This window comes from Quercus lobata, chromosome 9, assembly GCF_001633185.2.
Source record: "Quercus lobata isolate SW786 chromosome 9, ValleyOak3.0 Primary Assembly, whole genome shotgun sequence".
NCBI lineage: Eukaryota > Viridiplantae > Streptophyta > Magnoliopsida > Fagales > Fagaceae > Quercus > Quercus lobata.
In genome coordinates, this window is record NC_044912.1 from 3,715,024 (window position 1) to 3,787,112 (window position 72,089).

General features: G+C 34.8%; 3 protein-coding genes and 3 pseudogenes across 3 annotated transcripts; 4 read left to right on the forward strand and 2 right to left on the reverse strand.

The window, feature by feature from the left end:
* Positions 1-409: 409 nt before the first annotated feature.
* On the forward strand, positions 410-3,299 carry LOC115960945. Its single transcript, XM_031079983.1, has 3 exons — positions 410-946; positions 2,211-2,471; positions 2,813-3,299. The coding sequence occupies exons 1-3, from the start codon at positions 536-538 to the stop codon at positions 2,999-3,001; spliced, it is 861 nt and encodes a 286-aa protein (XP_030935843.1). The 5' UTR covers positions 410-535; the 3' UTR covers positions 3,002-3,299.
* Positions 3,300-11,944: 8,645 nt separating this feature from the next.
* Positions 11,945-13,320, forward strand: LOC115961069 (annotated as a pseudogene).
* Positions 13,321-20,723: 7,403 nt separating this feature from the next.
* LOC115961070 lies at positions 20,724-29,176 on the forward strand. Its single transcript, XM_031080116.1, has 4 exons — positions 20,724-20,927; positions 28,370-28,437; positions 28,538-28,634; positions 29,009-29,176. The coding sequence occupies exons 1-4, from the start codon at positions 20,724-20,726 to the stop codon at positions 29,174-29,176; spliced, it is 537 nt and encodes a 178-aa protein (XP_030935976.1).
* A 7,694-nt stretch (positions 29,177-36,870) lies between these two features.
* Positions 36,871-37,799, forward strand: LOC115962083 (ethylene-responsive transcription factor ERF020-like). Its single transcript, XM_031080955.1, has one exon. The coding sequence runs from the start codon at positions 36,934-36,936 to the stop codon at positions 37,465-37,467; it is 534 nt and encodes a 177-aa protein (XP_030936815.1). The 5' UTR covers positions 36,871-36,933; the 3' UTR covers positions 37,468-37,799.
* Positions 37,800-40,344: 2,545 nt separating this feature from the next.
* On the reverse strand, positions 40,345-44,706 carry LOC115961071 (annotated as a pseudogene).
* Positions 44,707-51,895: 7,189 nt separating this feature from the next.
* LOC115961072 lies at positions 51,896-56,313 on the reverse strand (annotated as a pseudogene).
* Positions 56,314-72,089: the final 15,776 nt, after the last annotated feature.

Consider the following 72,089-nt stretch of genomic DNA (forward strand, 5'->3'; position numbering starts at 1 on the left):
ACTCACTAACTCCCTACAAAATAGGATTACTCTTTTGTTAGTTTTAAAACTCCTCCAATCTACAAAACTCACCCTACATATTCTTTTTTTTTTTTTTTTGGTAATTGGAAAATGTAGAAATCCTCAATTATAATAAATACAAATTATTAATTTTTACCCAAAAAATAGAAAAGCCTCTAAGCACGCGCTCACGCGCGTGCCCACAGGCTAGTATTATTTTAATGAGTAGAATAGGAAAATAAAAGTTTGGATGTTGGTTGTGTTATAAAAGAGTATGGTATAATTAATAAAGTAGTTTTTTGAGATAATAAAATAGAATAAGATGAAAGTTGGGATGTGAATGCTGTAATAGTTACTAGTTAGTAGTAAAAGCATATAAAAATGTGGTTGACATCACCATATCCACTTCCATAGGAGTGTGGCTATCATCAAGCCATGACACTCCCTCTTCTCCTCTCTTTCACCCACACACACTTTTCCATTATTTTCCTTCTCTTCCTCAAACAGAAAAAGAACTCCTCACATCACATGTGACATGGCCACCACAACCACCACCACACCCTTCAACCTCACTTCCCCATTAGCCCCCACATTCCCCCGTAATTACTCCCTCACCCCTCTCTCCCTCCCTCATCACCACCACTTCTTCACACTCCGATATGACCAGTTTTCCCCTCCGCCCATTCGGAAGAGACTCCCCACATGCAAGGCCACGGAAGTCTCAGTGGCAGAAGAACCATCACCCTCTGGAGGCGGCGGTGGAGGAGAGAAGTGGGTGCCGGTGGTGCCACTGGGAGCACTGCCGCGTGGGGAGAGGCGCGTGATAATTCAGGAAGGAGAGACCATACTGCTGCTGTGGTATAAGGATGAAGTGTTCGCTATAGAAAACAGGTCCCCTGCTGAAGGTGCCTACAGCGAAGGCTTGATCAATGCCAAGCTCACTAAGGTTACTCTCAACTTCATTGTTTACAACCTTTTTTTCCTTTTCTTTTTTACTAGTGTTCCTTGTATAACTTATTTCATGATTGTCTTCACACTTTCCTACTCACATAACATTGACACAGAACACAGAACATTTGAGATAGTGCTTGACTAGGCCCATCACAACACAAAAACAGAGGGATGGTGTGAAACAGTTAGTGAAACTCTTTCCTTTATCATGCACTAATCACAACATGCCATTAAGCATTTGTAAAATAAAAGTGGTGACACTTTTTGTGCTGGTATACTTATTGTTTTATTAAAATTTACATGTTAAGGAAATTGTGCAATTATGAGTTGGTATACACTATTACATGCTTCTTTTCATGTAGGATTTGTCTTTGGTTTTTGGAAAATGTTGAAGGAAAGAAACATTTAACAGGGTGTCACTATATTTTTACATTTTCATTAATAAACGTGTGCATGCACGTTTATGTATTCTGATGCGAAAAATTAAAAACATAGTGAATGAAGTCAGTACTATCTTATTGGAGGAAAATGTCCCATTGAGCAATGTATTCTTAGAGATTGTCTAAGTTTCTAGTAGGAGAGGGATATTGTAATTGTGCCCAATGCTTGAATTTGATGCTAACTGCTATGCATTGGAATGTCACTCCTACATTGTTCAGAATTTAGATTTGAGAAAATTCTGCCACCCCAACAATGAATAATATTTAGAACAGTCGGATCAATGATTTTGTAAATGTTCTATTTTCCATTGCTCCACCCTCCCTCTAGTACTGGTGGAAGTAATATTAACTATGCGGAAAGTAAAATAACTTTCATTTTATGTATTGATAGCTGATGGGAAGAGTTTGAGTATCCTTTCATTTCTAAACCTTGTTTTAAGAGCTGTTACAGTATCCTTGATTTCAACTCTTTCTCGAACAATTGCAAACAAGCATTTAAAGGATAAGGAGAATTATAGTTGACCAATGCGTTGCATTAAATGGTTCCTTTCCATCTCTAGATGTCATGTCTCATGGCCAATAGAGACTTTAGCCTTAATAATTCTAAATTGGATTCTGCTGTTTTTAGGACACTTGAAATGTTTATTCAGCTGTGTTAACTCTATGAACTCTGTCAATGTCATTACAAACTTCTATAGCATACATGTACGGACTCATATTTGTGTTGAAATATGCCGTGAACTGTCTTTGAGATATTGTTCTAAAATGATGGGAAGAAAAAAATGCTGATTGTGTTTTCCTTTTTCCTTTTATTGAAAGGATGGCTGTATAGTTTGTCCAACAACTGATAGCACATTTGATCTCCGAACTGGAGCAATGAAGGAATGGTATCCAAAAAATCCTGTGCTGAGAGCCCTTACTCCTGCTTTAAGGAATCTCTTTGTTTATCCTGTGAAAACCGATGAAGAAAATATTTACATCAGCATGAGAGGAGGTCTAAGTTCTGATGCGTCGGCTGAGATTGTCTTCAGTGGGAAGGCTCAACCTGGTATAACTGCAACTGATGTCAATGTGGATGAGGTAACTGAACCTTCTTTTTATTTATTTTTTAAATGTGGGTGTCCAGTCGTCTTAGAGCACCTAGCTAACCCCAGGTGCATGTAGTCCCCCGTCTCACACATACCGGATAATTACTGTAAGTAATCTCTAAGGGGTGGCCCCAATGTGTAGTCTAGGAGACTTGTACCAAAGACATCATGAAACTACTACCTAATTACCTGTAATAATAGGGAAAGGAGAAAAAAAAAAAAAAAATACAGCCTTCTCGTAGGAATTAAAATCTATGGACCCCTTGAAGCAAGAAAGCAGTTTGTTACTTTCATATCTATTATTCTGATTTGTTTACTCTATATGTGTTTTAGACAAGAATGGTGGTTGATGAGGGTCAACAGGGGTTCGGTTTCATCAAGAAGAATGAAATTATCAATGGAAAGGCAGCTGTGATTGGCTTCCTGCTATTGTTAGATTTTGAACTTTTGACTGGTAAAGGTCTTCTCAAGGGAACTGGTTTCTTGGACTTTCTATATGCTGCCTCCAAAGCTTTCAAGTAGATGTGTCAACTTGTCATGGTTCTTTCAGGAAGAAAGAGTTTGTCTTTCCCAGCATTCACAAGGGGGAATTAAATGAAAAAACAAAAATGCTAAAGAAGTCTGTCTGATTCATAGGAAAGTTTACCTGTTTTTTGATCTTCACATTTTGATGTTTGTCTCTTTGATAGTTTAGACATGTTTGTTTGTAATTGTATATTCTCTAGAAATTAGACCATGTTGTTTGATCCTTGTTCATGTCATGCAGTTAATAACTTTAATCAATTTGTACACTAAATACAAATTTTCAAATTGAAGGAAATTGCAAATGCTTTAATACCTTATAAATATTGGCAAATTTGTTTCTGAAAGGTGTATTCAGAGACTTCTATGGTGCCTAAGGTAAATATATTTGATGTTTTGTCAATGGAGATTATAATGGGCCGAGTGGCCCTTTTGTTTTGGGCGATGTTGGGCTTATCTTTCCGGCACAACGGCTCCCATAGTTTCTGAGGTTCAGTTTTCTTGATGGGTTGGGCCTCAGTGTTGAAATAGATGGAACAATGTTCAATAAGCCACTAAAATCACGGTATTATGTTGTTCAGAAAATATGTGCTACAATTCGTTAGTGGAGGAAAACATACGAAAATATGTGCGATAGCCGACGAGTCGTTGGTGGAAAGAAAAGGACAAAAAGAGGAAAAGAAACATTGGTACTTTGGAAAGTCATTTCTCATCTCACACAAAAATGATAAAATGTCAAAAGACATGTCCTACGTGTTGTGGTTATATTATGGAATTCAGATCTTTTAGACTTTTTAAGATATTCTACCAATAGATTTATTTAAATTCTAACCATTTTTTTATGATTTAAGAGTTTATATTAGCATTCTACTAACAATACTTTTAAAATAATAAAATAATATTACAAATAAAATAATTAAAATTATTGTTAATAGAATACTGTAATAGCAAAATTTAAATCATTAAATCATTAAAGAATGATTAAGATTTAAGGAAATCTAGAGGACTTGAATCCATCATATGGATGCCCTCTCATATTTTTTTCTTCTTTTACTCTCTTAGCCCATATGAAAAGTTCTTTCTACCCTTTTATTCTATAAACTTTTTATCAGTGTTTTTTTTTTTTTTTTTCCTTTGTAAATATGATAAGATTTGAACTTATAACTTTCGTTTTATGATAGTTGTTTTTAACTAAAAAAAAAGACCAATTAATATTAGTGAAGCCTATATTTGATTTATTTTGCATACTTCAAGGAAAAAAAAAACTTTTATCTCAAATAAATTTATTACCAAAGTTTCTATCCGCAAAAATTTATTATATTTATAAAATATTATATAGTGAAAATATGTGGTACTTTTTGTAACACTTACATTACATGGTGTAAACAAGCTTATAAAACTCATCTTTATTATATTAACCATGATATAATATTTTGAGATGTATTTCTTCTTCTTCTCCCCCCTCCTTTTTCTTTCTGTTAAAAAAATAAAACTTTGGAGCCCACTTATATTACCTTAATCATTCATAACTTCCTTTTTCAAAATTTTATTATTTACAATAATTTATACATAATAAATGAAAATAAGGTAATTAATTCCCATAAAAAAAAATGTTAAAGGATGCCCTGAGGGCATTGGTTTATAAACTATTTTAAACAACTTTTTATGTAAAAAAATACAATTAATTGTTTTGATATTTTTTTTGATATTTTCTATGAAAGTGATGTCAAAATTTTCCTAAAATGGTTTGTTAACAATTATCTTAAGGATACTCTTTAAAAGGACCCTAAAAATAAGGAAGAAATTAAATAAGATAATTAAAATATGAGCAAAATTTAGGTGTAGTATATTAGGTTTTTTTTTTTTTTTTGATACAAGATAGAATTTCTACTCTAGCCTAATCTAAGTGTATATGTGTGTGAAACTCCTTCCTGAAGATTTGAAACCCAGCCCTTGCCCCCCACACTCTACAAGTATTTGTACTTGTAGAGTGACCATCGCACCAAGGGAGAGCGGTGGTAGTATATTAGGTTCTTAATTTAATTCAAACACATGATTGTACTAAGTATTAACTAATAAAACACAAATAGTGTTATTAATTTTTTGTTTTGTTTGTTTTTTGAGAAACATAGTGTTATTAAATTCAAGACCAATTAATTCAAATTAAACAATTAGGTGCTAATTGGAGATTTTCATACACGGACCTAAAGTATTGTACCTTTATTTTTTTTAATTAAAAAATATTGTTAGAGTATGAACTGTAGGATCCGTGCATTACACGGGCTGCTATATATAATAGGGTGCAACTTGTGTCCAATAGCCAATTCCACTAGACACAATAGGATACAAACGCGTGTTTGCATCTTAATGTGTTCGGTGAAACTAGTCACTAGACACATCTAGTCTATATACTCCTAATATAGGTTCTATTTTAAGAAGTGAAAAGTCAACCTCAAATCGTTTTTCTTTTTTTTTTTTCTCTTAAAAAATTCAATTTTTTTTAATCGCAATAAATTAAAGGTTGAAATTCTAGTCGATTTGGTAGCTGCCATCGTCCACAAATTGGTCAAAGAGGGGGAAAAAAAAAAGTTGCCATAATAATAATAATATAATTTATCCATTTGACCATTTTTTTATTGGTGGAACAGTGGAATACATGCTCAAGCTTCTTTTTTTTTTTTTTTTTTCATACAGTGATTCTCCGTATGTTGATCAAGCACGTGATTAATAAGTCCAATAAGTTTCTAATTCTGTAAATTATATAAAAAAAAAATACATGACCATAAAAAAAAATTCATTGACTTCAGGGTGACTTCTTAGTGTACTTGAGAAATCTATGGATATGTTAATCAATTTGTAAATGCTCGTAGTTTTCACAAGTGGTTTTGGTGGATTGACAATTGACATGCAATTACTTTTTGAAAAATATATCCCCACATATATATATATATATATATAATTGTCATGCAATTACTTTTTGAAAAATATATCCCCACATATATATATATATATATATATATATATATATATAAAGAGTAAAATTTTATTGAAATAAAGTCAATTAACCCCCCAAAAGTAAAAATAAAGAGAGAAGACAATTGAAATGTTGTGTCAGATTTGTGATTAATTTTATTTCCACAAATAAAAGATAGATTATATGATTATATAAAGTGTTATTTTAGCACCAACTTATTTAACAATTTACAAATTATTTTCTCCTTAATGTGGATTAAAATATTTTAGTATTTGGAAAAAAAGTGATGTATTTTTTTAACAAAAAAAAATATATATATAGCGTAATCATAATTCTTTTAATTATTGTCGTTATGATTATTTTTAGCAAAAAAATATCCTCGTTATGATTATTCTTAATTTATTAGGCTGATAATAGTCCAAATGATCACGCTTATCAAAAATTTTCAAATAAGACAAACCAAAATTGCCTTATCGTTTTCAACTTTGCCTTCTATAGAACGGTCTGGTCAACTAATTTCTTAGAAGTTAGACCTGTGAGCTGTGGGTGAATTCATCGAGAAAGTACGGTCTTTTGGATTCAGGAAAGGCAACGCTGAAATTGTCCTCGTGTTTACAGCTTTAAAGATATTTAGCCGTTTGGTAAAGGAATTTAAATAGTATTATTCATAGATTTTTGAAATATGTGTAAGTGAAAAAATGTGTAAAAATATATGTAATGTTATTTAAAAAATAAAAATAAATGTTTGAAATACCCTGTCAAATAGACCCTTACTTTTACCCAATCAAAATGTCCTTCATTTTTTTTTTTTAATCCTTCTGGATTATAATGGTAACTATTTTTTTACAAGATATAATTTTTACTCTAGTCTAATCTAATAAGTGTGTATGTGTGTGTATATATATATATATATATATGTGAAACTCTCTCCTGGAGACTTGAATTCTAACTCTTACCCCTCACACCCCATAAGCACTTATACCTGTAGAGTGACTATCGCACCATGAGTGTGCGGTGAAGTAACTTTTTACTTTATAGAATTACTTATAATAGTGACTTCTTTTTCTTTTTTTTTTTTGAGAAATTACTTATAATATTAACTTGGTAAGACATAAGGGTGTCAATTCAGGTTAGCATGTCGGGTTTTTGTAGTGTTGAGGTAGGGGTATTCAACTAAATGGCTCAACCCTAACCTAACACATTTAATAATCGTGTCATGATCCTTCAACCATAACCCGATCTGTTAATAAGACGGGTTGACCTGACCCAACCCATTTAACACGCTTAATAAACAAGTCGTGTTGGGTTGACATAAATGTAACACAATTCATTTCAACTTACTTAATATTAGATATAATATTCATCTAGAAATAATTTTTTTTTTACATTCCCAAAGCAATGCATACACTTCAAGTCTTTAACTCACATTCAAAATAATATAGTTCAACAAAAATATAACATTCATCTAGAAAATAATTTATTTACACTCCAAAGGAAGTGCATACACTTCAACCCAAATTCAAAATAACATAGTCTAACAAAAATAAAATAACATAGTTAAAAAAAAATATAATATCCTTAAAACTTACCAAATGCTAAGTATCAATATTGAAAGAATTGGAGCAAACAGTAAAGTGAATATTTATAAAATTAAATATTTATGAGAAGGTTTAGAGATCTAAGGTTTGTAGGGTTTAGAGATCTAGGGTTTGTAAAGTTTCAATTTTCAATTATATCCCTTGTAAGTTTTTATAAGTACTCACTTTTGTTTTTAAATTTAAAATATAAGTTGGATATAAAAGGCATTTGACAAATCTAAAATAAAATGAATATTTATTTGTTATATAAGTTAAACGGGTTGTATTAAGTGAGTCATTTTGGGTTGACACAAATAAATTAGCGTGTCAAACGTGTCTATTGCGGGTTACGTGGGTTGACCCGCTTAGGACACGTTTCTTATTGTGTCGCTTTCAGGTTGACCCGTTTATGACCCAAACCCATTACCCTAACCCGCAAAAATTCGTGTTGTGTTCGCTGGTTGGGTCCCTAATAAGACGAAAGCACAAATGGAACAGGTGAGAAATTACTTGATACGATTTGTGCCATTCGAAGTTCAAGGAATATATGTACATAAGAAGTAAATTAATTTTTTAAGAAGAATATTTTTATGAGAAGAATAAAAAATAAATAAATAAATTGCTGGTTAAGTGAAGTAGTGTTAGGTGTTACTGTCTATTTCTTGTATCCTTTCCTTAACAAGATTCAAGATTTCGAGCATACATAATAAAATACTATCACATCTTAAATAAAATTATATATATTAAAAAAAAAAAAGAGCCTAACCAGAAGAGTTTCTTGAAACGTGTGGATTTGAGAATACCTCTCAAAAGGTATCAAACAGATTTTTTAGAAGTCAACTACAAATGTTAAGAAACAAGTTAGGAAAAGAGGGAGGGTGGGGGGTGACTATAATCAAAAGGCATCAGCTAGATTAGTTGAAAATTATTGTTGAAATTTTATCTCAAAAAAAATTATTATTGATTCTTTTTTTTAGTTATAAAGAGAATTTTGACAACGTACTTTAGGTTTCATGCGTAACCTTACAAATAGATAGGGAATATTGCTTGCTAGCTCATTAGAGGTACATAGCCCAATTAACTATGTAACATTAATTATCTCACTTACCTATTAAATAAAAGCTCACACTATCTACTACTTAATTTTGCTAATCTAAAAGCCACACCATTCCCTTTATGGTAACAAACCAAATTGAACAAGCTTAACCATATTGTCTTTATAAGTACAAAACCAAACCATCCTAATCTTCCATCAAACTCATAACCTCCAAGCAAAACATTTTTTTTCTTAAAGCCCTCTCATCATATAAAGGAGAAAAATGCACTATATATCTAGTGTATATTTCCTCCTTCTCACATATAAGTAAATACCATATGTATGGGGTCTATCTCATGTAAGAGGAGGGGTACAACACCAGATGCATGATATGCATCTTCTATATAAAGCGGAAATGAGAAGTAAATGATAGATAGCAATATTCATAACAAAAAATTAAAAAATTAAAAAAATTAAATCTCATATATAATCGGGTAAATTATTTGAAAGTCAACACAACGAATATTAAGAAGTTAGGAAAAACAAGAAAGAAAACTTCAATGAGATTATTTGAAAATCAACCACAAATGTCAACTTAAGAAAGTTAAGAATCTCCCATGCATAGGTATGTGTCAAGTTATGGGTTAATGTACTAATTACGTCTTTCCATTTAGTAGTTCAAAGTTTAATTAGATGCCCTAACATTGGATTAGAATCTTGAACTCTATGGCATACACAATTACACATGCTAAATTCGTTTTTCTTTGTTTAATAATGACAACATTTTATTTATTTATTTCAATTTTGAAAAGTTAACTAACATGCATGCATGCATGTTTTAGACCAGACTCAAAATTTTCCAATACACATTAGAATTTTCCTTTGACATTGTCATTATTATAACCACTTTCAAATTTCTTTCAATCCACCTTTAAACCATAGTCATATTTCTATATATTTGAATTCTTCGTTGTGATGCTTGAGCATAATTAGACCACCTCTTAAAATTTATGCATTCAGTAGTCATACTAATAGAATTTTAGTTTTGTTTTTCAAAAAAAAAAAAAAACAAATTCAATCAATTTTGCAGCATATATTTTCATACACACTTTGTCGTAACTATTTTATAAAACAATTATGATTAGTTGTCTGTTACTATCCATAGACCTACAATTTTTTTTCGCATCAATCACAAACTGTATAGGATAGAATGACAAAATTTATATAAAAATGTGCAAGTTAGGACCTCCAGGTGGCGCTGGCATCAACGAGGAATGCCTTGTCAAAAAAAAAAAAATGTGATAATTATTGATAGAATTTCTACCCTTAGAAATTTTAACTAGTTGCATGTTTTGGATAATGACTTATTCTTACTAATTTCTATGAAAACATTTTATTTATTTATTTTAACTTTGAAAAGTTAACCAACTCATGCATGGTTTAGACCAAACTCAAAAATTTCCAAATACACATTAAATTTTCCTTGACATTGTCATTATTATAATCACTTTCAAATTTCTTTCAATCCACCATTAAACCATAGTCATATTCATATATATATTTTAACTCTTCATTGTGATACTTGAGCATAATTAGACCGCCCCTTAAAATTCATGCATTCGGCAATCATACTAATAGAATTTCAATAATGTTTGTACCACACATTTTCATACACACGCATTTTATTATAACTGTTTTATAAAACAGATTATACTTAGCTATCTATCACTCTTAGCCTATCACATAGACTTACAAATTTTTATTCTCATCAATCACAAACTAGATAGAATAGTGTGCGCCAAAAATGAGACTATTGGGCTAGGCCTCACTTGGGCTCACAATCTATTTGTAAAATGGGCTTGGATTTTTTACATTGGGTTGTTCTCGGCACAGAGACTCACCGAAACTATCTTTCTCTGTCTCTGGGTTTCTCACCCCACTCTATTCTTTGTTTCTCTTTCAGCCTTCCCCTCCCCCCCATCCAATATCGTTAATCGTGAGTGGGTGTTTAGGTGGGAGTGGGGTGTGGTAAGAGTGGCCTTGGAACTGGTTGTAGATATGCTCGACAGTGATATTCCCCAGGGCACTGCCCGACATACAAGAGATGGCGTATTCGAACACCTTTCTCCTTGCTTGGGAATCGTTCGCCAAGTAAGGATCAGGCGGCAAAACAAGGTGCGTGCTAATGTAGACTGTCTACTCTTCAGGTTTTTAAGCTGTACAAATCTTGGGCCCGTGGCTTTCGTGGGCTCGGGCTGGGGTCATGGGTAGAGAGAGATTAGGGCCATGGGCCACACTGCTGAGTCAGAACTCAAGGCCCAAATGGGTTTGGGTACCATAGTGCCGTACAAATAGTAATGACAAAATGTATATAAAATTGTGCAAGATAAGGCCTCCAAGCGACGCTAGCATCAACAAGGAATGCCTTATAAAAAAAAATGTAATATTTATTGATAGAATTTCCTACCCTGAAATTTTAACTATTTGCAAGTTTTGGATAATGACACCTTTTTACCATTTTTTATGACTTTTTACTATAATCCTCCCCTGGTCCCTATATGAGTTGGTATACCCTATTACATGTTTCTTTTCACGTAGGATTTGTCTTTGGTTTTTGGAAAATGTTGAAGAAAAGAAACATTTAACAGGGTATCATTATATTTTTACATTTTCATTAATAAGCATGTACTCGAACAATTCATTTATTTGATAATCATGTTTATTTGGATTTAGAAAGGAACTTTAGAATACATACCCATTTATATGACTAGCTTCTTAGTGTGCATGCACATTCATGTATTCTGATGCGAAAAATTAAAAACATAGTGGAAGAAAATGTCGCATTGAGCAATGTGTTCTTAGAGATTGTCTTAAGTTTCTTGTAGGAGAGGGATATTGTAATTGTGCCCAATGCTTGAATTTGATGCTAACGGCCATGCATTGGAATGTCACTCCTACATTGTTCAGAATTTAGATTTGAGAAAATTCTGCCACCCCAACAATGAATAATATTTAGAACAGTCGGATCAATGATTTTGTAAATGTTCTACTTTCCATTGCTCCACCCTCCCTCTAGTACTGGTGGAAGTAATATTAACTATGTGGAAAGGAAACTAACTTTCATTTTATGCATTGATAGCTGATGGGAAGTGTTTGAGTATCCTTTCATTTCTAATCCTTGTTTTAAGAGCTGTTACAGTATCCTTGAGACTTGGAGGACATAAGACTTCTTGGTCAAGCCAATTTAAACTCTTTCTCGAACAATTACAAACAAACGTTTTAAGGATAAGGAGAATTATAATTGACCAATGCATTGCATTAAAGGGTTCCTTTCCATCTCTTAGATGTCATATCTCATGGCCAATAGAGGCTTTAGCCTTAATAATTCTAAATTGGATTCTGCTGTTTTTAGGACACTTGAAAATGTTTATTCAGCAGTATTAACTCTAAGAACTCCATCAATGTCATTACAAACTTCTATAAGATACATGTACGGACTCATATTTTTGTCGAAATATGCCATGAACTGTCTTTGAGATATTGTTCTAAAATGATGGGAAGCAAAAAATGCTGATTGTTTTCCTTTTTCCTTTTTCCTTTTATTGAAAGGATGGCTGTATAGTTTGTCCAACAACTGATAGCACATTTGATCTCCGAACTGGAGCAATGAAGGAATGGTATCCAAAAAATCCTGTGCTGAGAGCCCTTACTCCTTCCTGCTTTAAGGAATCTCTTTGTTTAACCTGTGAAAACGGATGAAGAAAATATTTACATCAGCATGAGAGGAGGTCTAAGTTCTGATGCATCTGCTGAGATTGTTTTCAGTGAGAAGGCTCAACCTGGTATAACTGCAACTGATGTCAATGTGGATAAGGTAACTGAACCTTCTCTTTATTTATTTTTTAAATGTGGGTGTCCGGTTATCTTAAGAGCACCTGGCTAATTAATCCCTAGGTGCATGTAGTCCCCCGTCTCACACATACTGGATAATTACAGTAAGTAATCTCTTTGAGGTGGCCCCAATGTGTAGTCTAGGAGATTTGTACCAAAGACCTCATGAAACTACTACCTAATTACCTTTAATAAGAGGGAAAGGAAAAAAAAAAGAAGAACTACAGCCTACTCGTAGTCTCGTAGGAATTAAAATCTGTGGACCCCTTGAAGCAAGAAAGCAGTTTGTGACTTTCAACTCTATTATTCTGATTTTTTTTACTCTATATGTGTTTTAGATAAGAATGGTGGTTGATTAGGGTCAACAGGGGTTCGGTTTCATCATGAAGAATGAAATTATCAAAGGAAAGGCAGCCCTAATTGGCTTCCTGCTATTGTTAGATTTTGAACTTTTGACTGGTAAAGGTCTTCTCAAGGGAACTGGTTTCTTGGACTTTCTATATGCCGCCTCCAAAGCTTTCAAGTAGATGTGTCAACTTGTCATGGTTCTTTTAGGAAGAAAGAGGTTGTCTTTCCCAGCATTCACAAGGGGGAATTAAATGAAAAAACAAAAATGCTAAAGAAGTCTGTCTGATTCATAGGAAAGTATACCAGTTTTTTGTTCTTCACATTTTGATGTTTGTCTCTTTGATAGTTTAGAAATGTTTGTTTGTAATTGTATATTCTCTAGAAATCAGACCATGTTGTTGATCCTTGTTCATGTCATGCAGTTGATAATTTCAATCAATTTGTACACTAAATACAAAATTTCAAATTGAAGGACATTGCAAATGCTTTAATACATTATAAAAATTGGCAAATTTGTTTCTGAAAGGTGTATTCAGAGACTTCTATGGTGCCTAAGGTAAATATATTTGATGTTTATTATAATGGGCCGAATGGCCCTTTTTGTTTTGGGCGATGTTGGGCTTATCTTTCGGGCACAACAGCTCCCATAGTTTCTGAGGTTCAGTTTTCTTGATGGGTTGGGCCTCAGTGTTGAAATAGATGGACCAGTGTTCAATAAGCCACTAAAATCACGGTATTATATGTTGTTCAGAAAATATGTGCTACAAGTCGTTAGTGGAGGAAAATATCCGAAAATATGTGCGACAGCCGACGAGAAACATTGGTACTTTGTAAAGTCATTTCTCATCTCACACAAAAATGATAAAATGTCAAAAGACATGTCCTACATGTTGTGGTTCTATCATATGGATGCCCTCTCATGTTTTTCTTCTTTTACTCTCTTAGCCCATGTGAAATGCTCTTTTTACCCTTTTCTTTTATAAACTTTTTATCACTTTTTTTCCCCTTTTTTTGGTAAATATGATAAGATTTGAACTTATAGCTTCCGTTTTAGTTGTTTTTAACTATAAATAAAAAATAAAAAATAAAAAGACCAATTAATTTTAGTGAAGCCGATATTTGATTTATTTTACATACTTCAAGAAAAAAAAAAACTTTTTTATCTCAACTAATAAAAAAAAGTATACATGATTAAAAAGTTAATCTTACTCTAACAAAAAAAAATTATTACCAAAGTTCCTATCTACAAAAATTTATTATATTTCTAAAATGTTACATAGTGAAAATATATGGTACTTTTTGTAACACTTACATTACATGGTGTAAACAAGCTTATAAAACTCATCTTTATTATATTAAACATGATATAATATTGTGAGATGTATTGCTTCTTCTTCTTTTTTTTCCCCTCCTTATTTCTTTCTCTTGGACAAATAAAATTTTGGATCCCACTTACATCACCTTAATCATTCATAACCTCCTTTTTTAAAATTTTATTATTTACAATAATTTATATATAATAAATGAAAATAAAGTAATTAACCCCCATAAAAAAATGAAATGTTAAAGGATGTTATGAGGACATTGGTTTATAAACTATTTTAAAAAACTTTTTGTGAAAAAAAAAAAAACAATTAATTGTTTTGACAACTTTCTATACTTTCTATGAAAGTGGCCTGGTGTCAAAACTTTCTTAAAATGATTTGTTAACGGTTATTCTAAGGGCACCCTTTAACAGGACCCTGAAAATAAAGAAGAAATTAAATAAGATAATTAAAATATAAGCAAAATTTAGGTGTAGTATATTAGTTCTTAATTAATTAAATTCAAACACATGATTGTATTAAGTATTAACTAATAAAACACAAATAGTGTTATTATTATTTTGGAGAAACATAGTGTTATTAAATTCAAGACCAATTAATTCACACAATTAGATCTTAATTGGAGATTTTCATGCACTAACCTAAAGTATTGTACCTTTATTTTTGTTTTTTTTAAAATATTGTTATATAGAATGTATGACCCATGCATCATATGAGTTGCTATATATGATAGGGTATGGTTTGTGTCTAATGGCCTGTTTTATTGGACACGCTTAGATATGAACGCATATCCAAAACTTCAACATGTCCAATAGAGCTAGCCATTGAACACAAGCTCCACCCTATATAATATATGTTCTATTTTAGGAGGTGAAAAGTTGACCGCAAATCATTTTTCTTTTTCTTTTTTTTTCTCTTAAAAAAATCTTTTTTTTTTTATCTCAATAAATGAAAGGTTGAAATTCCAGTCGATTTGGTAGCTGCCACTGTCCAAAAATTGGTCAAAGAGAAAAAAATTAAGTTGCCATAATAATAATAATAATATACTTTATCCATTTGACCATTTTTTTGTCGGTGGGAATAGTGGAATACATGTTCAACGAAGCTTTTTTTTTTTATATATATATATACAGTGATTCTCCGTATGTTATGATTAGTAAACGAATTACGATGATCAAGCACGTGATTAATGAGTCCAATAAATTTCTAATTCTGTAAATTAAAAAAAATACATGACCATATAAAAAAATTCATTGACTTCAGGGTGACTTCTGAGTGTACTTGAGAAATCTATGGATATGTTAATCAATTTGTAAATGCTCGTAGTTTTGATTTTTTTTTTTTTTGACATGCAATTATTTTGTGAAAAATATATCCCCACATGTTTTATATATATATATATATAGAGTAAAATTTTATTGGAATAAAGTCAATAAATCCCCCCAAAAGTAAAAATAAAGAGAGAAGACAAATGAAATGTTGTGTCAAATTTGTGATTAATTTTATTTCCACAAATAAAATATATATTATATGATTATATAAAGTGTTAGTTTAGCACCAACTTATTTAACAATTTACAAATTATTTTCTCCTTAATGTGGATTAAAATATTCTAGTATTCGGAAAAAAAGTGATGTATTTTTTTAACCAAAAAAAAAAAAAATATATATATATATATATAGCGTAATCATAATTCTTTTGATTATTGTCGTTATGATTATCTTTAGCAAAAAAATATCCTCGTTATGATTATTATTAATTTATTAGGCTGATAGTATTCCAAATGATCACGCTTATCAAAAATATTCAAATAAGACAAACCAAAATTGCCTTATGTTTTCAACTTTGCCTTCTATAGAATGGTCTGGTCAATTAATTTCTTTTAGAAGTTAGACCTGTGAGCTGTGGGTGAAGATTGAGTTATTCATCGAGAAAGTACGGTCTTTTGGATTCAGGAAAGGCAACGCTTAAATTGTCCTCCTATTTACTATTACAGCTTTAAAAATATTTACTTTTACCAAGTCAAAATGTCCTTCATTTTATTTTATTTTAGCCTTGTAGATTATAATGGAAACTTTCTATTTTCTAGAATTACTTATAATAGTGACTTTTTTTTTTTTTTTGGAGAAATTACTTATAATAGTGACTTGGTAAGACGAAAGCACAAATGAATCAGGTGAGAAATTACTTGATACGATTTGTGCCATTCGAAGTTCAAAGAATATATGTACACAAGAAATAAATTACTTTTTTAAGAAGAATTTTTTTTGAGAAGAATAAAAAATAAATAAATAAATTACTGGTTAAGTGAAGTAGTGTTAGGTGTTCCTGTCTATTTCTATATATGTATCCTTTCCTTAACAAGATTCAAAATTTCGAGCATACATAATCAAATACTATCACATCTTAAATAAATTATAATTAAAAAAAAAAAAAAAAAAAAAGCCTAACCATAAGAGTTTCTTGTAATGTGTGGATTTGACAATACCTCTCAAAAGGTGTCAAACATAATTTTTGGAAGTCAACTGCAAATGTTAAGAATCAAGTTAGGAAAAGAGGGAGGATGGGAGCGACTATAATCAAAAGGCATCAGCTATATATATATATATATATATATTTTTTTTTTTTAGAAAAAAGGCATCAGCTAGAATACTTGAAAATTAGTGTTGAAATTTTATAATAAAAAAAAATACTATTGATTCTTTTCTTTTTTTTAATGTTTTATGGACCTTTTAAAATTTTTATAAAAGAACAGAAAAAATTCGGAAGATATAGGAATTATGATTTAAAAATATAAAGAGCATTTTCACAACTTACTTTAGGTTTCATGCATAACCTTACAAATAGATAGGGAATATTGCTTGCTAGCTCATTAGAGTTACGTAGCTCAATTAACTATGTTACATTAATTGTCTCGCTTACCTATTGAATAAAATATCACACTATCTAGTGTCTACTATCTACCATTCAATTTTGCTAATCTAAAAGCCACACCATTCCCTTTATGGTAACAAACCAAATTAAGCAAGCTTAATCATATTGTCTTTAATTACAAAACCAAACCATTCTAATCTTCCATGAAACTCATTACCCTCACGCAAGACATTTTTTTTCTTAAAGCCCTCTCATCATATAAAGGAGAAAAATGCATTATATATCTGGTGTACATTTCCTTCTTCTCACATATAAGTAGATCCCACATGTGTGGGGTCCACCTCATGTGAAAGGAAGGATACATACACCAGATGCATGGTATACATCTTTTATATAAAGGGCAAATGAGAAGAAAATGATAGATAGCAATATCCATAACCAAAAAAAATAATAATAAAAAAATAAAGAAAATCTCATATATAATCGGGTAAATTATTGGAAAGTCAACAGCACAAATATTAAGAAGTTTGGAAAAACAAGAAAGAAAACATCAACAAGATTATTTGTAAATCAACCACAAATGTCAACTTAAGAAAGTTAGGAATCTCCCATAGGGATGTGTTTAGTTTTGGGTTAATGTACTAATTACGTCTTTCCACTTTGTAGTTCAAAGTTTAATTAGATGCCCTAACATTGAATCAGAATCTTGAACTCTATGGCATACACAATTACACATGCTAAATTCGTTTTTCTTTGTTTAATAATGACGACATTTTATTTATTTATTTTAACTTTGAAAAAGTTAACTAACTCATGCATGCATGTTTTAGGCCAGACCCAAAATTTTCCAGTACACATTAGAATTTTCCTTTGACATTGTCATTATTATAACCACTTTCAAATTTCTTTCAATCCACCTTTAAACCATAGTCATATTTCTATATATTTGAATTATTCCTTGTGACGCTTGAGCATAATTAGACCGCCCCTTAAAATTTATGCATTTAGTAACCATGCTAATAGAATTTCATTTTTGTTTCTTAAAAAAAAAAAATCAATCAATTTTGCAGCATATATTTTCACACATACTTTGTCATAACTGTTTTATAAAGCAACTATGATTAGCTGTCTGTTACTATCCATAGACCTACAATTTTTTTTTTCGCATCAATCACAAATTGTATAAAAATAGTAATGACAAAATGTATATAAAAATGTGCAAGTTAGGGCCTCCAGGCGATGCCGGCATCAACGAGGAATGCCTTGTCAACAAAAAAAAAAAAAATGTGTGATAATTATTGATAGAATTTCTACCCTAAGAAATTTTAACCAGTTGCATGTTTTGGATAAAGATTTATTTTTACTATTTTCTATGAAAACATTTTTTTTATTTATTTTAACTTTGAAAAGTTAACCAACTCATGCATGGTTTAAACCAGATTTAAAAAGTTCCAAATACACATTAAATTTTCCTTTGACATTGTCATTATTATAACCACTTTCAATTTTCTTTCAATCCACCATTAAACCATAGTCATATTCATATATATTTTAATTCTTCATTGTGATACTTGAGCATAATTAGACCGCCCCTTAAAATTCCTACATTCAGCTGTCATATTAATAGAATTTCAATAATGTTTGTAGCACACATTCTCATACACACATTTTATTATAACAGTTTTATAAAGCAGATTACACTTAACTATTTGTCACTATTAGTCTATCACATAGACTTACAAATTTTTATTCCCATCAATCACAAACTAAATAGAATAGTAATGACAAAATGTATATAAACATGTGCGAGTTAGGGCCTCCAGGCGACACTGGCATCAACGAGGAATGCCTTATAAAAATTTAAAAGAAGTGTAATAATTATTGATAGAATTTCCTACCTTAAGAAATTTTAACTAGTTGCACGTTTTGGATAATGACTCCTTTTTACCATTTTCTATGACTTTTTACTATAATCCTCCCCATATATGATAATTTGGCCTTAATAATTCTAAATTGGATTCTACTATTTTTAGGACACTTGAAAATGTTATTCAGCAGTTTTTTTATTTTATTTTATTTATTTATTTTTTTTTTTTTTTTTTGATAATCAATCACGAAATAACTTTCATTAAACTGAACTCTGAGTTAATAAGATTACATCTCTTTTCACTTGACATTGAATAATGGGTGGAGTGTCCTCCACCCATACTACACAGTCAGAAACAAGTTTGGCATTTCGAGCCATTAAGTGGACAGCAAAATTTCCAGTTCTCCGAACGTGGCTGGTTGTCCATACCTGGACCTTCTGCTTCCAGTGCGTTGCTCCTGCTATAATTGTTGGATTGATGTTGGTGGAAGACATTTTTCCAACAGTGCATTGGTCACCACTTGAGCATCACCTTCCAAAATCACGTGATTGAGCCCAAGGTCCCCTGCAAGCAGTAATCCCTCCTCAAAAGCTTTAGCTTCCACTTCCACAGCCCCTAAAGGTAATTCCAGCTTTTTACTCATAGCTCCCATAATCTGGCCTTGCGCGTTTTTGATTACAACACCAACACCGCAGCTACCCGACTCCATAAACACCACCCCTTCCACATTTACTTTGTACCACCCTTCACACGGAGGCGTCCATCTCTCAGTTCTCAAAGACGGAGTACTAATCAAGGCTGCATTCAACGATTTGAACTCCTCCACCATAATTTCAGCTTCCTTAGCAATTGTCTTCCCTGCCTTGCCACGACCTTCAAACTTTACAGCATTCCTATTTTTCCAAATGCACCAAGCTATGGTGGCAAAGAACTCCCAATTGATCTCCCTTCTATCCTCCCATATCTTCCACACAACTTCCATGAAATCCCGCAACGGGCTTTGAAGCTTTGGCAAAGCAAGCTTTGACTCCCTCCACATAGCCTCGGCCACCTCACAATCCCAAAGCGCGTGCCCCGAAGACTCTACTTTCCCGCATACTCCACACACATCCTCTACAGGAATTCTTTTGAGCTTAAGACCGTAGTTTGTGGGGAGGATATTCTTGCACGCTCTCCACATAAAATGCTTTACCTTGCTTGGGCAGTGCAGACTCCAAATAAAGTTCCAGAACTCATTCCACTTCTTTGGATTTGATGTCTCGCCCCCATCAGTCGTACCCCTTTGTTCCTTCAGCCAACTACATGCCACTTTATACCCACTGCTCACAATAAATCTCCCATTTTGGGTTCATGCCCAGGCTAGAGCATCCTCTGGAAAAGTGTGGCTAATTGGAATGCTTAAAATAGTCTCAACTTCATAAGGGAGGAAAACACTGCATACCAAGTTTTTGTCCCAACCACCTCCTTCTTGATCTAGTAGAGAATCCACCATATTACCCTTAAAAGCATGAGGCCGAGGACTAGTAACTTTGAAGGATTTTTGGGTTGGCAACCATCTATCACCCCATATTCTCACACTTTGCCCATTTCCTATGCTCCAACGCAGTATTAACTCTATGAACTCTATCAATGTCATTACAAACTTCTATAAGATACATGTACGGACTCATATTTGTGTCGAAATATGCCATGAACTATCTCTGAGATATTCTTCTAAAATGATGGGAAGCAAAAAAGGCTGATTGTGTTTTCCTTTTTCCTTTTATTGAAAGGATGGCTGTATAGTTTGTCCAACAACTGATAGCACATTTGATCTCCGAACTGGAGCAATGAAGGAATGGTATCCAAAAAGTCCTATGCTGAGAGCCCTTACTCCTGCTTTAAGGAATCTCTTTGTTTATCCTGTGAAAACCAATGAAGAAAATATTTACATTAGCATGAGAGGAGGTCTAAGTTCTGATGCATCGGCTGAGATTGTCTTCAGTGGGAAGGCTCAACTTGGTATAACTGCAACTGATGTCAATGTGGATGAGGTAACTAAACCTTTTCTTTATTTATTTCTTAAATGTGGGTGTCCAGTTATCTTAGAGCACATGGCTAATACTTAGGCAAGGATGGAGCAAGAACTTGAAGTTAGGGGGGGAGGTTTTATTGTTAGTTAAATGCAGTGGCTTCGGCTTTTGTCTCTATAGCTTAGCCGGCAAATGTTTTCTTTTATTATTATTATTTTTTTTATGTGTATGTAGAGTGTATCTTTTGTTAGTAAGGACAAAATTATTTTGTTCACAGTTTTTAAAAGGACTAAGTTTTTTGTTTTTGGTAAAATTGGTTGATTAGTCTCAAATTTTTTTTTTAAGCTTTGCTACTGCCTATTGGTAATTTTTGTTGTTGGGCTAATATTTTGGGCATGAATATATATTTTTTTTTTGGATTTAGAACTATAAATTTTTTTATTGACTTTAAAAGGAGGAAAATACTAGATTTACAATTTTTTTTTTTAACAAATTTTTGTTGTGATTAGTAGTTATTAGTAAGTAAAAAAGTGATATAAGTGGTTGGTCCTTGTTCATGTCACGCAGTTGATAACTTTAATCAATTTGTACACTAAATACAAAATTTCAAATTGAAGGACATTGCAAATGCTTTAATACATTATAAATATTGGCAAATTTGTTTCTGAAAGGTGTATTCAGGGACTTCTATGGTGCCTAAGGTAAATATGTCGATGTTTTGTCAATGGAGATTTTAATGGGCCGAATGGCCCTTTTTGTTTTGGGCGATGTCGGGCTTATCTTTCGGGCACAACAGCTCCTATAGTTTCTGAGGTTCAGTTTTTTTGATGGGTTGGGCCTCAGTGTTGAAATAGATGGACCAGTGTTCAATAAGCCGACAATTCGTTCAGAAAGTATGTGCTACAATTCATTAGTGGAGGAAAATATCCAAAAATATGTGCGACAGCCGACAAGTCGTTGGTTGGAAAGAAAAGGACAAAAAGAGGAAAAGAAACATTGGTACTTCGTAAAGTCATTTCTCATCTCACACAAAAATGATAAAATCTCAAAAGACACGTCCTACATGTTGTGGTTATATCATATGGATGCCCTCTCTTATTTTTTCTTCTTTTACTCTCTTAGCCCATGTGAAAAGTTCTTTGTGTTGAGTTTTGTGGAGCTTAGTTTTGTTTGATCCAGTTCGACGATCCGACCCGACCCGACCTGAATAATATTGTGTAGTTTTTAATGGGAGATTTACTGAGGCTTAGTCCATGGAGCGGAGGCATGAGCCGATAGGCAACTTTGGTGATTAGGGTTATTATTGTGAGTCGGTTGCCGTGTTTATATGGAGTGAAAAAAAAAAAAAAAAAAAAAAAAAAAAAAAAAAAAAAAAAAAAAAAACATTGTAGCTGCAACTTTTGTATTTTTCTGCTTCCCTGATAATAGTGAAATCCTTACAATTCCGTGGACGTAGGCAAATTGCCGAACCACGTAAATATTGTCTTGTGCGTGTAATTGCTTTCTTTGGAGTGTGCTTTCTCTATTTTTTTTGTTTCTCACAGGTTGGGAATTCGGTTAAATTCCCTACAACTGGTATCAGAGCCTAGGGTTAGGTTTGAGTGGGAGCAATGGCAGAGGAAGTAGGAAAGGTGTCTGGAATAGAAAAGTTTGATGGCACAGACTTCGCGTATTGGAGGATGCAGATTGAAGATTATCTCTATGAGGGGAAATTGCATCTACCTCTTTTAGGGACAAAACCTGAGATTATGAAGGTTGAGGAATGGGCGCTTCTTGACAGACAGGTTTTAGGAGTTATTAGGTTAACTCTGTCTAGGTCTGTTGCACACAATGTTGTAAAGGAGAAGACCACAGCAGATCTGATGAAGGCTTTGTCCGGTATGTATGAAAAGCCCTTCGCAAACAACAAGGTGCATCTGATGAAGAAATTGTTCAATTTGAAGATGGCAGAGAATGCATCAGTAGCACAACATTTGAACAAATTTAATACTATCACAAATCAATTGTCGTCTGTAGAAATTGATTTTGATGATGAGATTCGTGCTTTGATCGTCTTGGCTTCTTTGCCAAACAGTTAGGAGGTAATAAGGATGGCAGTAAGCAATTCTACAGGAAAGGAAAAGCTCAAGTACAATGATATACGAGATTTGATTTTGGCTGAGGAGATTCACATAAGAGATGTAGGCGAAACCTCAGGATCTGGTTCTGCCCTAAACCTTGAGACAAGAGGCAGAGATAATGACAGAAATTCAAACCGGAGCAGATCAAAATCTAGAAATTCTAATCGGAATAGAAGCAAATCTAGATCAGGCCAACAAGTACAATGCTGGAATTGTGGGAAAATAGGTCACTTTAGGAGGCAATGCAAAAGTCCTAAGAAGAAGAATGGAGATGATTCTACTAATGCTGTAACAGAAGAGGTACAGGATGCATTACTTCTTGCAGTAGACAGTCCACTTGATGAATGGGTTTTGGACTTAGGAGCTTCGTTTCATACCACTCCACACCGAGAAATCATACAGAATTATATTGCAGGTGATTTTGGTAAGGTGTATTTGGCTGATGGTTCAGCCTTGGATGTTGTAGGTATGAGAGACGTTTGGATATTGTTGCCCAGTGGATCTGTTTGGTTACTGGAGAAGGTTCGACATATTCCTGACCTGAGGAGGAATCTAATTTTTGTTGAACAACTTGATGATGAAAGACATGCAATATTATTTGTTGGTGGTACTTAGAAGGTTACAAAGGGAGTTAGGGTATTGGCTCGTGGAAAGAAGAATGATACTCTGTATATGACCTCATATCTAAGAGATACAATTGCAGTTGCTGATGCAAGTACTGATACAAGCCTATGGCATCGCAGACTTGGTCACATGAGTGAGAAAGGGATGAAAATGCTGCTGTCAAAAGGAAAACTACCAGAATTGAAGTCCATTGATTTTTACATGTGTGAAAGTTGCATCTTAGGAAAGCAGAAAAATGTGAGCTTCTTAAAAACTGGCAGGACACCGAAAGCTGAAAAATTGGAATTAGTAGATACTAATTTGTGGGGGCCTTCTCCGATTGCATCCCTTGGAGGTTCAAGGTATTACATCACTTTTATTGATGACTCAAGCAGAAAGGTATGAGTTTATTTTCTAAAAAATAAATCTAATGTATTTGAAACTTTTAAGAAGTGGAAGGCCATGGTGGAGATAAAAATAGGTTTGAAAGTAAAATGTTTGAGGTCAGATAATGGAGGAGAGTACATAGATGGAGGGTTCAGTGAGTATTGTGTTGCATAGGAAATTAGGATGGAGAAGACCATTCCTAGGACACTACAGTAGAATAGTGTGGCTGAGCGCATGAACAGAACTCTCAATAAGCGTACTAGAAGTATGAGGTTGCATGCTGGACTACTAAAAACTTTCTGGGCTGATGCTGTTAGCACTGCAGCTTACCTGATAAACTGAGGACCATCAGTTCCCATGGAGTTCAGACTTCCTAAGGAGGTTTAGAGCGGTAAAGAGGTAAAATTTTCACACTTAAAAGTTTTTGGTTGTATTTCTTATGTTCATATTGATTCTGATGCTCGTAGTAAACTTGATGCAAAATCTAAAATATATTTTTTCATTGGCTATGGTGATGAGAAATTTGGCTATAAGTTTTGGGATGAACAAAACAGGTAAATCATCAGAAGTAGAAAGGTGATATTTAATAAACAGGTTATGTACAATAACAGGTCAACTGTAGTGTCAGATGTTACAAAGATAGATCAAAAGAAATTTGAGTTTGTCAACTTGATGAATTGACTGAAAGTATTGTCCAGAAAAGGGGTGAAGAAGATAAGGAGAATGTAAATTCACAGGTAGATCTGAGTACACTTGTAGCTGGAGTTCGCAGATCTTTCAGGAATATTAAACCTCCATAGCGTTATTCACCCATTCTAAATTATCTCATGTTGACTGATGGTGGTGAGCTAGAGTGTTATGATGAAGTCTTGTAAAATGAGAATTCAAGCAAGTGGGAGTTAGCCATGAAGGATGAGATGGATTCCTTGTTGGAAAATCAGACATGGGAACTGACTGAATTACCAGTAAGAAAGATAGCTTTGCACAACAAGTAGGTATACAGAATAAAGAATGAGCATGATGGTAGCAAACGTTATAAGACCAGATTAGTTGTTGAAGGGTTTCAGCAAAAAGAGGGCATTGACTACACAGAGATATTTTCTCCAATTGTAAAGATGTTAACAATCAGACTGGTATTGGGAATGGTGGTTGCAAAAAACTTACATCTTGAGTAGTTAGATGTGAAGACAGCATTCTTTCATGGTGACTTGGAGAAAGACCTTTACATGATTCAGCCAGAAGGATTCATTGTTCAGAGACAATAGAATCTAGTCTGCAAACTGAGAAAGAGTTTGTATGGCCTAAAACAAGCTTCTAGACAGTGGTACAAGAAATTTGACAGTTTTATGCATAGAATTGGGTTCAAGAGATGTGAAGCTAATCACTGTTGCTATGTTAAGTCTTTTGACAATTCTTACATCATATTATTGTTGTATGTGGATGATATGCTTATTGTAGGGTCTAGCATTGAGGAGATTAATAATCTGAAGAAGCAATTGTCCAAACAGTTTGCAATGAAGGATTTGGGAGCTGCAAAGCAAATCCTTGGTATGAGAATCATTAGAGACAAGGCTAATGGTACATTGAAACTTTCACAATCAGAGTATGTGAAGAAAGTACTCAGCAGGTTCAATATGAATGAAGCTAAACCAGTAAGCACACCATTGGGTAGTCATTTCAAACTAAGCAAAGAACAGTCACCGAAGATAGAAGAAGAAAGAGACCATATGAGCAAGGTGCCCTATGTCTCAGCTATTGGCAGCTTGATGTATGTTATGGTGTGTACAAGGCCAGACATTGCACATGTAGTGGGAGTTGTGAGCAGATTCATGAGTAGGCCTGGAAAGCAGTATTGGGAGGCAGTTAAGTGGATTCTGAGATATCTAAAGGGTTCATCAGATACATGTCTTTGCTTCACAGGTGTAAGTTTGAAATTGCAGGGTTATGTAGATGCTGATTTTGCTGGTGATATTGATAGTAGAAAGAGTACTACTGGGTTTGTTTTTATTCTGGGTGGTACAGCTATATCATGGGCTTCAAATTTACAGAAGATTGTTACTTTGTCTACTACAGAAGTTGAGTATGTTGCAGCAACTGAAACTAGAAAGGAGATGATTTGGTTACATGGTTTCTTAGTTGAATTGGGTAAGAAGCAAGAGATGAGAATTCTACACAGTGACAGTTAAAGTGCAATTTTTTTTGCTAAAAATTCGGCTTTTCATTCAAAGTCGAAGCATATACAGACAAAATACCACTTTATCCGTTACCTTGTTGAAGATAAGTTGGTAATACTTGAGAAGATTTATGGATCTAAGAACCCAGTAGACATGTTGACTAAGGGTGTCACTACTGAGAAGCTAAAGCTGTGTGCAGCTTCAGTTGGCCTTCTAGCTTGAGGACAGGAGGATGAGTTGCAGGGATGAGGGGATCGTGTTTTTTGGAGGATTGCGGTTGATGTTGGTGATTGAACTAGTCTCCAAATGGGAGATTTGTTGGGCTTTGTGGAGCCTAGTTTTGTTTGATCCGGTTCAATGACCTGAGCCGACCCAAATAATATTGCGTGGTTTTTAATGGGAGATTTACTGAGGCTTAGTCCATGGAACGGAGGCTTAGGCCGATAGGCGACTTTGGTGATTAGGTTATTATTGTGAGTCGGTTGCCGTGTTTATATAGAGTGAAAAAAAAAAAAAAAAAAAAACATTGTAGCTGCAACTTTTGTATTTTTCTTCTTCCCTGATAATAGTGAAATCCCTGCAACTCCGTGGATGTAGGCAAATTGCCGAACCATATAAATATTGTCTTGTGCATGCGATTGCTTTCTTTGGCATGTGTTTTCTCTATTTTTTTTGTTACTCACAGGTTGGGAATTCGGTTAAATTCCTTACACTTTGTACCCTTTTATTCTATAAACTTTTTATCGGTATTTTTTTTCTTTTTTCTTTCCTTTATAAATATGATAAGATTTGAACTTATAACTTTCGTTTTATGATAGTTGTTTTTAACTTGAAAAAAAAAAGACCAATTAATTTTAGTGAAGACTATAGTTGATTTATTTTGCATACTTCAAGAAAAAAAAAACTTTAATCTCAACTAATAAAAAAAAGTATACATCATTATAAAGTTAATCTTACTCTAACAAAAAATTTATTACCAAAGTTTCTATCTACAAAAATTTATTATATTTATAAAATATTACATAGTGAAAATATGTGGTACTTTTTGTAACACTTACATTACATGGTGTAAACAAGCTTATAAAACTCATCTTTATTATACTAACCATGATATAATATTTTGAGATGTATTTCTTCTTCTTCTCCCCCCTACTTTTTCTTTCTGTTAAAAAAAAAAAAAAAACTTTGGAGCCCACTTACATCACCTTAATCATTCATAACCTCCTTTTTCAAAATTTTATTATTTACAATAATTTATACATAATAATTGAAAATAAGGTAATTAACTCCCATAAAAAGAAAATGAAATGTTAAAGGATGCCCTGAGGCCATTGGTTTATAAACTATTTTAAACAACTTTTTATGTAAAAAATTACAATTAATTGTTTTGATAGTTTTTTACATTTTCTATGAAAGTGGTGTCAAAATTTTCCTAAAATGCTTTGTTAGCAATTATCTTAAGGGTACCCTTTAAGAGGACCCTAAAAATAAGGAAGAAATTAAATAAGATAATTAAAATATGAGCAAAATTTAGGTGTAGTATATTAGGTTCTTATTTTAATTCAAACACATGATTGTATTAAGTATTAACTAATAAAACACAAATAGTGTTATTAATTTTTTTTTTTTTTTTTTTTTTTTTTTGTTTTTTGAGAAACATAGTGTTATTAAATTCAAGACCAATTAATTCAAATTAAACAATTAGGTGCTAATTGGAGATTTTCATACACTGACCTAAAGTATCGTACCTTTATTTTTTTTAATAAATGTAGGACCCGTGCATTACACGGGCTACTATATATAATAGAGTGTAGCTTGCGCCCAGTGGCCAGTTCCACTGGACATGTTAGGATACAGACGCGCGACTGCATCTTAACGTGTTCAGTAAAACTAGTCACTGGACACACCCCACTCTATATAATATAGGTTCTATTTTAGGAAGTGAAAAGTCCACCTCAAATCATTTTTCCTTTTTTTTCTCTTAAAAAATTCAATTTTCTTTAATTGCAACAAATGAAAGGATGAAATTCTAGTCGATGTCATTACAAACTTCTATAAGATACATGTACGGACTCATATTTGTGTCGAAATATGCCATGAACTATCTCTGAGATATTCTTCTAAAATGATGGGAAGCAAAAAAGGCTGATTGTGTTTTCCTTTTTCCTTTTATTGAAAGGATGGCTGTATAGTTTGTCCAACAACTGATAGCACATTTGATCTCCGAACTGGAGCAATGAAGGAATGGTATCCAAAAAATCCTGTGCTGAGAGCCCTTACTCCTTCCTGCTTTAAGGAATCTCTTTGTTTAACCTGTGAAAACGGATGAAGAAAATATTTACATCAGCATGAGAGGAGGTCTAAGTTCTGATGCATCTGCTGAGATTGTTTTCAGTGGGAAGGCTCAACCTGGTATAACTGCAACTGATGTCAATGTGGATAAGGTAACTGAACCTTCTCTTTATTTATTTTTTAAATGTGGGTGTCCGGTTATCTTAGAGCACCTGGCTAATTAATCCCTAGGTGCATTTAGTCCCCCGTCTCACACATACTGGATAATTACAGTAAGTAATCTCTTTGAGGTGGCCCCAATGTGTAGTCTAGGAGACTTGTACCAAAGACCTCATGAAACTACTACCTAATTACCTTTAATAAGAGGGAAAGGAAAAAAAAAGAAGAACTACAGCCTACTCGTAGTCTCGTAGGAATTAAAATCTGTGGACCCCTTGAAGCAAGAAAGCAGTTTGTGACTTTCAACTCTATTATTCTGATTTTTTTTACTCTATATGTGTTTTAGATAAGAATGGTGGTTGATTAGGGTCAACAGGGGTTCGGTTTCATCAAGAAGAATGAAATTATCAAAGGAAAGGCAGCCGTAATTGGCTTCCTGCTATTGTTAGATTTTGAACTTTTGACTGGTAAAGGTCTTCTCAAGGGAACTGGTTTCTTGGACTTTCTATATGCCGCCTCCAAAGCTTTCAAGTAGATGTGTCAACTTGTCATGGTTCTTTTAGGAAGAAAGAGTTTGTCTTTCCCAGCATTCACAAGGGGGAATTAAATGAAAAAAACAAAAATGCTAAAGAAGTCTGTCTGATTCATAGGAAAGTATACCAGTTTTTTGTTCTTCACATTTTGATGTTTGTCTCTTTGATAGTTTAGAAATGTTTGTTTGTAATTGTATATTCTCTAGAAATTAGACCATGTTGTTTGATCCTTGTTCATGTCATGCAGTTGATAACTTTAATCAATTTGTACACTAAATACAAATTTTCAAATTGAAGGACGTTGCAAATGCTTTAATACATTATAAATATTGGCAAATTTGTTTCTGAAAGGTGTTTTCAGAGACTTCTATGGTGCCTAAGGTAAATATATTGATGTTTTGTCGATGGAGATTATAATGGGCCGAATGGCCCTTTTGTTTTGGGCGATGTTGGGCTTATCTTTTGGGCACAACAGCTCCCATAGTTTCTGAGGTTCAGTTTTCTTGATGGGTTGGGCCTCAGTGTTGAAAGAGATGGACCAGTGTTCAATAAGCCACTAAAACCATGGTATTATGTTGTTCAGAAAGTATGTGCTACAAGTCGTTAGTGGAGGAAAATATCCAAAAATATGTGCGACAGCCGACAAGTCGTTGGTGGAAAGAAAAGGAAAAAGAGGAAAAAAAAACATTGGTACTTTGTAAAGTCACTTCTTATCTCACACAAAAATGATGAAATGTCAAAAGACATGTCCTACATGTTATGGTTATAACATATGGATGCCCTCTCATATTTTTTCTTCTTTTACTCTCTTAGCCCATGTGAAAAGTTCTTTTTACCCTTGTATTCTATAAACTTTTTACCGGGTTTTTTTCTTCTTCTTCTTTCCTTTGTAAATATGATAAGATTTGAACTTATAACTTTCGTTTTATGATAGTTGTTTTTGACTTTAAAAAAAAAAAAAAAAGACCAATTAATTTTAGTGAAGCCTATATTTGATTTATTTTGCATACGTCAAGAAAAAAAAAAAACTTTTTATCTCAACTAATAACAAAAAAAAAAGTATACATCATTATAAAGTTAATCTTACTCACAAAAACTTTATTACCAAAGCTTCTATCTACAAAAATTTATTATATTTATAAAATATTACATAGTGAAAATATGTGATACTTTTTGTAACACTTACATTACATGGTGTAAACAAGCTTATAAAACTCATCTTTATTATATTAACCATGATATAATATTTTGAGATGTATTTTCTTCTTCTTCTTCTTTGGAGCCCACTTACATCTCCTTAATCATTCATAACCTCCTTTTTCAAAATTTTATTATTTACAATAATTTATACATAATAAATGAAAATAAGATAATTAACTCCCATAAAAAAAAAATGTTAATGGATGCCCTGAGAGCATTGGTTTATAAACTATTTTAAACAACTTTTTATGTAAAAAAATACAATTAATTGTTTTGATATTTTTTTTATATTTTCTATGAAAGTGGTGTCAAAATTTTTCTAAAATGGTTTGTTAACAATTATCTTAAGGGTACACTTTAAGAGGACTCAAAAAATAAGGAAGAAATTAAATAAGATAATTAAAATATGAGCAAAATTTAGGTGTAGTATATTAGGTTCTTAATTTAATTCAAACACATGATTGTGTTAAGTATTAACTAATGAAACACAAATAGTGTTATTAATTTTTTTGTTTTGTTTGTTTTTTGAGAAACATAGTGTTATTAAATTCAAGACCAATTAATTCAAATCAAACAATTAGGTGCTAATTGGAGATTTTCATACATTGACCTAAAGTATTGTACCTTTATTTTTTTTAGTTAAAAAATATTGTTAGAGTATGAAATGTAGGACTCGTGCATTAGACGAACTGCTATATATAATATGATGCAGCTTGTGTCTAGTGGCCAGTTCCATTGGATCCACTAGGATACAGATATGTGTCTACATCTTAACGTGTTTAATAAAACTAGTCACTAGACACGCCTAATTCTATATAATATAGGTTCTATTTTAGGAAGTGAAAAGTGAACCTCAAATTATTTTTCCTTTTTTTTTTCCTTAAAAAAATTCAATTTTCTTTAATCGCAATAAATGAAAGGTTGAAATTCTAGTCGATTTGGTAGCTGCCATCGTCCACAAATTGGTCAAAGAGAAAAAAAAAAAAAAATTGCCATAATAATAATAATAATAATAATATAATTTATCCATTTGACCATTTTTTTATTGGTGGGAATAGTGGAATACATGCTCAAGCTTCTTTTCTTTTTCTTTTTTTTCTTTTTTTTTCATACAGTGATTCTCCTTGACTATGATGATCAAGCACGTGATTAATGAGTCCAATAAGTTTCTAATTCTGTAAATTATATTAAAAAAAAAATACATGACCATATAAAAAAATTCATTCACTTCAGGGTGACTTCTTAGTGTACTTGAGAAATCTATGGATATGTTAATCAATTTGTAAGTGCTCACAGTTTTCAAAAGTGGTTTTGGTGGATTGACAATTGACATGCAATGACTTTTTGAAAAATATATCCCCACATGTTATATATATATAAAGAGTAAAATTTTATTGGAATAAAATCAATAAACCCCCCAAAAGTAAAAATAAAGAGTGAAGACAATTGAGATGTTGTGTCAAATTTGTGATTAATTTATTTCCACAAATAAAAGATAGATTATATGATTATATAAAGTGTTAGTTTAGGACCAACTTATTTAACAATATACAAATTATCTTCTCCTTAATGTGGATTAAAATATTCTAGTATTTGGAAAAAAAAGTGATGTATTTTTTTAACAAATATATATATATATATATATATATATATATAAAACGTAATCATAATTCTTTTGATTATTGTCCTTATGATTATTTTTAGCAAAAAAAAAAAAAAAAAATCCTCGTTATGATTATTATTAATATATTAGGCCGATAATAGTCCAAAGTATCACGCTTATCAAAAATATTCAAATAAGACAAACCAAAATTGCACCTATTTTCTCCTGGTAATGGCTTATGTTTTCAACTTTTTTTTTTTTTTTTGATCGACTTATGTTATGTTTTCAACTTTGCCTTCTATAGAATGGACTGGTCAATTAATTTCTTAGAAGTTAGACCTGTGAGCTGTACGGTCTTTTCGATTCAGGAAAGGCAACGCTGAAATTGTCCTCTTATTAAGTGTTTACAGCTTTAAAAATATTTACTTTTACCCAGTCAAAATGTCCTTCATTTTTAATTTTTTTTTTTTATCCTTGTAGATTATAATGGTAACTTTTTACTTTCTAGAATTACTTATAATAGTGATTTTTTTTTTTTTTTTTGTTGAGAAATTACTTATAATGGTGACTTGTTAAGACCAAAGCACAAATGGATCAGGTGAGAAATTACTTGATACGGTTTGTGCTATTCGAAGTTCAAAGAATATATGTACATAAGAAACAAATTACTTTTTTTAAAAAGATTTTTTTTTGAGAAGAATAAAAAATAAATAAATAGCATACACAATAAAATACTATCACATCTTAAATAAATTATAAATAAAATAGAATAAAAAAGCCTAACCATAAGAGTTTCTTGTAATGTGTGGATTTGACAATACCTCTCAAAAGGTATCATACAGATTTTTTAGAAGTCAACTACAAATGTTAAGAAACAAGTTGGGTTAGAAGTCAACTACAAATGTTAAGAAACAAGTTGGGGGGGGGGGGGGGGGGGGGGGTGGGTTTGACTATAGAGGTGTCAATGTTCGACCCAATCTGCGAACACGACACAAATCCGACACGGGTTTTTTCGGGTTAGGGTTGGGGCTTAATGGGTTTGGGTCATAAACGGGTTGACCTAAAAGCGACATGATAAGAAGCGGGTCAACCTGTGTAACCCGCAATAGACACGTTTGACACGTCAATTTATTTGTGTTAACTCAAAATGACTCATTTAACACAACCCGTTTAACTTATATAACAAATAAATATTTATTTTATTTTAGAGTTGTCAAATACCTTTTATATCCAACATATATTTTAAATTTAAAAAGAAAAGTGAGTAATTACAAAAATTTACAGGGGATATAATTGGAAATTGAAATTTTACAAACCCTAGAACTACTAATACTTTTTTTTTGGGAGGCATAGAACTTGCTCAAATGAAATTGGATGAGCTTGTGGAAGATATTATGAATTTGGACATCAACAAAGAATCTATGGATGGTAATAGTGGTCATAGTCAGGATTAGTTTACTGTTTGCTTACATTATTTTAATATTGATACTTAGCATTTGGCGAGTTCCAAGGATGTTATATTTTTGTTGAACTATATTATTTTATTTTTGTTAAACTTTGTTATTTTGAATTTAGGTTGAAGTGTATGCACTTCTTTTGGAGTGTAAATAACTTATTTCTAGATGAATGTTATATTTTTGTTGAACTATATTATTTTGAATGTGGGTTGAAAACTTGAAGTGTATGCACTGCTTTTTGGGATGTAAAAAAAAATATTTATAGATAGATGTTATATTTAATATTATGCAGATTGAAATGGGTTGTGTTACATTCGTATTAAACCAACATGACTTGTTTATTAAGCGTGTCAAATGGGTTGGGTCAGGTCAACCCGCCTTATGAGTTAGGGTTGAAAAATCATGACACAATTATTAAATGGGTCGGGTTAGGGTTGAGCCATTTAGTCGAATACCCTTACCTTGACATGACATGAACCCAACACGCTATCCCGAATTGACACCCCTAGGTGACTATAATCAAAAGGCATCAGCTAGATTAGTTGAAAATTATTGTTGAAATTTTATAAAAAAAAAATAAGAATTATTGATTCTTTTTTTTTAATGTTTTATGGACCTTTTAAAATATTTATAAAAAAATAGAAAAAATTCGAAAGATATAGGAATTATGACTTAAAAATTATAAAGAGCATTTTGACAACTTACTTTAGGTTTCATGCATAACCTTACAAATAGATAGGGAATATTGCTTGCTAGCTCATTAGAGGTACATAGCTCAATTAACTAAGTTACATTAATTGTCTCACTTACCTATTGAATAAAATATCACACTACTACTATTCAATTTTGCTAATCTAAAAGCCACACCATTTCCTTTATGGTAACAAACCAAATTAAGCAAGCTTAACCATATTGTCTTTTTAAGTACAAAACCAAACCATCCTAATTTTCCATGAAACTCATTACCCCTAGGCAAAATATTTTTTTTCTTAAAGCCCTCTCATCATATAAAGGAGAAAAATGCACTATGTATTTGGTGTATATTTCCTCATTCTCACATATAAGTAGATCTCACATGTGTGGGGTCCACCTTATGTGAAAGGAGGAGGGTACATACACCAAATGCATGGTATACATCTTCCATATAAAGGGAAAATGAGAAGAAAATGATAGCAATATTCATAACTAAAAAAAAAATAAAAAAAATAATAATCTCATATATAATCGGGTAAATTATTTGAAAGTCAACACTACAAATATTAAGAAGTTAGGAATAACAAGAAAGAAAAGATCACCACGATTATTTGAAAGTCAACCACAAATGTCAACTTAAGAAAGTTAGGAATCTCCCATAGGGATGTGTCAAGTTATGGGTTAATGTACTAATTACGTATTTCCACTTAGTTTCAAAGTTTAATTAGATGCCCTAACATTGAATCAGAATCTTGAACTCTATGGCATACACAATTACACATGCTAAATTCGTTTTTCTTTGTTTAATAATGACAACATTTTATTTATTTAATTTAACTTTGAAAAGTTACCTAACTCATGCATGCATGCATGTTTTAGAGTAGACTCAAAATTTTCCAATACATGCACATTAGAATTTTCCTTTGATATTGTCATTATTATAACCACTTTCAAATTTCTTTCAATCCACCTTTAAACCATAGTCATATTTCTATATATTTGAATTCTTCGTTGTGATGCTTGAGCATAATTAGACCGCACCTTAAAATTCCTGCATTCGGTAGTCATATTAATAGAATTTCAATAATGTTTGTACCACATATGTTCATACACACACATTTTATTATAACTGTTTTATAAAGTAGATTATACTTAGTTATCTGTCACTATTAGTCTATCACATAGAATCACAAATTTTTATTCCCATCAATCACAAACTAAATAGAATAGTAATGACAAAATATATATAAACATGTGCAAATTAGGGCCTCCAGGCGGCGCTGGCATCAACGAGGAATGCCTTACAAAACAAAGAAAAAAAAAAAAAAAGTGTAGTGATTATTGATAGAATTTCCTACCCTAAGAAATTTTAACTAGTTGCACGTTTGGGATGATGAATTCTTTTTACCATCTTCTATGACTTTTTACTATAATCCTCACCTTTTTTTGCTTTTGATAAGACTACTATAACCTCACCTGGTCCCTTTATGTGAATTATGATAAATCAAATGTCACATTTTTTCCTGTTGGTTGACTTCTTTTAAAAGGAGTGACTTGACGGAGTTCAAGGGACATTGACCAGCCACTTGTGTGTTATGACATCATTCCTGAGGTGTCCAAAATAGACATCTCCGTCCATACAGCAACATTAAATTTATATTATTATTACCGACTAATATACAATTAAATGTACGTATTTAGTATTCCATGTGTGATGTGATCGGTCGAGATCGGAAATGTTTTAATAAAAGTGGGGTGATGAACAGAACCTCTATGGATAATTTACTATTACAATAAATTAGAATAAAAAATTTTTAAAAAAAAAATATTTAGATTAAAATTCAATCTATTCTCTTAATATTTACTTCAATAGTCAAATTATTTATTAAGGCTTAATTTTATCTCCATCTTAATAAAACGAGTTAATTTAGCCATTTTATCTAAATTTGTAAGTAAATGAAACCCAATTTTAACAAGGTAAATAGTACTCATCAAACAACAAGATTTATTTACATGGAGCATCTCGTGAATGTTTTTTAATTTATCTTTAACACGAAAAAAAAATTAAAAATTTAAACATTGTTACTAATAAAGTTGGACAAAAAAAAAAAGAATAAGATTATCTCAATTTGACAAATTGAAAAACTAAATTGACAAAATTAAACCTTACAAACTAATTTGACAATTACAATGAAAGTCAAAAGAAAGAAGGACCAAATTGAATTTTAATCCCAAAAAATAATTGTAACATACTCGTATGAATTTATTATTTGACCAGATGTTATGAATTTATATTTTTTTGGCAATATACATAAACGGCTAGAATAAATATGGCATGTACCAAAAGAATCTAGAATCCGAGTCTTCGCGGTGGGGTTTTTAGTTTGCGGCTATAAATGTTGCAACACGTTTTTGCCGCCTTAAGCCACACCAAAAACCAAACCCACACCTTTTACAATTTATTAATCAAACCTCAAATTAAAGATTTCCAACTGTATTTTTGTATTTGTATTTTCTACTGTACACGTTATCACTCTTCAACTTGGAATGAGTATGAGTATCAATATGACCATAAAAATATTCACCGACCCCACTTTTTTTATAAAGAAAAGATCCTCCCCAACCCCCTCCTTACTTTTGACCCTTGAAAATTTTGACCCTCTCTACCTCTGACTTTTTTTTTTTCCTCAACCTATATAAACACTTCCTCACTCTATTTTTTTCAAAAGCTTTCTTAACTAGCTTGCGCATACACACGCAAATTGCAATCTTATTCATTTTTTTTTTTTTCTCTCACTTAGTCAGAATGAGTTGTAGCTCAGAAGAGAATGGTGCATGCACATCTCAGAAGAAATACAAGGGAGTTCGGCAAAGGAAATGGGGCAAGTGGGTGTCTGAAATTCGAGTCCCAGGCACGCAAGAGAGGCTTTGGCTTGGTTCTTATTCAACACAAGAGGCTGCAGCTATGGCTCGTGATGTTGCTTTTTATTGTCTTCACAAGCCATCAACTTTGGAAAAGCTTAACTTTCCATCCATGTTATCTTCGTGTAGTTTGAGGACTGACTTGTCTCCAAGGTCAGTGCAAAAGGCAGCCTCGGATGCTGGCATGGCTATTGATGCTCAGTTGATCACAGAAAGGTTGCCGGAAAGTAATGAAAGGAAGGAGTTTGATCATGGTCATGGTCATAGCGGTGGTGGTGGTGGTGGTGGTGGAGGTCATGGTTTGGGGACTGGGTTTTGGGAAAATGGGGGAGACAATAATTATGGGACTACTTCATGGCAAGGAAGTGAGTTTAAGGAAGAAGAGGGTTTGAGTATTTCCATTGAAGACTACCTTTAACTGGTTTGTAGTTTTTGGTTTTATGATTATCATATGTAGCTTTTGCTTGTATATAGGTAGGTAGTAATGTTTGAAGCATAACTATTTACTCTTTTTTTTTTTTTCAAATTGGTTGACTTGATAACTTATGATTGGAGTAATATCATTATCCCAACGTTTACACTAAAGTTGATAACAATCATAACGTATCATCTCATCAGTTCTGAAAAAGATTAAGAAAATTGTTATGTTTTTCATACTTTTTGATATGTAATTGGGGACAATGGTACTGTCGTTATTCCCAAGTAGTTGATGATATATATACATTGCTCCTCAGTGTTGCTTCCTCTCCACTTTCAACTTTCAAAGACATGGCTAGATTTAGAGTTTGCTTTTGTTAAGCTTTCCTTGTTTGTAAGCCATGTATACTTATTAGAATTTTCTTTCTACCATTTTGTCATCTGGGAAAGGTAGATTTTACTGGTTGATTTCATAGAAACAGCGGTTTTTAGTGCTTGCTTAGAGCGGTCCTGCTCTTGCAGACCGTGTGAAAGAGAAATAAGTGGTTATTTTGAGTTCGAGGTGATAGACCATGCTTGACTAGTCCACCTCTTCCACTAATTAGACTAATCAATTATATCTATTACACTGCGTTTCGGATCCGAAATTTTATTGACTTAGCCTTTTTGACAAAGCTAATGGACCAGCCACGCTCTAGACTGAATAGCAGTACGCACACGCAAAATAATAAGCATATAAAATTTTCACCACAAATTTCATAATTCTTGAAATGATTGATTATGAGCGATGATGAAAAGCACGTAAAATCTTCATTTAATTCATAATTCTTGAAATGATCGATAATGAGTGATGGAAAGGATGTAACATCTTCTTTTAATTCATAATTCTTGAAATGACTGATCATGAGTGATGAAAAAGACGCAAGATCTTTTCTTAATATATATAATACCATTTTGCAATTGGCTAATGATGACTTTTGGGGGAAAAAAAGAAAAGAAAAGAAAAGAAAAACTCTTTTAGTTGTGCCTCTTAACGAATGGGACCCAATTGGTCACCTTTCATCCCATTTGTATGTAGTACAAGCTTTTCCACAAGTATTAAATACGGTAACTTGATAAATTGAAATGGTAATTCTACCTATAAGACTATACCAATCATTTAAAAAATTATAATATGTAAAATAAAAATTTGTGGCACTGGAGTATTATAATATGTATAAATTATAATACTCTGTTAGTAATTGCTATTGGAGAGTTTTTCTTTTTTTTTTTTTTTTTTTTTTTTTTTTTTTTTTTTTGAATGAAGGAACTTTCTCTATTCAATGGAAATCTTTTTGTAATTGGACTCAGTCAGTGCCCCAAGCCCTAGGACTAGACAAAGATCGCTTTAGGCTTAGGCCGTCCTTTTTTTTTTTTGAGAGATCTACCCGGTTACAAAAAGATCTATAGGCTTAGGCCGTCCTACTTCCTTTTTGTTGCTATTTAGAAATGGAAAGTTTGTACTATCTTTTATTGTCAAAAAAAGAAATGGAAAGTTTGTACAAGATAAACAAATCAATATCAAATTACACCGACATTTTAGAAGTTAGTGTACATCAAACTTTTCATTGTCACCTTCCAAGAAGCTTCAAGGTCGGTGAAGTTGAAGTTTTCAAAGGGGCGGTTTGTTGGTTGGTTTCATGCATTCATCGACAAGTCCCATCCCATCCAGGTGGTCCGGACTCAGAACTCAAATCACATGATATTGATATGATGTGAATATGTAATGGGATGGATTAAAAAAATAGGTTCCTCTTGTGGTAAAATTTTAATTTTATAATAAAGTTTGAATTCCTTCTTATAAAGAGTCAAAGAATCGAGTTAGTCAAGAAGTTACTTTTAGTTTAAAATTTACTTATTTATTAATTTATGCTTAGTATTTATTTATTTATTAGTTTTTATTATTTTCCGTAAGACTCTCTTATATATGCACTTGTTAAACTAAAATTTTATAACATAATTGAATTACTTTTTATAGAGAGTTGAGCCCCTTTTATCTTAAAGTTCACATTTTTCTTAGTTTTTTATTTATTTATTATTTTCCAATATCGATAGAACTCTTTTTTATGCGTTCGTTAAAATAAAATATTATAATATAATCGAACTATTTTTTATAGGGAGTCAAGTCACTTTTAGTTAAAAATTTATTTTTTTATTATATATTTTAATTTTTGCTATATTCCAATGCCAATAGGACTCTCTTATGCACCTGTTCAAATAAAATTTTATAATATAATTTAACTAATTTTTATAGAAGTCAAATTACTTTAGGTTAAAGTCCAAATTTTTATTAATTTTTGTTATGTTTGACCCCCTCGTAAGGAGGATAGCACAATAATAATGTTAACAAAAGTTGAAAAGATATATGTGATGTTAACTTGGTGTTGAGCTTGCATAAAGCCCAAAAATAAACTTAAAAGGCCACCTATTGGTTTTGGGTCTTATGTCCAATATCGCTCTTTTTAGTATTGGGTTTTTGACCCAAACATTTTATTTTTTTCACAAGCTGGGCTAAATGACCCGCCAAAACCAATTAAATCGTACCACCACAACCGGGCTAAAGGACCCGCAAAATCCAACTGTGAAACATTTAGCAATGAGTAAATTCAGTACAGTACAAAAAGACCCCAACAAGGCTTGAGCCTGAAATTTATGTTTACTGAAACACAATATAGTAATAATGTTTTAATGTCACCAATTCCCAGCATGACCAACTTGAACACAACTTAAACAACATAGAATATTATCTCAAAAAAAAAAAAAAACATAGAATATTAAATCTAATAGATGCTACTAGCTAGGTACATGGATACATATACTTCTGAAAGCATTTTTATTCTCATTTTACCTGTTGGGGACTGAAATGAGCATAATGAGTAGGACTAGCTACAAATTTACTAGGAGATGTGCCCTCCAATAGAGGCCTTCCACTGTAATCCAAAAAGGGCCTCCCTGTGCCCACAAGGGATGTTCTTCTTGAGCCATGAGTTGAGAGCAGAATTCGGAGTGTCCAATTGAGAATGTTTGGTGCAAAAACCCTGTATAGAAGGAATATGTCATACCAACTTGCAAACTTCACGTAGGAGTCTCCTCGGCATGCCCCGGATACAATCAACCTAGCGTAGTCCTCCGCAGGTCCACCAGTCACATGTACCTAAAAAATAAACGATTAGCTATACATTACCTCACGTATCAAGTATATGTATTCTTCCTTTTTACAATGTGTCTCTCAAGGTTAATTTTAAAGGCGAGTATCATGCATTTGAACATTAATATCCTCTTCTTTATTTGGTCACAAAAACAAAATAAGTGTCCTCCACTAAGAACTACTAGCATTCTCTTTCTGCAACCAAAGGTGTCAAGGGCTCTTAGAGCACCTGAGATGTGTGTAGTCCACCTTCTCTCTCCTATACGCCAGATATAATTAAAGGGGGCACTCAATTGAGGTGACTGCAACGTTGACCCTTAGTTTTATCAGTTTTGATATAAAGTAATTTTTCCATGAATCAACATTTAAACTATTACTTTAGGAACAAGGAAGAGAAAAGTGTGCTAAACAATTGTAGAAGTTCATTCTTAACAAAGGTAACTGTATATACAATAATGGTGGAGATATGAAAGCCATCAATTAAAGACTTACTTCTCTTTCTTCCTTCCATTGCATCTCTGCACCATCCTCTAGCATGAACTTGCCTCCAGTTATTTCACTTCCAATCCAACCATGTGTTGCAATCGTTATTCCAACATCATCTTTCACTTCAAATCTCAGTGTCTCATAGAAGTTCACAAGAGCTGCCTTAGCAGCCTAGTAGTTCAAAACACCAGAAGTAAAAGAAAACCAATTAGTGCTATCTGATTAAGAAAACATGGCATACAGTGGGATGAAGGAAGGTAAAACATAGCCAAAAGCAAAAGAGACAGCATAGAGGAAAAATAAAAATTGACCTCGGAGATGTGTGTGTGTGTAACCAGGTGCATTATGATATATAATTTTGATATCTATGACGACAAAGTTAGGAAGACCATGAAATTGAATCATATTCATTCTTCTAGGACATTTCTAGCTATGCGTTAATGACACGTAGATTTTCTTCCTAAAATGGTGCTGCATAATCTGGTAAAGTTATCCCATTAGCGTTCTCTTTTGTGTGTCAATATTGGCATTCAGAATCTTTCTTGACCTTTTTTTGGGTGGCGAATGAGTCTAATCTGAAGCTTTATTTACAAATACTACAGAAAACAAAACTACCTAATTAATTATCCTCAAATAAAAATAAATAATTAAAAAAACACCCGAAAAGAAAGTGAAAGAAACTCAAACAAGTCAAAGTTCATAGTCCTACTCACAGCATATAAACTCATTCTTGGCAGAGTTAACCAGTTATCAACTGAGGCATTAACAATTATTCGACCATTTCTGTGATGTAGATAAGGTGAAGCAACATATGTTGGATAGACATTTCCCCAAAAGTTTATGTCCTGCAAACAAAAAATTCCAAGACCACAATGTTATTGTAGTGGTAACTGAAAACAAATTAAGTGCACATTGTATCAAAAGTATTATTTGAACCAATATTATTGAAAAGCTAAGGCTGCTTCACATGATTTCCTACTCATGCAACTATTACTCCTTACCATTAAATGTGGAAACACGGATGTATCAGTCACTTCCTCAAAGTAGAATGTGTGCCCCAAACTTGCAGTGTTTACAAGATGATCGACTGCAAGAATTCAACAAAAAAAATGATGAAAAAGAGAAAATGCAACAGAAGTTCGTTGATACAGCAGTATAAAACACAAGCTTATTTATGAAGTCAAACATCCTTACAAGTCACAACTCCATTGATCTGCCTATACTAATAGTAAAAGCCTTCTTATATGAGTGTGCATTAAAGTGATATCAGAATCCAAAAATACACCTCAGATAAGTGAAGAAATTTCATAGGTTAATGAAATAAAGTGAAAGCATGTTTAGAATCATATATATACGACAACAAGAATAATCTCTAATTTACTACGTTGAAGTCTGTAATGCTTTGCAAGTGAAGACTAGTTTTTGCAACATTATCTTGTCATAAATAGCTGGAATAGTTTGGTTAGTTAGATTATGGCTCTCAAGAATGTGTAGAGCAGAGAAATGATTCGAACTCAAGACCATCTACTTCGACACCATAATAAACTACCAATTGTTCCAAAAGTGTAGTTTGTCAGAAAAGGTTGAACATTAAAAAAAAAAAAAAGCTTGCCACATAACAATTCATAACTAACAAGCTAGTTTTTTGAGCATTTAAGGCATGCCATATCAAAGTGTGCAAAGTGCACACTATGGTAAACAGAGCATCTGCTGGGAATGTGATGCCATGTAATATTGTTGTTGTGGTGAAGATACAAACTTGTTTTAATCAAAATTCAAGTAGCTCCATGTTATATGCAATTTTCAACATTCAACCAACACTTTTGAGCAAGACATACCACGCCCATAGAAGCTTATTGTCTCATTAACAAATCTCCTACAATCCTCTTCCTTGACAACATCTGTAGCTATAATTGTGATATGATTTGCACCAATTCGCCTTGCGTTCTTACTGATCACTCAGAGCCTTTTCTCTCTCCTGGCGACCAATACAAGATTTGCCCTCCTCTTTGCATATTCATATGCAATTTGCTGCAATCACAGACAGCCAATATATAGCATGACCTTATTAAACCTATTTATCAGAGGAAAAAAAGGGCGAGAATCATAATGTTATTCGATTTAAATGAACCAAGAATGTATTAGTAATGCATAACTCTTTTTGTGCTCATTATCTGTCAACCCATGTGTTAGCTTCTTAAAAGAAATAGCATTCTTGTCTTCTATTTCTTATATTCTTGCAATCCAAAAGAGTGGCGTCACTGTTGTTGGGAACTTGACTAAATTATAATGTGATTTTTAACTTCTCAAGGGGGCAAAGTTCGAGTGTCCTGCTCTAAAAAATAACGACATATCACTCAATAAACTACCAGTTGCCCCAAAAATTTAAGCATAAATCTAATCACTTAACCATTGTTGTAATACTTTAACCACGTGTGGATCCCAACTTTCCTTAATAAGCCAATTAATAAGCCAATGCCATGCGAGATTTTTAGCTTTATAAGAGATTTTTAACTTTTTAAATAGGAGATAGAGTGAGAAACTTTTTAAATAGCAGGTAGAGTTAAGATGGTTAGGGTTCGATGCCACCTACTTTTATACTATGATAAATTACCAATTGTCCTAAAACTGAAAGTTTAAAGAATTAAGAAAATTTGAATCTTATCATTTAATTATTATTCTCACACTATAGTAAGATGAGTACTTAAATCCCAAAATTTAAATATACAAGCCTCAACAGGTAAACTGCTGGATAAAGTTGGTATTAGGTTTAACTCTTTTCAAAGAATATGCTTATTACCATATGATCTTAATTAGAAACATAAACCCTGTGCCGAAAAATGATCCAATAACCAATTCTAATCATATATGATTTATGATTATAGATTAGTAATTCACTTATTCTCAGAAGGTCACCATCTTATTTGATACTTTTTTTCACTGGATACATAATGATTGAACCCATGAAATCCATTGTTTTTTAATCATTAAGTCAAAACATCAATGGCTGAAATTTTAGTGCAGGCTCACTTCTTTATTCACTCCAAGAGACTTTACTATTTGTGAGACTACAAGAGACTTTGCTTGAGATAAATGGAACCAATATACCCTGTTAGTTTGAAACTTAGTTCAGTAATTTGTTGGATATTAATTTTCAACCATCTCACCTATCTTAATTTTGTTTATGAAGTCTCTTAAAGTTTTAACCAATTTGGCAATTCAACTTTCATCTCACCCATCTTACATGTGAAGCCTCCCATATTAATTTTTAACCAACTTAAGCATTTCAATTCATGACATCTCAGCTTTCATATAAAAGCTATAAAAATAGTTTTAAAAAATGGAAAGTAATTTAAACATCAAGGAATATGCAAAATTTGAAAAAGAGAAATTTACCTCTCCTATTCCTGAGGAAGCTCCAGTGATAATGACCACTTTATCTTCCATATTTTCACTGTATATGGAGTTGTAGACCCATTCACAAGCATTGATGAAGCACAAAGTTGGCCATGCAACCAAACTTGCCGGAGGCACCACCCAAATCAATATTGTGTTAAAGGGAGCCATCACCAAAAAGCTTCAATTCACTCAAGAATTGCTATAGAGGAAGAGATTATTGCTTAATTTGGTAGGTGAATTGAGAGAGATAAAGAAGCAAGAAAAGGAAGGAGAGCTTGAGGTTGACATATAGTGCTAGCTGCTCGATACCATGATTACATGCATAAAGGATGTGAGCACACGTGGTGGTTGCAAGCTCATTTTTTGACGAATGGAAGAGGTGTTTGGATTTTCCTGCATGAATTCTGATAGACCCTGTTGGTACTTTGTCGAATGTAACACCAAATAATTGAACACCTGTCCACTTGAGTGACTCTTTATTACTTGCTACACAAAACCTTTGAATATCCATGTACAAGTAGTGGTGTTATTTATTCATGTGTAGATTTTCGTGTCCAATGGGCTCTCTCCTCTTTTCGATGGGCCGAAGTTAGAGTTTCAGTGCAAGAGCCTATTTTGGTTTTTAACTGTTATTAATGGACGAATCTGCCCCCTGGATCATGGCACGGATGATAACGACGTAGTATTGGTAGCTATCTTTTCAACGGAACTCGATTTTGTCCTAAGTCGAGTACTGTGTAAAACCACTACACCCATTGGACAGAGAGTATTTACAATGTTTAAAACATTATCTATACTACTATTTAATGGATTTCTCTTATTTGGGATTCTTATTTTTTTAATTCAAAAAGTATATATATGGGTACTAATTTCAGAAATTTTGTTTTATAAACTTATATTTTTTCACCTTAACAATATCATTGATTCTTTTAAGAATATTGTTATAGTTATAAATTTTTCTACAACATTTTTATAAACAGTTAATGTAGCAAATTTTTCTACAACATTTTAAACGTTGAGGACTGTGACGGTGCTTAGGTCAGTGGGAGAACTATGGTGTCGGCGAGAGGGGGGATCTAATGTCTGTGGCAGCTGCGTTGGTTTCTATTCTGTACTCTAAACTCTCTCCACTCCAGTCTCTGTCTTAGTCTCTCTATCTCTCTCTTTTGACTTTCTTTTCTTTTCTTTTTTTTGGACCCAAATAGGGCAATATCTACACAATTAAAGTGGGATTATGACACAATTAAACTCAAGTTATGTGAAAATAGCAACTAAAAAGTAACACATACAGTTTTATTACTTCTTTATTTTGGCCATAAAAAAAAAAAAAGTAACACAGACAGTAACAACCAAAGATATATTACACCCAATCGTATTCTAATTGATATATACCAAATGACTACTTATTCCTAAGTCTATCTCTCTCTCAAAAAAAAAAAAAAAAAAAAACTTAGTAAGTCTAAGACAATAAATTCCACATCTTTATTTCTAGCAATTGATCAGTTGGCAAGTTGTGATCCATATGTTAGTGATGTACTAAACATAATTTATCACCTTAATGAGTTATAAAAATTTTTGTGTCTTTACTCATGTAATTTATTAATGTTATTTTCACATAAAGGTTGACTATTAAAGAATGCTATGGACACAATTTATTCCACAATTTTTTTTTACAACCTGTTAAGATATCAATTTTTTTTTTTTTTTTAGTGGTAGATAATTTCTTTCACATGGACTTACACTAAAACAAGTGTTTCTTTCTAGGCCAACTAAAATAAGCTGTTTCTCAAAAAAACTAAAAAAAGTACAAATATTTTGAAAATGATAATACAATAAGTACAAAAAAAAATTATAAATATTATATATATATATATATATATAATACACACACACTCTATCAGAAAATCAAACCATTAAAAAGAATTATCTTTATGAAATAATTTATGCCTATGGCATATATTTGCATGCAATCATCATTAGAATTTGAAGATATTATATAAGAAATTCGTGTCTTTGCATGAAAATTAATGTTTGATTCTCCTATTAATTCAATTAAGAGCTATTGATTAACTATCTAATGCTTCAAAGTTCAAACCGAGCAATATCGTTATACTTTTTTTTTTCGCCCTTCAAATGGACCGTTCTCTTAAACATCTTTTTTTTTTAATTTTTGCTGAGATTCTCTTAAAAATTTTTGATCTTTCAAACACATAAATTGAAATTTCTCTACCTTATGTAAAGGTTGTTAGAAAAAAAAAAAAAAAAAAAAAAAAAAAAAAAAAAAGAGAACGTGGTAATAGGTCTGACCTTTAGCCGCGGTTATAAAAACGCGGCTATAGAGGGTGGTAAATGTGGCTATATCCTATAGCTGCGTTTTTGGGTTCTATAGCCGCGTTTTTAAAACGCGGCTATAGACCCCTTTTTTGTTTCCCACTAAAATGCAAGATATTTCATCTTTTGCTTGACAGGATATGTCTTTTGAGTCACATTAAATAAATGTCTAATAGAAAAACTTGGCTCAAATGGGTTCGAAGGGGAATGATAAGAAGAGAATTGAAGTTTAGAATAGCTTCACTTATTGTTAATGGAAGGATGAAAATTGCATGAGTTCCAATCTAAAAGAATCTAAAGTAAAATTATATAGTCTTTTGAAGCATGTCATGGTGAATTTATGTTATTCTACATAACTTCAACTTCTGGCTTTAACTAAGGTTGGACAACATAGATAGTTGTTTGAGAACTCACACTAAGTATATATGAGAAATCTCGGACAAAATGAGCTTCTGCCCTTTTTGGGCAAATTAATTAGCCTTTTGCCATTCTTCCCAAACTAAATAGGGAAATGTCTCTCTTTTGAAAATCGAGTTTCTCAAAATCGAGTTAAAAAAAAAAAAATTCTGGAGCCCTAAAGTGACTTTTTAAGGACCTATAGTGACGTTTTATAACTTGATATCCATGAAATCGAGTTATAGGCAATAAAATTGCCTATAACTCGATTTCATGGATATCAAGTTATAAAACGTCACTATAGGTTCTTAAAACGTCACTATAGGTCCTTAAAAACGTCACTATAGGGCTTAAATCGATTTTGAAAAACTCGATTTTCAAAAGAGTGGTATTTCCCTATTTAGTTTGGGAAGAAGGGAAAAAAGCTAATTAATTTTCCCAAAAAGGGCAGAAGCCCATTTTGTCCGAGAAATCTCATTCACGCTTTTTTGTTTGTGTGTGTGTGGTCAATATGTATCACTAGTGATTAAGGGGAAAAAAGTCTCATTAGTTAAGTTATTGAAACCTTCATATTGCTCATGATGCAAATTGCAAAGTCATAAATTTTGAAGAAGGGGTTTCCCTTGAGTTTTAGATTACATTTTCAATCTTCAAAACGATTATGTCTAAAATCAACAATTGCTTTCAATTGCCTTTTGTTTATCTGAGGGGAAAAAAAAAAAGGAAAAGAAAAGAGTCTTCAATTGCCTTTCTAAATCCCCCTTTCCCTTCCTTTTTCTCTCTTTCAATGAACACAGCTTTCTCTTCTCGTCCTATCCCAAGCAATATTTAGACACTTGCTATATCTGTAATGCAGAAAATCACATGAACTACATTACACAAGAAAAATCAGTTAGACAATAAAAATCATTGTGGGACCAGAGAACTTATGACCCGGCCCACTTTCCATTAGGACCCAGGGTCTGTGCCGAGGAGAGTAGTTGCCGAGGACACGTGGTGAAAGACCAAACAGCCTAGAGATGCAGTCGAGGATGACCCTGTCCTCGGCATCTCGAGATTTCAAAGGGTAGAGAGACATGTCGTCCAAGGTAGCCTCCGAAGCGCCCTCAGAAGAAAAAGCGAGTAGAATGGGACTCACATGGGGGTACGGAGTGGGAGTGGTTCAAGGAAAAGACGTCACCTTCGCATTGAATGCGCCCACAAACGTCCTGGCCATATTAATGGGAAAAGACTCCTGAACAGTGTGGTTTTGGTTATTGCAACTAACAGAAAGTAGGGGGAGGCGGCTGATGGGACAGGTACTCGAATAGGTACCTGCCTAATCAACAGATGGAGGATCAGGATCAACCGTGAAGGGCTATATAATGTAAAGGTTTAAGTGCCAAAAAGGGGAGAGGGGGGACAAAAGATAAGAAAAGAATAATACGAACATTAAGCTTGATGGGCAAGATCCACGGATCACCATGGCTTGTCCCCGCGTGTCCACCAACGAGTGCCATGACTAACCACCGTTTGGTGACCAAGACCTAGCCTTTCAAGCCCACGCTCTACAAATTATATTGTTTGGGCCCTTAACGTACGAACCCAATATCATTTTGGGGTCGTTACAAATTGAGTCCTTACAATCATCAATACATTAATTGAAGGGAAATATGTCAAGGTTTGATCACATGACATAATCCTTTGACCTTTGAAGAACTTGGGTGCATCATGACACAAGAATAAGTATTGTTTGAAATGATACCAAGATTTAGTATGTGTTTGAATACCACTTATTTTGTTGAAAATTGAAAACTTATTGTTGAAAACAATAAAAAAATCATTTCTAGGTTACTCTTCACTGCTAAAAACACTGTAGTTTTGCCTTAATGCACTGTTCATGTCCCATGAACAGTGCAAGAGGCGCTAGTCAAAAAAAAAGAAAAAAAAAAAGGCAAAAACGCAGACGTGATCCAATTGGACACTTAGATTTAGATGATGTCAACCAATTTTGAGTTTAAAAGTTTTGCAAGGTAAATATTTGATTCGATATTGAGAATTTCTCTAAAACAATTGTATTTTTAATACTTGTTGTGGGCCTTTTTGTGCCTTGGGCTGGATTGCTCCTGCTGTGCCGCGACCCTGTGATTCTAGGGTAGGAGAGTCAAGACTGGCCTAACTGAGACATAGTTTAGGGTAGTTTGTGCACAAGTTGCCCTCCTTGTGTTGACGCGTCTTGAGCATGTTCACGTGCTCACAATAGGAATAACTGTTACAAGTGTTATAGCAGAAAACACAATACAGCAAGATAACTAAAACACTTTAGTTAAAACATTTTCTGTTAACAACAATAATACATGAACAATTCCACAAAGGAAAATATCACGACGTGGTTACGATAGAAATAAATTAATGGCAAGATATCAAGTTAGTCATTAATTAATTATGACAAAGGAAAGGAAGATTAGTCTATTAAAGGAATCGGCTTGACTCTTTAGCAGATCCAAGTTTAAAAAGGGAAACAATCTCCAATGTAGGAAATCTCAGAGAGGAGTCCTGCTATAGAAGTTACTCACTTTGGAAAAAGAACCTAGATGGCTTAATCTCAAATTCCTGACTTATTAGAGAGTGGGCTATTAAGAGGGAGAGAAGGCCAATAATGTTTTGCAAAGTTTAGGAACAAAAATAGAACTTCTGAAAATTCATGGATGGAAAAAAAAAAAACTTTTGTGATATATATTAGAAAAACCCATAAAAAATGTTATTTTTATAAACTAATTTATGCTTATTATGCAAGTATTATTAAGACATTATATAAGAGTTTCGTGGAAGCACGCTGGCATTTAATTTTCAAACTAATATTGTGGTTATCAATATGTTGATTTCGTCCCAGTTAATCATCAGATCACATGAAGGCCCTGATGTGAGAAAAAAGAGGACTGATTTTGAAGGAATGGATGAAGGATATGCCATTGATAAGTAAAGAAATATATATATTTGATAAGTAATGAAAATTTTAATGTGTATTTATAACATTTAGAATGAGTTGGAGACTAGTTAATACTTAATACTATAATTTCATAAATATGGGGAAAATATTTAGAAATGGAAACAATAACTTTCCATGTACTGTCAATCTTCATAAATATATAGTATTAAAGATGGATTGGGGTTCAAGCTAGGAAGCACAAACATGAATACGGATACGGGTACAGGTACTGCATGGCGACACATGCAATTATTGAAAAATTATAACATGAAATGGCCAGTACGACATTGGTATGATAAGGGTTCAGTGCCCTAAATTAAGCATCTATGCTTCCTAGGATTCAAGTGATAACCCAATGTTTATGACATCCTTTGTAGTGCCCCATGTCTCTAGGCCAAACCCCCCTTAACACTCCCTCCTCCCCTGCTATCTACTTATAAAAGAATTTATTAATGATGGAATGTGCCTTCAAAATTTCATGGATTTGCTTATTTTGATGAAAATTCAGAACTCTAGACATTCACATGTTATGAGGTCTCATTCTGTGAGCTCTTACACATATACACACATGCATTTATTTATTTGATAGGTTTACATGAAAGAAAGTAAATTAGAAAAAGAGAGGTCACTCACAGCAGCCATCCAGTTATACCCGGAAGGTAAAAAATAACGTCTTCATCTCTGCTATGGATCATTCAATTACTTGGGCTGTGCCCTTTTCATGCAACACTTATTTATCAAGGAAAAAAAATGGTGTTCTCTCCAAATAGTCCACATTATGTACAAAGGTATCACATTCCAAATATTTGCATTTTGATGCCTTCAAAACTGCCCATTCTAGCATGAAAACAAATCAACCACTCTTAGGCATAATCCAAAATACCCCAAATAAGGCCAGAGACTGTCATTCGCAAATAATATCACAATGTAGAAGCAAATGATCTACACAATCCCCATTTTCTTGCACATACAACTCTACTCCACTACTACCATATTTCTCTTTCGTTAATTATCCAATGTGAGAATCTTTCCTAGTGCAACTATCCATGTAAATAAAGTCAGTTAGCTTAAAGTATGATAGTTTAGTTTCACTGCCAGATTATGTACAACTATTTAATGCCTCACTTTACTAGGTACAACTGTACTTTGTAGCTTGTTTTTTGGACAAACTATCTAATGATATTATGCTCATCCAGGCGCGTTCTTAAGCAATTTATATTCTGACTGTTAACTTGGTGTTGAGCTTGCATAAAGCCCAAAAATAAACTTAAAAGGCCACCTATTGGTTTTGGGTCTTATGTCCAATATCTCTCTTTTTAGTATTGAGCTTTTGACCCAAACATTTTATTTTTTTCACAAGCTGGGCTAAATGACCCGCCGAAACCAATTAAATCGAACCACCACAACCGGGCTAAAGGACCCGCAAAATCCAACTATGAAACATTTAGCAATGAGTAAATTCAGTACAGTACAAAAAGACCCCAACAAGGCTTGAGCCTGAAATTTATGTTTATTGAAACACAATATAGTAATAATGTTTTAATGTCACCAATTTCCGGCATGACCAACTTGAACACAACTTAAACAACATAGAATATTAAATCTAATAGATGCTACTAGCTAGGTACATGGATACATATACTTCTGAAAGCATTTTTATTCTCATTTTACCTGTTGGGGACTGAATTGAGCATAATGAGTAGGACTAGCTACAAATTTACTAGGAGATGTGCCCTCCAATAGAGGCCTTCCACTGTAATCCAAAAGGGGCCTCCCTGTGCCCACAAGGGATGTTCTTCTTGAGCCATGAGTTGAGAGCAGAATTCGGAGTGTCCAATTGAGAATGTTTGGTGCAAAAACCCTGTATAGAAGGAATATGTCATACCAACTTGGAAACTTCATGTATGAGTCTCCTCGGCATGCCCCGGATACAATCAACCTAGCGTAGTCCTCCGCAGTTCCACCAGTCACATGTACCTAAAAAATAAATGATTAGCTATACGTTACCTCACATATCAAATATATGTATTCTTTCTTTTTACAGTGCGTCTATCAAGGTTAGTTTTAAAGGCGAGTATCATGCATTTGAACATTAATATCCTCTTCTTTATTTGGTCACAAAAACAAAATAGGTGTCCTCCACTAAGAACTACTAGCATTCTCTTTCTGCAACCAAAGGTGTCAAGGGCTCTTAGAGCACCTGAGATGTGTGTAGTCCACCTTCTCTCTCCTATACGCCAGATATAATTAAAGAGAGCACTCAATTGAGGTGACTGCAACGTTGACCCTTAGTTTTATCAGTTTTGATATAAAGTAATTTTTCAATGAATCAACATTTAAACTATTACTTTAGGAACAAGGAAGAGAAAAGCGTGCGAAACAATTGTAGAAGTTCATTCTTAACAAAGGTAACTGTATATACAATAATGGTGGAGATATGAAAGCCATCAATTAAAGACTTACTTCTCTTTCTTCCTTCCATTGCATCTCTGCACCATCCTCTACCATAAACTTGCCTCCAGTTATTTCACTTCGCCAATTCAACCATGTGTTGCAATCGTTATTCCAACATCATCTTTCACTTCAAATCTCAGTGTCTCATAGAAGTTCACAAGAGCTGCCTTAGCAGCCTAGTATTTGAAAACACCAGAAGTAAAAGAAAACCAATTAGTGCTATCTGATTAAGAAAGCATGGCATACAGTGGGATGAAGGAAGGTAAAACAAAGCCAAAAGCATAAGAGACAGCATAGAGGAAAAATAAAGATTGACCTCAGAGACGTGTGTGTGTGTGTGTCTGTGTGTAACCAGGTGCATTATGATATTTAATTTTGATATCTATGATGACAAAGTTAGGAAGACCATGAAATTGAATCATATTCATTCTTCTAGGACATTTCTAGCTATGAGTTAATGACACGTAGATTTTCTTCCTAAAATGGTGCTGCATAATCTGGTAAAGTTATCCCATTAGCGTTCTTTTTTTTGTGTCAATATTGGCATTCAGAATCTTTCTTGACCTTTTTTTTTTTTTTTTTTTTGGTGGCAAATGAGTCTAATCTGAAGCTTTGTTTACAAATACTACAGAAAACAAAACTACCTAATTAATTATCCTCAAATAAAAATAAATAATTAAAAAAACAACTGAAAAGAAAGTGAAAGAAACTCAAACAAATCAAAGTTCATAGTCCTACTCACAGCATATAAACTCATTCTTGGCAGAGGTAATAACCAGTTATCTACTGAGGCATTAACAATAATTCGACCATTGCTGTGATGTAGATAAGGTAAAGCAACATATGTTGTATAGACATTTCCCCAAACGTTTATGTCCTGCAAACAAAAAATTCCCAAACCACAATGTCATTGTAGTGGTAACTGAAAACAAATTAAGTGCACATTGTATCAAAAGTATTATTTGAACCAATATTATTGAAAAGCTAAGGCTGCGTCACATGATTTCCTACTCATGCAACTAGTACTCCTTACCATTAAATGTGGAAACACGGATGTATCAGTCACTTCCTCAAAGTAGAATCTGTGCCCCAAACTCGCAGCGTTTACAAGATGATCGACTGCAAGAATTTTACAAAAAAATGATGAAAAAGAGAAAATGCAACAGAAGTTCGTTGATACAGCAGTATAAAACACAAGCTTATTTATGAAGTCAAACATCCTTACAAGTCACAACTCCATTGATCTGCCTATACTAATGGTAAAAGCCTTCTTATATGAGTGTGCATTGAAGTGATATCAGAATCCAAAAATACGCCTCAGATAAGTGAAAGAAATTTCATAGGTTAATGAAATAAAGTGAAAGCATGTTTAGAATCATATATATACGACAACAAGAATTATCTCTAATTTACTACATTGAAGTCTGTAATGCTTTGCAAGTGAAGACTAGTTCTTGCAACATTATCTTCTCATAAATAGCTGGAATAGTTTGGTTAGTTAGATTATGGCTCTCAAGAATGCGTAGAACAGAGAAATGATTCTAACTCAAGACCATCTACTTTGACACCATAATAAATTACCAATTGTTCCAAAAGTGTAGTTTGTTAGAAAAGGTTGAACATTAAAAAAAAAAAAAAAAAAAGGCTTGCCACATAACAATTCATAACTAACAAGCTAGTTTTTTGAGCATTTAAGGCATGCCATATCAAAGTGTGCAAAGTGCACACTATGGTAAACAGTGCATCTGCTGTGAATGTGATGCCATGTACTATAGTTGTTGTGGTGAAGATACAAACTTTTTTTAATCAAAATTCAAGTAGCTCCATGTTATATGCAATTGTCAACATTCAACCAACAATTTTGAGTGAGACATACCACGCCCATAGAATTTTATTGTCTTATTAACAAATCTCCTACAATCCTCTTCCTTGACAACATCTGCAGCTATAATTGTGATATGATTTGCACCAATTCGCCTTGCGTTCTCACTGATCACTCGGAGCCTGTTCTCTCGTCTGGCAACCAATACAAGATTTGCCCTCCTCTTTGCATATTCATATGCAATTTGCTGCAATCACAGACAGCCAATATATAGCATGACCTTATTAAACCTATTTATCAGGGGAAAAAAAGGGCGAGAATCATAATGTTATTTAATTCAAATGAACGAAGAATGTATTAGTAATGCATAACTCTTTTTGTGCTCATTATCTGTCAACCCATGTGTTAGCTTCTTAAAGGAAATAGCATTCTTGTCTTCTAATTCTTATATTCTTGCAATCCAAAAGAGTGGTGTCACTGTTGTTGGGAACTTGACTAAATTATAATGTGATTTTAAACTTCTCAAGGGGACAAAGTTTGAGTGTCCTGCTCTAAAAAATAACGACATATCACTCAGTAAACTACCAGTTGTCCCAAAAATTTAAGCATAAATCTAATCACTTAACCATTGTTGTAATACTTTAACCACGTGTGGATCCCAACTTCCCTTAATATGCCAATTAATAAGCCAATGCCATGCGAGATTTTTATCTTTTTAAGAGATTTTTAACTTTTTAAATAGGAGATAGAGTTGAGGAACTTTTTAAATAGGAGGTAGAGTTAAGATGGTTAGGGTTCAATGCCATCTACTTTGATACCATGATAAATTACCAATTGTCCTAAAATTGAATGTTTAAAGAATAAAGAAAATTTGAATTTTATCATTTAATTATTATTCTCACACTATAGTAAGATGAGTACTTAAATCCCAAAATTTAAATATACAAGCCTCAACAGGTAAACGGCTGGATAAACCATATCACACTATAGGGTTTAACTCTTTTCAAAGAATATGCTTATTACCATATGATCTTAATTAGAAACATAAACCCTGTGCCGAAAAATGATCCAATAACCAATTCTAATCATATATGATTTATGATTATAGATTAGTAATTGACTTATCCTCAGAAGGTCACCATCTTATTTGATACTTTTTTCAATGGATACATAATGATTGAACCCATGAAATCCATTGTTTTTTAATCATTAAGTCAAAACATCAATGGCTAAAATTTTAGTGCAGGCTCACTTCTTTATTCACTCCAAGAGACTCTACAATTTGTGAGACTACAAGAGACTTTACTTGAGATAAATGGAACCAATATACCCTGTTAGTTTGAAACTTAGTTCAGTAATTTGTTGGATATTAATTTTCAACCATCTCACCTATCTTAATTTTGTTTATGCAGTCTCTTAAAGTTTTAACCAATTTGGCAATTCAACTGTCATCTCACCCATCTTACATGTGAAGCCTCCCATATTAATTTTTAACCAACTTAAGCATTTCAATTCATGTCATCTAAACTTTCATATAAAAGCTATAAAAATAGTTTTAAAATATGGAAAGTAATTTAAACATCAAGGAATATGCAAAATTTGAAAAAGAGAAATTTACCTCTCCTATTCCTGAGGAAGCTCCAGTGATAATGACCACTTTATCTTCCATATTTTCATTGTATATGGAGTTGTAGACCCACTCACAAGCATTGATGAAGCACAAAGTTGGCCATGCAAAGGCTAGTAGCATCACCAAACTTTCCGGAGGCACCACCCAATTCAATATAGTGTTAAAGAGAGCCATCACCAAAAAGCTTCAATTCACTCAAGAATTGCTGTAGAGGAAGAGATTATTGCTTAGTTTGGTAGGTGAATTGAGAGAGATAAGGAAGAAAGATATATAAAGCAAGAGAGCTTGAGGTTTGACATATAGTGCTAGCTACTCGATACCATGATTACATGCATAAAGGGTGTGAGCAATGGCGAAGCCAAGAATTTATCTTGGGGGGGCCATTTATAAAATTTTGTGTGTGTAATAGTAATTTACAATACTTTGTAACTCAATATGAGTTATAAACAACAACTAAATATATATATATATATATATTTTTTTTTGAAGTGCTAAATACATGTTAATATAGCAATATATATTGTATATTTTAATCAAATTAATCAAGTACATTTATAAATTATAATGCCGTATAGTATATAATATATTGATTATTATAATAACAAATAATGTATTATAAGGAATATATATAAAAAAGAAAGCAAATGAAAAATAAAGTAACACGTACAGGAGCACTATACATGGGTGAGGGGCCTACGAAAGTTTCAAATTTGTCTTTCACTCTTTCTTGTCTAGTTTAGTCATACAGAACTTTTACTTTTATATTGTAAACACAAAACTGCAATAGTAGTGGGAAAAGGAAAGAACTGAAAAGAAAAAAAAAAGTTTTTAGATTGTATTCTATTTTACAATATTTTTACAAAATGTTGATGTGACCAACCTTTTATTGATTTTCATCTAGACCTATTATTAATATCATTTTTTCATTTACCAATAACCACTTATCACATCAACAGTTTGTAATATTTTTTATAAAATAGTTTGTATCTCTAACATTATATTTCTATTTAAATGAAAGTTATGTTTATTTTTAGACTTTCTTAAATATATATGTATATTATCGAGGGATAAAGTGCCAAAAGGACAAGGTCCTTTTAAAAATTTTCAAATTATTTACGATAATTCCAAAAAAAAATTCATTAATTTTTTTCAAAAATTTGGGGGGTGGCCAAGGCCCCCTTCAGTCCTTGTGATGGTCCGCCATTGGGTGTGAGCACACGTGGTGGTTGCAGGCTCATGTTGTGACGAATGGATTATGGAAGAGGTTTTTGGATTTTCCTGCATGAATTCTGATAGACCCTGTTGGTACTTTGTCGAATTGAACACCTGTCCACTTGAGTGACTCTTTATTACTTGCTACACAAAACCTTAGAATATTCATGTACAAGTAGTGGTGTTCTTTATTCATGTGTAATTATCAAAATTAAATAATTAAAAGTAAAATGAAAAAAAAAATACAGAAAAAAATCTTAAAATGTTAAAAGTGAGAGGAATTTATTTTATTTTATTTTATAGAAGAGATGATTATTTTAAAATCAACATTTTCTACAACTGCTTGTTGAAATATTGATAGGTTATAATGGGGTGGAAAATAAAAGTGATGTTAGTGTAAGTCCATGTGAAAGAAATTATCTACCACTCACAACTTGGCATCTTAACATTTCCTTAAAAAAAAAAAAAAAAAATTGGTATCTTAACAGCTTGTAAAAAAATTTGTGGAATAAGTTGTGTCCATAGCATTGTTTAATAGTCAACCATTATGTAAAAATAACATTAATAAATTACCTGTGTAAAGACACAAAAAATTTTACAATTCATTGAGATGATAAATTATGTTTGGTACATCACTGAGGTGATAAATTATGTTTGGTAAAATCACTAACATATGCATCCACAACTTACCAACTGATCAATTGCTGGAAATAAAGTTGTGGAATTTATTGTCTTAGACTTAGTAGTAAGTAGTCATATGGTATATATCAATTAGAATACGATTGGGTGTAATATATCTTTGGCTGTTACCGTATGTGTTGCTTTTTTTATTTGATGGCCAATATAAAGAAGTAATAAAACTTATGTGTTACTTTTTAGTTGCTATTTTCACATAACTTGAGTTTAATTGTGTCATAATCCCACCTTAATTGTGTAGTTATTTCCCTGATTGAGTCCCAAACTATCACGGTTTTATTATATACCAAAGTACACAGTAGTGAAGAGACAATAACATGGCAAGATACGCGAATGGTAGGAATACGTATATTAATTAATTATATATATATATATATATATATATATGTGGGGACCGTTCGATCAATAGGCCCATAAAGTTCAGAATTGATTCAGGATTGTTGGGCCTGTGGCCCATCCAAGGATACATATCCATCCGAGGAAGCCAAGTCAGGTCATAAGGTAGTTACTGAAGGGGATGGTAGACAACATCACAAGGGTAGGGTTCTGCACATCCGTCCGAGGATACCCTACTCCTCGGCAGTATGCGTCCGAGGACGATCAGGACGTAGTCTTATTGCAACCAGACCTCAGAATTAGGTCACCGTAAAGGATAGAATAACCGACCAGGGATGAAAGAGATAAGGCAAACAAATATCTGTAACTACAGCTGTCTCCGCATTAATGACCTCTCAACCAACTCTCTGGCCGCATTAATGTGGAGGTGATACCTGAACAGTAAGGAAGCAGTCTTACAGCTGCTCATAGGAAGTTCCAGGAGGTGCTAGATGGGACAGAAAGAAATCCTCCGGACCCAATCTACACGTGTGCGGTAAGGATGGAACGCAAATGGGGGTATATAAACTAAAAGAAGAGCATGAAGAAAGGGGGAATCGGAACAGAAAAAGAAAAGGGAGAAAGACATAAACCAAAAAAGAAGAGAGCAAAAGTAGAGAAAAAGAATTGCATTGATCACTAAAGAAAACGATCGTTGTACCAACTTTAGACCTTTAACATACTTGAGAGTGAATCTTTTTAGGGGAGACCACAGTTAACCTAGTTCTTTACACCCACGCTCTACAAATCATATTGTTTGGGCCTTTTTACGTGCGAACCCAACATTGTTACGGTTCGTTACAAAATCGCGTCCTTACAATTGGCGTCGTCTGTGGGGAGAGCTTATGTTAGATTGTACAACTTCTGGTACAACGTTTCCGATGGAAGGAGTGGAACCACCTCATCCCGCAGCGGGACCGCATCAGGATGATGTCAACCTTCATCAGGCGGAGTCAAGGGGCTCTCAGCATGGTGGTCCTTGAAGGAGTCCCGAACGGAGGGAACTCCGGGAGGGGAGTGTACATACAACTCAAACCACCAGGAGCCATTCACGCGGGAAGAGTCACGTCTCCCACGCGAAGCATGGTGGGAATCTGCAACGTGAGATCGCAAACTTGAAGAGAGAGTTGCGCCATGCACGGCGGGAACGTTCCCCACCTTGCTCTGAACCATCATCCGGGGAGTCGGATGGAACTAGCTACAGGCGGAGGTCGAGAACTCCGCAAAGCGAGACTTTCTCTTATGAAGAGGAACATCGCCATAGGCGTAGAAGTCCAACTAGCAGGGGCTTGAGAAACGATGTCATGAACAAAGCCCTGAGTCAAATTTCCAAGTCATCCTTTATAAGAAACATAGACGACGCTACCCATCCTCGGCGGTTCCATCAACCTACGTTCTCTCTGTATGATGGCCATTCAGATCCAGTGGAACATGTAAGCTATTACAGCCAGAAGATGGCTATTCACTCCAGGGATGATGCTTTGATGTGCAAGATTTTTCCATCGAGTTTGGGTCCAACGGCGATGAGGTGGTTCAATGGCTTAAGGGCCAACTCTGTTGGATCTTTCAAAACACTGACTCAGGCTTTTGGTGCTCGCTTTATTACATGCAGCCGGACTCCTCTGCCTTTGGGATCCTTATTGACTTTGTCTATGCGAGAGGGCGAGACTCTCAAGAGCTATTCGGATAGGTACTGGGAAATGTTTAACGAAATAGAGGGGAAGAATGATCCTGTGGCTATAACCACTTTCAAAGCCGGTCTCCCAGCTGATCACGATTTGAGGAAATCCTTGACGGGTAAACCTATCACCAGTGTGCGCCAGCTGATGGACAGAATAGAAAAGTACAAAAGGGTAGAGGAAGATCAACTTCAGGGGAAAGGAAAGGCCAAGGTGATCCCTCAGGAGAGGAGGGATTTCAGGTCGGATCGTTATAATAACAGCCGACCGAGGAGGGACTTTGTTGGGCAGTCGGGCTCGGCGGACGCCCAGGTTGTTAATGCAGTATTTCGGGAGCCTGTTCAGCAGGTTTTGGAGAAGATAAAGAACGAGCCATTTTTCAAATGGCCGAACAAGATGGCGGGAGAGCCTAGAAAACGCAACCCGAGTTTGTATTGCCATTACCATCAGGACCATGGGCACACGATAGACAACTGCAGGAATTTATGGGACCACTTGGAGCAGTTGGTCCGTGAAGGGAAATTAAAGCAACTTTTGCATCACTTCAGCGGAAGGGCGAGCCAAGCAGGTTCCGAGGTGCGTGGGGATGCTTCATCAAGGCTCCCCCTGGGTACGATTAACGTCATCTTTGCGGCCCCGAGAAGGACTGGATCTTGCCCCTCGAGAGTGTTGTTGGTGTCCCGATCCCCGGCCGAGGATCATTCTCAGGCATTGAAGAGAGCCAAGAGGCGTGTCCCCTTGATTTTGGGTTTCTCAGATGAGGATCTGGTTGGGACCATACAACCCCATGAGGATGCTTTGGTGGTAACATTGAGGATTAGCGGGTACGATGTCCGAAGAGTGATGGTTGATCAGGGAAGCGCTGTGGATGTGATGTATCCAGATTTGTACAAGGGGCTAGGTTTGAAACCAGAGGACTTAACAACTTATAATTCCCCTCTAGTGAGTTTTGAGGGAAGGTTGGTCACTCCTATGGGGCTAATCAGGCTGCCCGTGCAGTCAGGCACGGATGTGGTGGAGGTGGATTTTATTGTTGTAGATGTTTTTTCTCCGTACACGACTATTGTGGGCAGACCTTGGCTTCACACCCTTAAAGCAGTTTCGTCCACCCTACATCAGAAGGTGAAGTACCCATCCGGAGACCAAGTGCTGGAGATCGTAGGGAGTCAGGCGGCTGCTCGGCAATGCCAAGTAATGGCTATACAGCATCGGCCAGAGGCAGAAACCTCGGCTACCGCCGATAATGAGTTATAGCAATTAAAGTCCCCAGTATCAGGCTTAGAAGTGCCAATCAATGGGGTAGAGTGTGAAGATCTAGAAAAGGCAGTTATCGCTGATGATCCAGAAAAATTCTTCCGGGTTGGGGCCAAGTTGCCTTTGCAAGAGAAAGCGAATTTGCTGGAGTTCCTCCGAGCCAATGTGGACGTTTTTGCATGGGACCCGTATGAAGCCCCAGGGGTGGACCCGAATTTCATTTGTCACCGACTCAACGTGAACCCTGCCGTTGTCCCTAGGAGGCAACCTCCTCGGCGACCATCGAAGGAGCATGCCGAGGCAGTTAGAAGCGAAGTTGCCAAGCTCAAACAGGCTGGGGCTATCAAGGAAGTTTTTTACCCTCAATGGTTGGCTAATACGGTGGTAGTAAAAAAGAAGACTGGAAAATGGCGGGTGTGCGTGGACTTCACGGATCTTAATAAGGCCTGCCCCAAGGATCCATTTCCTATGCCGAAGATTGACCAGTTGGTGGATGCGACCGTGGGTCACCCTAGGATGAGTTTCTTGGATGCCTTTCAAGGGTATCACCAAATACCGTTGGCCGCCGACGATCAAGAAAAGACTGCTTTCGTGACCCCGATTGGGAACTACCATTACAAGGTGATGCCTTTTGGTTTGAAAAACGCTGGATCTACCTACCAACGCATGATGACGAAAATGTTTGAGCCACAACTGGGCAGAAATATTGAAGTTTATATCGATGATATGATTGTAAAAAGTAAAGTAGTGTCCGAACATGTGAAGGACCTCACTAGTATCTTCGGGATACTGAGAGAATATAAGTTGCGCTTGAATGCTTCGAAGTGCTCCTTTGGTGTAGGTTCCGGGAAGTTCTTGGGGTACATGGTGACCCATAGAGGAATTAAGGTGAATCCAGATCAGATTAGGGCCATTAACGATTTGCAAGCACCTCGGAATCCAAAAGAAGTGCAGAAACTGACTGGGATGACTGCTGCGTTGAACCGGTTCATCTCCAGGTCGGCTGAGAGGTGTCGTCCTTTTTTCCGCTTGTTACATAAGTGGCAAGGATTCGAATGGACCGTGGAGTGTGCTGAAGCGTTCCAGCAGTTGAAAGATTACTTGTCCAGGCCACCTATCATGTCTAGCCCTGAAGTGGATGAGGTGTTGTATGCCTATTTGGCGATAGCTCCCCACGCGGTTAGTTTCGTCTTGATACGAGAAGACAATGGCGTCCAAAGGCCAGTTTATTATGTAAGTAAATCCCTCCATGAAGCCGAGGTGAGATATCTGTCATTAGAAAAGGCCATATTGGCGGTGGTCCATGCAACACGGAAACTTCCGCACTATTTTCAAGCTCACACTGTGGTTATTTTGACCCAACTGCCTCTTAAGTCCATACTCAGAAGTGCTGACTACACCGGTAGAATTGCCAAGTGGGACACGATTTTGGGTGCTTTTGACATCAAATACATACCCCGCACCTCTGTAAAAGGTCAAGTCCTCGCCGATCTGGTAGCTGAATTCGCTGAGTGCCCTGAAGAAATTAGTAGGAATCAAGATCACATGGATGAAAAATCGGTTGGCCTGATATCCGCCCAAGGGGAGTCTATATGGAAAGTGTACGTGGATGGGGCCGCAAACCAACGGGGAGCTGGATTGGGATTGGTGCTGATATCCCCCGAAGAGGTCATCATCGAGAAGTCGCTAAGACTAGGGTTTTCGGCTACTAACAATGAATCAGAATACGAAGCATTGATAATGGGAATGAGCATGGTCCATAAAATGGGTGGAAAGGCAGTGAAACTATTCTCAGACTCGAGGTTGGTAGTCGGCCAGGTGACCGGAGAGTTGGAGGCCAGAGACCCAAGGATGCAAGGGTATCTGGACAGGGTTAGGCGTATGCGAACGGAGTTCGAGTCTTTCGACGTATTACATATTCCACGAGGTGAAAATACCCACGCTGATTCCTTGGCGACCCTTGCCACCTCCTCGGTACGAAATTTCCCTCGGGTGATTATCGTCGAAGACTTGTGTACTCCCACTTGACCAGAAAAGGAGGTTTGCCACATCCATCAAGTTAGTTCATCGACAAGCTGGATGGATCCCATATTAAAATTTCTCGAAAGTGACTTATTGCCCGAAGATAAACTGGAAGCTGAGAAAGTACGAAGGAGAGCTCCTCGATACTGGTTATCCGAGGATAAAAAGTTATACAGACGGTCCTTCTCTGGGCCATACTTGCTCTATGTGCCTCCTGAGACAGCAGAGTCAATCCTGGAAGAATTGCATGAGGGCATTTGTGGAAGCCATACAGGAGGAAGGTCTCTATCATGCCGAGCCCTCACGCAAGGTTATTGGTGGCCAAATATGCGGAGAGAAGCGCAGGAGTATGTTAAGAAATGCGATCAGTGTCAGAGATATGCCCCGAATATCCACCAACCGGGAGGAGTTCTTAACCCTCTCTCAAGCCCGTGGCCTTTTGCGCAATGGAGGCTGGACATTGTCGGCCCTTTTCCCAAAGCCATAGGAAACAAGAAGTACCTGCTGGTCGGCACAGACTACTTCACTAAATGGGTTGAAGCTGAGCCCTTGGCTAACATCAGGGACGTAGATGTGAAGAAGTTTGTCTGGAGGAACATTGTTTCACGATTTGGAATTCCCCGAACTCTTGTCTCGGATAACGGACTCCAATTCGATAGCAATGCCTTTAGGGAATATTGTTCAGAGCTGGGAATAAGAAACAGATATTCCACTCCAGTTTATCCACAAGGCAACGGACAGGCTGAAGCTGTTAACAAGGTAATAGTCAATGGGCTTAAGAAGAGACTGGATGACGCGAAAGGAAAATGGGTGGAAGAATTGCCACATGTGCTTTGGACGTATCGGACAACACCCCGACGTTCGACGGGAGAAACTCCCTTCTCCATGACCTATGGGGCAGAGGTCGTCATTCCCCTGGAAACTGGATTCCCAACGTTAAGGACCAGTACATTCTCTTCGGGTAATAATGATGCGATGTTGGAAAAAAGTTTAGACTTGATTGAAGAACGAAGGGAGAGTGCGATGGTTCAATTAGCTTACTACCAGCATAAACTCAAGCAGGGCTACGATAGCAATGTGAGGATGAGGCCATTAGCCATAGGAGATCTGGTGCTGAGGAAAGTCCTGGGGGCTACTAAGAATCCAAATTGGGGAAAACTGGGACCTAATTGGGAGGGGCCATATTGGATCACTTCTATAGCAGGAATAGGAGCCTACTATCTAGAGGACCTAGACGAAAAACCTGTACTCCATCCTTAGAATGTAAATAATCTCAAGAGGTATTATTATTAATAAAAGTGTTTCAATTCAAATATTTTCTTTTAAACTTACGTCAATCATACATCCTGTACTCCTGCATCCTATAACTTCTATTGAATTGTTAAACAGAAACTAAGTTATGCCAGGTCCTCGGATCACAAACTTAGTGGAAATTAACATCCTATGACTTATATTGAATTGTTAAACAGAAACTAAGTTATGCCAGATCCTCGGATCGCAAACTTAGTGGAAATTAACATCCTATAACTTCTATTGAATTGTTAAACAGAAACTAAGTTATACCAGGTCCTCGGATCGCAAACTTAGTGGAAATTAACATCCTATGATTTATATTGAATTGTTAAACAGAAACTAAGTTATCCCAGGTCCTCGGATCGCAAACTTAGTGGAAATTAACATCCTATAATTTATATTGAATTGTTAAACAGAAACTAAGTTATGCCAGGTCCTCGGATCGCAAACTTAATGGAAATTAACATCCTATGACTTATATTGAATTGAAAAAACAGAAACTAAGTTATGCCAGGTCCCCGGATCGCAAATTTAGTGGAAATTAACATCCTATAACTTCTATTGAATTGTTAAACAGAAACTAAGTTATGCCAGGTCCTCGGATCGCAAACTTAGTGGAAATTAACATCTTACGATTTATATTAAAACGTGGAACAGAGGCTAAGTTATGCTAGGTCCTCGGACCGCAAACTTGGTAGAAATTAGCCTTCTATGTTGTGTATTGAATTGTTGAATGGTAATAGAGTTGTGATAAACCTTCTAATCATAAACTTGACGCAAATAATGTTCTATAACATTCATTGAGGAGTCGGACAGAGAGCTTTGGATGCAAGATTGGCGCACAATAAAGAAGGTGGTTAAAATGAACCCATGTAAAATTACAACGATAAAGTGAATGACTGCAAAGATAACATAGAGCCGCCAGAGCGATAAGAAAATGAGCAAAAAAGTCCTCTATTAATTGTCTATTTAAAGTTACAAGACAGGTTCTACTTTTTTAATTTCAACTGGATCTGTGAGGTCTGGCTGGCGGGTATGTCTGCCTCCGAAGTTGCGATTCCATCTTTGGCTTTGGTAATGCCCCCAGTTGGTAGAACCGTGGAGTCCAATTCCTGTTGAAAACCCTGGGAGGCCGTCCCTGCCTCCGAAGCGGTGGTGATCTTGTCTGGGGAAGCCCCTGGAGGGGCTAATCCCTCTTTAGTCGGTCCCGGTTGGCCGCAAGGAGGAGAATTACGAGGCAAAACCTCCTCGTTAAGGTTGATAACTGGAGAAGGAGCGTCAGCCTGATAGGGTTGAGGAGCGGAGGGGCGTATCGCCTCGGGTAATATACGTTCTCTGGCCTACGTAGCTTAGATGAGGCTTCAACCCCAGCACGGTTAAGAGCCTCGCTCCAAGTTCTCGCGCAGTAGATGCGGCATACCTCCGGAACCTCGGCTCTCAAAGCCTTCTCAGTTTCAGCTATCCCAATTTCGTAGCCTCTTTGCTCGGCTTCGTTCATTGCCTGTTTGGCATTGATTTTCGCTTTCTCGGCTTGCTCTTTGAGCTTTTCAGCTTGCTCCCTTAGCTTCTGAGTTTCCTCTAGGTGCTTCTTAAGAACAAGAGCTTGCTCTTGAGTCTTCTTCAGCTCGGCATTCGTCTCGCGCAGAAGCCTTGCTTGTTCCTCGGCCTGCTTCTGGTAGCCTTCTGACGTCGATTCAGCACTCTTGCGAGCTTCCTTTTCGACCTGTAGTTTTTTCCTTGCGTCGGCCAAATCTTGTTCAGATTTGGACAAGGTCTGTACAGCCATCACCCTTCTTTTCCTTTCGCCATCTAGCTGATTGGAGCAAGCATTGAGCATCTCATCTTGCTTGAAAGTATTTTGGATGATCTGTAAAAAAAAAAAAGGGGGGGGGGAGTTAACATTATAGTCAATAAAAAGTGTGTATTAGTGAGTAACAGTCATAGAATGAAACAGGGTAAAAGACAGCTTCTCACCATGCCCAAGTATCGTTTGTTGTCAAGGATGAGTTCATTCTTCCTCATATTCTTTATCTCGGCCATATCTTTTGGGAGCAATAAGGCTTCCTCTATGGCCGAGGCTACGTGACACCCAATGCCGCCGTTAAAGTCCCTTATAGAGGCATCGTCTCGCAGAGGCTCCCCACCGTGCATAGGTGCTGGTAACCACGATTGTGGCTCAGGGTGTGCGGAATCAGATTTCTCTTGGCCCCGCGTAGCTGGGTGCTTAGTTTTCTGCTGCTTTGCAGCTCGTTGGTCATCCTCCTCTCGAGTGGGACGAGACTTGCTCGTATCTGCCACCTCCTTGCCCTTCTATTCCCTGCGTTTTTTCTGTTCGGCAGCGCTGGGAAGTGCTGGTTGTGGAGATGAACGAGGAGGGTGGCGAGCGGCTGGAGGAGGAGACCTGGCTGGAAGAGACGAAGCCTGGGATGGTATTGTTTTGGCAGGTGCAGACTTTCCCGGCTGACCCTCCATCAGCTCCAGCAAGCTTTTCTGGGGTTTCCTTTGTATCCCCATCTCGTCAGGGTCTTCCTCAGGGCTTGTGGGCTGATCAAAAATCTCGAAATTGTCCGAGGATTCAGATACTGTTACAACGATTTCCTCGTATTTTCCCTTTTTTCTTCCCCTTTTTGTCCCCTTTTTCTTGAGGGAAGGTAAGGGTGAAGAAGGTCCCGCCGAGACGCTAACCACGAAAAGAGGCTCTGTGCGAGGTGTGTATTGGGGAAGCGGAATACCCTCTGGAACGATAAACCCTTCGTAGGCAACACTGATACAGTGAAGCCGAGGATCACGTGCTCTAATCATGCACTTCGGCGCCTGAAAGGCAAAAGAAAAGGGGGTATAGCCAAGAATTAAATGTGCTACGCGAAGCTGAGCATCAGCCTCGTTCACGTATATTTCAGCTTTCAATAACCTGTCTAGGCTCGCCTTATTGACTAATCTGAGATTGGGCTTCGTGTAGCGCCTATTTGCAAAACCGTTGATTCTAAAGTTAAAGTTGTAGGATACAAAAATAATAAAGGTAAGTAAAATGTGTTCACGAGTTAAATAGTATAGGTCTATAACTTCGCACCCACCTGGTGTTCCCTCTACTGTCGGGCAAGGTAAACCATCATGCCATTCTCCAGAAAAAATAAGGAAATCCTCTTTTAGGTTCTTATTTGAAGTGGGGAGGCACTGAATTAGCCTTACTTCAGGATATCTCGACTTGAGATAATAGCCCTGGTCAGCTAGGCGGTGAAGGTTGTACACCCAATTCACGTCATGGTGGGTTAGCTTTAGATCCATTCTCTTATTCAGAGCGTCTATGCATCCCAAGACCCTAAACATATTGGGAGCACATTGGGTGGGGGATAGCCTAAAGAAGTTGAGGTAACTCCTAGTGATACTACCCATGGGGATGGTCATCCCGCCCTCAATAAAGGCAATCATGGGGATGACTACTTCCCCAGTTTGCCTGGCATCAACCCACTCCCCTTGGGCTGCGTACCTCATCCCTACCATTTGGGGGGATCTTGTACTTAGAGCGAAAGTTTCTAATACCCTCCTCGGATTCAACGAGACATCGAAATGGATTCTTCTGTTTCCCCATTTTCCTAAAAAATTTAGTAGAAAAGACTTTTGGGCTTGAAACGAAAGTGGTAAAAACTTCAAGAGGACTTACAGGTTCAAAGGAAGGGCCTCGGACAACGTATGATTATTTGTAGTCGCCAGGAGAATGACGAAGACTGGAAGAAGGCAGGTTCAATGTATGAGCTCTGGAACCATGTAATCGTCGAAAGTAAAGTACAAGTTTAATTAGAGAGCGCCTTTATAGTCATGTGAGGGTTGTGAGCGGTGAAATTCCCGCTCACAAAACAAGGGAAGCCCTCTGCCGTTTGATTTAGATCTCACCGTCAAACGTGGGAGACAGTGGAGTTGTCAAAATTTAATGCTGTCAAAATCGGGATGCTGAAGCGTCAGGGGCATGCCCCAAAACGCACGCAGGTACAGGCTTATGACGTCAAAATCCACCTTCTCTCCCGAGGAGTCGAAAAGTAGGATTTTGAGGGGCTATTATGGGGACCGTTCGATCAATAGGCCCATAAAGTTCAGAATTGATTCAGGATTGTTGGGCCCATGGCCCATCCGAAGATACATATCCGTCCGAGGAAGCCAAGTCAGGTCATAAGGTAGTTACTAAAGGGGATGGTAGACAACATCACAAGGGTAGGGTTCTGCACATCCGTCCGAGGACACCCTGCTCCTCGGCAGTATGCGTCCGAGGACGATCAGGACGTAGTCTTATTGCAACCAGACCTCAGAATTAGGTCACCGTAAAGGATAGAATAACCGACTAGGGATGAAAGAGATAAGGCAAACAAATATCTGTAACTACAGCTGCCTCCGCATTAATGACCTCTCAACCAACTCTCTGACCGTATTAATGTGGAGGTGATACCTGAACAGTAAGGAAGTAGCCTTACAGCTGCCCATAGGAAGTTCCAGGAGGTGCTAGATGGGACAGAAAGAAATCCTTCGGACCCAACTTACACGTGTGCGGTAAGGATGGAACGCAAAGGGGGGTATATAAACTAAAAGAAGAGCATGAAGAAAGGGGGAATCGGAACAGAAAAAGAAAAGGGAGAAAGACATAAACCAAAAAAGAAGAGAGCAAGAGTAGAGAAAAAGAATTGCATTGATCACTAAAGAAAACGATCGTTGTACCAACTTTAGACCTTTAACATACTTGAGAGTGAATTTTTTTAGGGGAGACCACAGTTAACCTAGTTCTTTACACCCACGCTCTACAAATCATATTGTCTGGGCCTTTTTACGTGCGAACCCAACACTGTTACGGTTCGTTACAAAATCGCGTCCTTACAATATATATATATATATATATATATTTCAAAACTTACAAATTTTGATTTATAAAAAAAAATTATTTGTTTTTTAATAATTTTTAATAGTTAAAAAAAAAAAAAAAAACCATTAACGCTTATAAAAACCGACCTCAAATAAAAAAGAGAGAGAGAGAAAGTTGAAAGAGACAAACCATTAACCCTTATACAAACCGACCTTAGATAATAAAAAAATAATATTAAAAAAAAAAAGAAGAGAGAGAGAGAGAGAGAGAGAGAGAGAGAGAGAGAGAGAGAGAGAGAGAGAGAGAACTGAGACAAAGACTGGAGTGGAGAGAGTTTAGAGTAGAGAGTAGAGACTCACATTGCTGCCACAGACATTAGATCCCCCTCACGCCGACGCCATCGTTCTCCTACTTACCTAAGCAACGTCACAGCGCTCAGTGTTTAAAATGTAGAAAAATTTGCTACATTAATTGTTTGTAAAAATGTTGTAGAAAAATTTGTAACTATACAATATTCTTAAAAGAATCAATAATATTGTTAAGGAGAAAAAATGTAATTTTATAAAACAAAATTGCTAAAATTAGTACATATATATACTTTTTTTATACCTATACTTAGTATCACACATACTATATATACATATCGTTTTTTCCCTAAAGAACCATCAATATTACCTCCATGTAGGCAACGTTAGCTGCTCTAGTTCTGAGTTTAAGGTCTCCATGAGCTCCTCTTCTTGCCCTACATTTTTGTGTGTAAAAAATGACAATGAACTTAGTCTAACACACACATATAGATTTTTGTTCCCCATACCATTAGCATTACCTTCGGTTCCAACTCCAACAATTACTTATGTTGCTGCTCTTGTAATTGGGAAGCCTCCAAGAGCTTTTTTTCTTATGAACATACATAAGTATATATCGATTGTTTTTATTTTTTTATTTTTTATTTTTTATTTTTATAAATTGTCACCTTTACAAACACATAAATGCCGTATATATAGTGTGTGTGATACTAAGTATAGGCTTACAAGTATATATCGAGTTATTTATTTATTTATTTATTTTTTTAAAATTTTATAAACTGTCACCTTTACAAAAACATAAATGCTGTATATATAGTGTGTGATCCTAAGCACAGGCTTACAAGTAAAGGTTAACAGGATTCTAAAAACAAAAGAAAAAGTATAGCTTAACAAATACATGTTGGTACTTATTGTCATCTTGACGTGGTTGTTTCATCTTTGGAACCATGTGTGGAAACTGGAAACCTAGCAAAAGCCCACAATTGCACCAAGGGTAATGCACCACTAATATGTATTCTCTTCAGTTTTAGCATTTTAATTTCGATAATCCAAATTTTTTTATTATAATAATACTATATATGTTTATATTTCCCTCTTATTTCGGCAATGCCATTGCCATTTCCAAAATACAAAACCTTTTTTTCTCCTTGCCAATTTCAGCATTTTAATTTTGACAATCCAATTTTTTTTTTTCTAGATTGCCAAAATTAAATTTTTTTTTTCTTTTTCAGCAATAGGATTGCAAAATACAAAATTTTTTTTCTCTCATCTCTTCCAATTTTGGCAATTTCATTGCCACAATTTAACTTTTTTCTCTCTCTCTCTCCTCTCTCCTCCTATAAGGCAATAATATTGCCACATTTTTTTTTTCAAACGAATGGGGCACGCATGACTATATATCCCTGCCGTGTCGAACAGTGGAATGGTAGAACCAAATGTCATGTTCGTACTTCCTCACACAATTTGCAGTCTTTCTATAACTAAATACCTAGAGTTAAGGTTTGAAAAAATTTGCAAAAAAATTTCCCTAGGGTTTGCTTTGATGAATTTTTTGAACACCTGCATTGTATTTAACTTTTTTACATCCTTGTTGGTCGTCTCTTTACAAATTCAATCTCAAGGGGGAAAAAATCCTAAAGTGAAAGCATGCTTAAGAATATGGCAAAAGAAAATTAATTCTTCAAGCATTTTGCTTTAATAGCATAGAGATATACTCCAACATAACAAAGATAGAAAATGAATTACATAGGCATGTACCTAATCACATATGCATATAGCCACACAACAAGATATTACATCAAAGAAGGTGACATCCAACATTCAAGAAGAACAAACTAAATGCCATATCTGAATTGTATAATTGAGAATCATGAAATGATTTGTTAATTAGTTCCCCCATATTATTTGATGAAACACAATCTGCAACAAGGATTAGTGATAAAATGTATAGAGAAGCCAAAGGACCAAGTCCCCAAACACAAGTGAAGACATGAATATGGTAAAATCTATAAATAAGATAACAAAAGAAGCCATCAGTAGGTGCATTCCCAAAAGCCCACAAAATATGCTCCATCTTTGACAGCAAGTATATAACAAAAAAGAGAAGCGTATGCCATGAGCTTCGGAAGGTAAATTTTCCCACCAAATCACTCAAACTGAAGCAAGCTAAAGAAATTGAGACTGAAATCTTAACAAAACAAGCTCCCTCTACCTCCTTTAACAAACCTTAGAGCTAAATCTGTACCATGACGGCTGGACTTGATTCAG

What these genes read in the sequence shown, in the direction of transcription:
- LOC115960945 (XM_031079983.1), top strand. Translation starts at nt 536, where the DNA reads ATGGCCACCACAACCACCACCACACCCTTCAACCTCACTTCCCCATTA. An exon ending in TCAATGCCAAGCTCACTAAG is followed by an intron (nt 947 to 2,210) that starts GTTACTCTCAAC and finishes TTTTATTGAAAG; the next exon opens with GATGGCTGTATAGTTTGTCC. An exon ending in CTGATGTCAATGTGGATGAG is followed by an intron (nt 2,472 to 2,812) that starts GTAACTGAACCT and finishes TATGTGTTTTAG; the next exon opens with ACAAGAATGGTGGTTGATGA.
- LOC115961070 (XM_031080116.1), top strand. Translation starts at nt 20,724, where the DNA reads ATGAAGGAATGGTATCCAAAAAGTCCTATGCTGAGAGCCCTTACTCCT. An exon ending in CTGATGTCAATGTGGATGAG is followed by an intron (nt 20,928 to 28,369) that starts GTAACTAAACCT and finishes TTTTATTGAAAG; the next exon opens with GATGGCTGTATAGTTTGTCC. An exon ending in ACTGGAGCAATGAAGGAATG is followed by an intron (nt 28,438 to 28,537) that starts GTATCCAAAAAA and finishes TATTTACATCAG; the next exon opens with CATGAGAGGAGGTCTAAGTT.
- LOC115962083 (XM_031080955.1), top strand. Translation starts at nt 36,934, where the DNA reads ATGAGTTGTAGCTCAGAAGAGAATGGTGCATGCACATCTCAGAAGAAA.